We start from the raw sequence: 72,089 nt of genomic DNA, 5'->3' as shown, positions 1-72,089 counted from the left end.
CCAGGCCCAGAGAGGTTCACTGGCAAATTCTATCAAACATTTAAGGAAGAAATTATACGATTTCTATACAATCTCTCAGAAAATAGAAGAAGAGAAAATCAACTAACTCATTCTTTGAAGCCAGCGTTACCATAATACAAAAACCAGACAAAGACATTATAAGAAAAATACAGACCAACATTTCTCATGAACATAAATATAAAAGTCCTCAATAAAATATTAGAAAATCAAATTCAACAATGTATAAGAAGAATTATATATTATAACCAAGTGTGATTTATCCCAGGTAGGTTGGTTCAACATTTAAAATCAAATAAGTAAAGGTAAAAAGTATAAGTAAGAGTGAAGAGTACAAAGTAGAAGTAAGAAGTAAAAGGTGAAAGTAAAAGTGTAAAATAAGGTGAAAATTAAAAGGTGAAAGCAAAAGTTAAAGTGGAAAGAGTAAAAATAAAAAGTAAGAGTGAAAGGTTAGAAGTAAAAATAAAAAGTACAAGGTGAAAGTAAAAAGCGAAAGTAGAAGCAAGGTGAAAAGAAAGAGTGAGACGTTAAAAATAAAAGTGAAAAGTAGGAGTAAAAGTAAAATGTGAAAGTGGACGTTTAAAGTGAAAAGTGAAAGTAAAAAGGTAAAGGAGAAAATACAAGTGAAAAGTGAAAAATAAAAGTTGAAAGCAAATGTTAAAAGTAAATGTGGACTCCCCTGGTGGTCTGGTGGTTAAGACTCCACCCTTCCACTGTAGTGGGTGCGGGTTCCATCCCTGGTCAGGGAAGTTCCACATGCCAGGAGGTGCAACCAAAAAAAAAAAAAAAAAAGTGAAAGCAAAAAGTAAGAGCTCCTTAGAAGTAAAAAGCTACCTAGAAGTAAAAAGTTAGAAGTAAAAAATGTGATCCATCACCTCAATAGGCTAAAGAAAAATCACATGATCATGTCAATAGATGCTGAAAAATAATTTTTTATATCCACATCGATAATGATAAAAATTCTCAGTAAGCTAAGAATAGAGGTGAACTTCCTCAATTTGATATATACATATACACAAAAAACCCTATGGCTAACATTACATTTAATGATGAGACATGAAGCTTTCCTACTAAGATCAGGAGTAAGGCAAGGATGGTCCTTCTCACCACTGCTTTTCAACATTGTAGTGGAAGTCCTAGCTAATGCAGTAAGAAAAGGATATAGCAGGCATACAGACTGGGAAGGGAGAAATAAAACTGTTTTTGTTCATAGGTGACATGATCATCTGTGTGGAAAATTCTAAGGAATCAACAATAACAAAAAATCCTTATAAGAAAACGCCTATAAACAATTATCATAAGGTTGCAGGATACAAAGTTAATATACAAAAGTCAATCACTTTCCTACACAGGTACACCTCGTTTCATTGCACTTTGCAGAGATCATATTTTTAAATTGAAAGTTTGTGGTATTAAAATACTTTATTGCTAAAGAAATGGCAATTTCTTTAGAATATTGCATAAACTTAGTTGATAAAGCAGCAACAGGGTTTGAGAGGATTGACTCCAATTTTGAAAGTTCTACTGTGTGTAAAAAGCTAACAAACAGCACTGCATGTTACAGAGAAACCATTCATGAAAAAGGAAGAGTCAATCGATGCAGCAAACTTTACTCTTGTTTTCTTTTAAGAAATTTTCACAGCCACCCCAACCTTTAGCAACCACCACTCTAGTCAATCAGCAGCCATCAACTCTGAGGCAAGATCCCCCACCAGCAAAAGGCTTACAACTCACTGAAGAGCTCAGCTGAGGGTTAGAATTTTTTAGCAATAAAATATTTTTAGCTAAGGTATATGTACATTTTTTAAGATATGATGCCATTACACTTAATAGAGTATAAGTATACAGTATACTACAGTATAGTATAAACATAACCTTTATATGCACTTGGAAACCAAACAACTCATGTGACTCACTTTATTGCATATTTACTTTATTGCAGTGGTCTGCAATTGAACCTGTAATATCTCTGAGGTATGCCTGTGTACCAGTAATGAACAAGTGGAATGTGAAATTAAAAAACACAACACCACTTACATTAGCACCATTCCAAATAAAATACTTATGTAGAATCTAACAAAATATGTATAAGACCTATAAGAAGAAAATGACAAAACTGAAAAACTACAAAACTGTAAAACTCTACTCTTTTCTACCTGTCCTGTCTACCTGTCCAACTTTACCTTCACTCTTTTTGATCCTTTCCACCTTCATTCTCACCCACATACTATACACTCTGACCATATGCAACTAATGCAACTTAAAGGTTGTACCATTTTTTATGTCTCTATGCCTTTGCACACACTATTCTAATAAGCTCTCACCAATAGTGACTGTTATTACCTATTATAAAGGACTATAGAAATATTAATACGCCCACTTCATGAAGAATAAAAATACAGAAGCTTAATTAAGATAATACAAGAAGGAAAGTATGTCAAAGTGATCTGAAGCACTCACAAAGGCAGGACCCTCTTCATCCTGAAACTGCTCTTGTCAGGGTCATCGACGGACTCTATCCTAAGGTCCCTTTTCTGCCCTCCATTCACTTGACCTCTCGGTAGCACTGATCACTGTCCAGCTTCAATGACACTACATTCTCCTGGTCTTCCCCTTCCTCACTAGTCTGCCTAACTAATCTGCTTGCTTCTCTCCTACTTGACCTCTAAACATTAATGTAACCCAGGACTCCATTCTCAGCCCTCTTGTCCTCTGCTTTTCTCCACCTATGTTCACTTGTTGGACAATCTTATGTGTTCCCATAGTTTCAGATACCATCTGTCAATGACTCCCACATTTGGGTCACCAGCTCCTTCTCTTCTAGGCTCCAGATTCATTTATCCAACTGCCTATTTGACATTTTCTTTTGGAGACATTAAAGGCATTTCAAACTTTACATAATCAGAACAAAGCTTTCTGTCTACCCGCCCCCCTGCAAAAAATTTCTGTTCCTTCCATATCTTTTCATCTCAGTAAAATGGCCCCACAGTTGCTTATACCAAAAACCTAGGAATAGTCTTTAATGCCTTTGTTTGCCTCCCCTTCTATATCCAATTCATCAGGAAGTCTTATTGATACTACTTCCAAAATATATCCTGACTTCTCCTCCTTCAGCTCCCCTGGTACTATCCTATTTCCAAACTTTAGCATCTCCTGCCTAGATAGCCAAACAGCCTCCTAGCTGGACGCCATGTCTATACTCTTGTTCTTCCACAATTTGTTATTCATAGAGTAGTAGAAGTGATCTTTACAAAGTGTAAATTAAATGTCACTCTCTGGCTGAAGAATCCCTCAATCGCACCCCATTTCACTTAGAATAAAATGAAACCTTTCCCATGATCTACAACAATCTTGGTGATGTAACCCCTGCCAATTTCTCAAGCTCATCTGGCACTGCTCTCCCTCTTGCCCCCTACCCTCCAGCCACACTGGTCTTCTTTCTGTTCTATGAACTCCTCAAAATCATTCTCCACCTTTAGGCCTTTGCACTTTCTGTTCCCTCTACCTAGAATATTGTCCCCCAGATATCTGTGTGATTGGCTCCCTCTTGTCATTTAAATCTCAATTTGAATATCACCTATAAAAGCCAGTTCTTGAAAATCATGCTGCTCTTATTTACAACAAGTCTCGTTTAAGTGATTGTGTGTATGGTGACTCTATAAAATAAAACAGGGAACACCTGAGGAGGACACAGTTTTGGAGAAAATGAGTTCAATTCAGAACCTGTTGAGTTTGAGATAGAATGCCACCAGGCATTTGAATGGATGGGAAAGAGATATGATTGAACATGTAGTTACCAGTGCAGAGGGGGCAGCAGAAGGCATGAGAATAGGTAGGTTTGCCTCAGGAAATTAGAAAAGTTATAAAAGGACTGGTGGTAGAACACTATGAAATGATACCCATTCATTGATGAATATAGGAAATGGTTCCAAAAGGGCCTAGGGGATAAGAAGGAATAAGAAAACCAGTGAAGAATGCGTACACAAGGCAAAGAATGAAGTGATAAACTCCTATAAGAAATTGAAAGTGTAAATAAAACAAAAAGCGTTCAATGTTTTTGGAAATGATTGATCATTGATGGCCTGGGCTAGAGCGTCAAGCTGAACTGCAATAGGTGAGAGAGAAAGAGTGTAGGTGATGATACTCGCCTGCTTCTTTTATCAAATGTCTCCTTCACCAGACTTTAAGCCCCATGAGGGTAGAGCCCAATCTTTCCAGTATAGTCATGTTTTCCAGAACTCACTACAGTGTGAGGCACCATAGGATACACCGCTACCCTCAAAAGCACTTACTCAGTGAATGAATGAAAGGGAGCAGCTGGTGGAGGAGCAGGGATAAGGAGAAGAAAGGAGAGAGAAATGGAGAAAGGAAGGGAAAAGAGGGAAAGAGAAAGCCAAACAAGGAAAGACGCAGCAGTGGGGAGATGGAATCTAATTGTTTTCAAGATTAGAACATATTGAGCATATTTATATGTGGAGGCAAAAATAACCCAATAGGGAGAGTTTTCGGACACAGGAACGAGAAAGACAAATAGAGAAACCTCAGTGAGAGGGTAGGAGATGGGCTCAGAAACCAGAGGAAGGATGAATTTTATATTGATAATACAATGAAAATTAAGTTTCAGTAAGACCGGCAGAATGCCATTGATAAGTAAAGGGTGACTTTTAATTATTTCATTATACTAGTTTCCTACTGATTTAATCATGCAATTATGAGAAATAGCTATTATTTATATCCGATTTTAAATTCCTGATGAAATTCTTAATAACCCAGTTATCATTTATACTAGTTCCATCAGTTTTAATTTTTAGAAAAACTTCCTACTTTAGCCATAAAACATATAAGACCAAGAATGAAGAACAAATATGCTTAATTTTCACATAAAATAAATGGTTGAATCTCAAATTAAAAAAAAAAAATTGCTCTGACTTGCCAGTTTCAGAACCAATAGAGACAGAAGAAACTGAGAAATAAGGTTCGTTGTTTGTTACAAAAAAGATTCCAGTCTAAGTCTCATCTATTTTAGTCCATGTCTTTTGAGGAATGTAAACTTCTCCCCACCTCCAGAAAAAAAAAAAAAAAGGAAGAAAAGAAACTGAACAGTTACTAAACTCTACTTCAGCATTGTTCTAATATAGCCAAATTTCTTGTTCACCAAAATTGAACTGTCCTAACGTTTGTCCTGTATGTTCCTACTTAAAGGACAAGGCTCTACTGATTTCTTTGTGCGTTCTAAAACCTTATTTTGGCCTCACCCCTAACCCAAGGAAACAAATCTGAGTTTTACCTAATTTGAATCTTAAAGACAGGCAAGAAATAAAAATTTATTTTATGCTTTAAAAACTTGGTGCCTGGGGCTTCCCTGGTGGTACAGTGGTTAAGAATCCACCTGCCAATGCAGGGGACACGGGTTTGAGCACTGGTCTGGGAAGATCCCACATGCCGTTGGGTAACTAAGCCCATGTGCCACAACTACTGAGCCTGCACTCTAGAGCCCGTGAGCCACAACTACTGAAGCCTGTGAGCCACAACTACTGAAGCCTGTGTGTCATAACTACTGAAGCCTGTGTGCATACAGCCCGTGCTCTGCAACGAGAGAAGCCACCACAATGAGAAGCCCACACACTGCAACAAAGAGTAGCCCCCACTTGTGGCAACTAGAGAAAGCCCGCACACAGCAACGAAGGCCCAATGCAGCCAAATATAAATAAATAAATATTTTTTTAAAGATAAAATAAAAACGTGGTGCCTAACTAGGACCTAACATCAGATTCTTCATCTCTGTTTCATAGGGTATTTATCAGGGCTGACCTCAGAGTTCCCCCTTTTGTAAGAAGATAGTGAGGCTCAGGAAGTCAGCGACTTGACCACGTGCCACTAGTTATCAACAAAATTAGGACTATCTCAGGTGTTCTGACGCCTCGCACCCTTCATTTCCCACTACCTGTGGGTGCCCTTTTAAAGTACTTGCAAATACATGTGGCTAAAAAATTGTGTTTCCAAGGAATAGTGTATCCCATCTGGTTCTTCTAAAATAAATTTTGAATTCCATTTTTCCTTCATCTCAATCGCACCTACTTTCACTCATTCAGAAGGTGGCATCCTGTTTGTTGATAACCAGAGCCCGTGTTCCCATTTTGCCTTCTGGGCACCTCTTCAATCCCACCCTCAACCCCCCAAACACACACATAACTGAAGTGCAGGGGCTTTCACTCTCCAGGATCTCTTTTGACCAATGGGAGCCACTGGATGCATTTTTCCACCTTTTGCTCCACACCCATAATAGCCCTGAACACAGTCTCTCCTAGACTCAAGCAAATTTCTTTTTCCTTAAGCTCCAGGAATAGTCTCTTGCATCTTTGAAACCATCGTTCTTTCTAATTCTTGTTTCTTTACAGAGTTGAAGTTAGGTTGCTGTGGTTCTCCTAGAGAGGAGAATGAAGAAGGGAAAAAAAGCAGGGAATGTAATGCTTATAAAAGCCTGACACGCGAGAGATGGGGCAGTGACCAGCTGTGACACAACAAAAAAACATCCTTTACTTACATTTCTCATCACACTGAAGGAAAAATAGAGACTCTGACAACACTTCTTTAAAATTTCCTTTAAATCCTTTTACATCCATTAGAACTTTCCCTGGTCTTCTCTCCTCAAACTTCTTTGGTAAAACTTCTCCACCCAGCCAGACTTCAAAAGTTCAAACCCTCCCCCTCTTCAATTTTGATAACACTCTCATCTCAACTTTTTTTCTTAAAGTCCCTTCCCTCCACTTCCTGCCCTTTTGGCACTAACTCTGTGCCCCTTCTCCAAATCTCCCCCATAAACAACAATAACAATTTCAGAAGTTTTCTAGGAGTGAAAGTACCTTAGGATACACAGAATGAGTCAGGATTCGTATTAGCGCAGTGGTTCTCAAAGTGTTGTCCCTGCGGCAGCATCAACGAGCACTGGAACTTGACAGAGACCGAAATGCTCAGGTCCCAACCGAAACCTACTTAGAAATGCCGGGCGTAGGGCCCAGCGAGCTCGTTTCACAAGCCCTCCAGGTGTTTCTGATGTGAGCTAAATTTTGAGGGTATAATAGTCATCATGGTCACCTGGTTCTCATTCAACAAACACAATGAGCATAGATCAGAACCCCCATGGAGCATTTAAGCCCAACCCCCTAGAGACCAGTCTCAATTGCACTATGATGGGGCCCAGAGTTTCTAGGTGATTTTACCCTTTGGCCAGGGTGCTGAAACACTGCAGTATCCTCAAATAAGAACTAACTAGGGAAACAATTTTTTACAGTTGTGGAGGGTTTCAGGAGTGGGGGAGAAAATGGATGGTGCTGGTTTCCTGGTTTAAGTTCAAAATATTTAGCTATCTTTATAACCTTAATTCTAAAGTAATCAACATAAGTATGCAGCAAGACTGCATGTCCCATTTTTTAAATCTTGCTTCAATAAAATATATAAACGATCATTAGAATTTCTGAGCACATGTGATAGAACTGCTTAAAGTAAGTAAAACTATTCCGAGCATTGTGGACACCTAGATTGGCAACAGAGCACTTGTGGTTCATTGATGGCTGGCTAGGTGCCCTCCCCCTTAACAAATTTAGCAACCCTTCAGGTCGGTGCCCTGGCCAACTGGCCTTCTCACACCCTCCTCTCAGCCCCCAATCCTTTGGAACACAACTACAATTCTGCTAATGTCTTCAAACAAAGGCATCATTTTATTCAGCTTTTATTAATAGCAGCAAGTGTTAGAGACTTTGTAGACTGAACCCCGTGGGGAAAAAGTTAGAGACCAGGTGTGGATTTAAGCATTATGCCACCTCATCAGGCCATTTTTCCACTTTCTTTTCATAAGGACCAAAATAGACAATGTAAAAAATACCAATTGCAATATTCCAAATGGAAATGAGACACTGCTTTGGGAGTTCACTAGTGAAGTTTATGTTTAGATAAAATAACAAAGAACCACACAAATCTCTACCTTTTCTGGCTTAAGGCTTAATCTGCCTCCACTACTGCCCGCTGATTTGATTTGGTGTTTTTTTTTTTTCTTTCAATTTAAGTAATCACCTGGCATGTAGCTAGAAATAGTATAAACGTTTTGTTTCAAGAAACTTAAAAGTTGACCCATGTATTCAATTTTTAGTATTTTTATCTTGGTTGCATGAATTACCCTGATTAGAAAATCAATTGCAACACAATTAGCCAGAAATCCCGTGTGTTATCTGGTTACCCCATGAACAATGGCCAAGCTGCAGTTCAGGGAAAATTACCAAAAACATGTGGTATTTATAGGGAATTTGAGCACCAGCTTGTCTCTATGCCCAATGACAATAAAACAGTTTAAATATCTATTCTGTGCTTGCAGTAGGTTAAATGAGCATGAAGGAAATACATAAGAGGAGCACTGTGTCTATCCTCCAAGAGAAAGCACATCTGTTCTTTTGCTCACGATAAACAGTGCTGGGAATGGATACTCACTGCAAAAAACTACCTGCTGAGAATTCCATAAAATCTTGAACCTTGTCTTTGAAGTTATTTGCAAAACTCAGGGAAAACAGAAGTTGGGAGAAACACCGTAGAGAGATGGAACTTGAACTCTCCCCCCTGCAAACTACTGATGTGCAGAGCATGAAAGTAGCTGGGCAAGACATGGGCAAATTTGCATGAGGTGATTCCAGCCCCCTTCTGAGCTTCCAAGTGATTGACAACTGTCAGAGAACCCAGAAGGACTTAACCAAAGAAAGGCCCACTGGCAGGAAATAAAAACACACTGTGGTAGTAGAGAGACCAGCCAGGGAGCATGGCTGCTGCAACTAGTGGATCACCAGAGGGAGAGAGCTTCTAGGCCATGGTGGTGGCAGATCCCAGTCCTCAACCTGCCCAGGCGAGGCGCCCTCTTGGCTCAGGTGGCCCCAAGGCAGGGATCGCCATTAGACCCGTAAAATTAAAGCAGCAAAGTCCGCTCCAGCCACGTTTCTGAGGCTCGGCCAAAGGGCCTGCAAACCCTAAGATGATGCTTTTTGGTTTCTTAGAATAGACCAAATGTACGCAGAAACCTCCAAGATCGAGTGATTCCTCCTCCCCTTTGAGTCATTATTACTAATAAAATTCTAATTCTAAGGAACTACAAAAGAGTAAAACTTGGAATTTAAAATATGACGGGCTTTTAAAGAACCTCTGCTGAAGGTAGATAACACCGTCAGCCCCAGAAGGCGAAACATGACTTCTTCCTTAACGCTTAGCTGTTTTCCAAGGAGTCTGCTGATTCGACAGCTATATTGAGCCAAAGTTAAAACTGGACTTTCTCTGCTTAAAATTACATGATTTTTGAATACAGCAAAGATGATTATCTAAATCTTGGTAGAATTTAAGGGCCAAAAGCAGGATACAGAGGAGGCAATGCTGAAGTGAATCTTGGAAGACGTGCGTAAACTAGTCACATTATCAAAGGGCAGGATTGCTGGACCCAGAGAGGCAGCAAAAGGTAAAACCCTGAAACTTCAGCAGAGAAAAGTAAAAATATTTTGTGGCCACAAAAAGACCTTTAAGATGCTGATTATATATTGTATCATAAAAATAAAACCTACAGATTGTAGTTCATAATGTGAAAAATACAAATATAGACAATTAAAAACTCACAAAAATAGGCAACACTTACAAACTTCACCAGTAGTCAGATAGCACGTTCAGTGTTTTCCAGGCATCATCTCACTTGAACGTTTAGTAGTCCTGTAGGGTAGGTAATGGTATTACTCTCCCTTTAGAGATGAAAAAGCTGAAATCTGACAGAGCTCACCCTCCTGACCATGACATGATTATATGGCCTCATCGTTATAAACTCCTCCAAGGATAACCAGTGTACTAAGATCCCCAAAGATGTTTATCACCAAAGCACATGTAGTATGAGAATTAATTTCTCGGCACAAGTTGTAAAAGTGAATGCTTGGGCTCTTAGATCCCTCTATTTTTCACCACTTTTTTCTGGTACTTTACAATCTTTGATGATTTTTTTTTTTTTTTTTTTTTGTGGTACGCGGGCCTCTCACTGTTGTGGCCCCTCCCGTTGCGGAGCACAGGCTCCGGATGCGCAGGCTCAGCGGCCATGGCTCATGGGCCCAGCCGCTCCACGGCATGTAGGATCTTCCCGGACCGTGGCACGAACCCGTGTCCCCTGCATCGGCAGGCGGACTCTTAACCACTGTGCCACCAGGGAAGCCCAATTTTTGATGATTTAATGCATTATTTTTTCCTCTGCATCTTTCTCAAATCACTTTCAGACTGCCTACTATACTTTTTGAATCAGTACATTTGGCTTAACACAAATGGGAACCAGAAAAAAAGATGTTTTGATGTTCTAGCATTTTTTTAACCACATTTTTTTTAAAGCAACTGTAATCATTATACGGTAACTTTGAGTCCTGCTTTATTCATTTAAATTATAACATAAGAATTTCTTGCATTATTAAACACTCTTACAAAAACATTTGAATAGTTGATATTATTCTCACAATTAACTAAATCATAGGCCTTTTAACCAATTCTCTGTCACGTGACAGACATAAAGCTAAATTTGAAGTATAAAATTTACCTTAGCTCTAGAGATCTAGAAACTAATCAGAGGGTACTGCTGTCAGAGTTGGTACCTGAAAGACTATTGCAATCAGTAAATTATATAGCCTGTCACACTTGATCAATTTTTATCATATTAACAGTGATTACATGTTTCTCCTGTTTCACTGGGAAATCAAATCATTGACTACAGCTGGCAATATTTTATTTTACATGGAACACGGCAGCTGGAGGAACGCCAGGCTAGCCTTGAAGAGGGCTTTAATTGACGCAAACATTTAGGGGCAATGTCTTGTGCTGGCTGAATTTCTTTCTTTGCTAACCTTCTACTTGGTGTCTGAATATTTTCAGAAGTACACACAAGAGTTACATACCCTTCACCGAGGCCCAAGGAGAACCCAGGAGCCCAACAAGCTTTACCCCAAGAATACAAAACAACCCTCTGACCATCCAGGATACGTCATAGGTATTTCTTAACAGCGGTGTTTGGAAACCCATTTGATCCACTCAGGTTTTACAGCTGTTTCAAATCAATAAGTAAGGACAATAACTTCAGAGAACATACTTTGAATACCAGTAATTCTTGCTGCAGGATTTTTATAAGCAAGAATGAAATAAAAATGAGAAGAGAAAAAGAGAAATAAAAACTTTTCCTACCACTTTGGTTTATAAACTCTTCCTGACATGCACCATGTTTTACCTGAATCAATTGATTAAACAAAGAAAGGTTTATGTGTGAGTGAGATGCAGATTTATCAATATCATGTTTATTCATTCAGGAATATTAACATGTAGTTGCAATTGTTTTGTTATTAGAAAGAAATATCAAATCCATTCTACCCACATAATCCACAAAATTTGAATCAACATGTTGTATAATTTATAATTTTTCCTAAAGTTGATTAATTTTCATTGGGCACTGTAAGAAAACGAAAAAAAAAAGATCATAGGAAACATTCTCTAGGACATATCCTTGATTTACTAAAAATAGAGACAGACACAAAGAACCCAATCTTACTACAGCTGCTTTTTACTGCACACAACAAAGAATGCTGCTGTCTACAGTAAAGGCACACTTGAAAAAACAAAAATAGCCTTTAAAATATTAAGTTATTACGGGCTTCCCTGGTGGTGCAGTGGTTGAGTCCGCCTGCCGATTCAGGGGACTCGGGTTCGTGCCCCGGTGCCGGAGGATCCCACATGCCGCGGAGCGGCTGGGCCCGTGAGCAATGGCCGCTGAGCCTGCACGTCCGTAGCCTGTGCTCCGCAACGGGAGAAGCCACAACAGTGAGAGGCCCGCATACAGCAAAAAAAAAAAAAAAGTTATTACAATATGTCAGACTTGAATCTTTAAAACACAATTGAGGATCAACTGGAATCAGCTGATGAAAATATTTTTATTCTAATAAATAGCCATATACATACACATTTACACATACATATACACTTCTCACAAGTCTAGCCTTCTATGTTAATTTTAAAACTTTGATGTCAGCATTTTAATGCTTGTATATATTTTCACTATGTGCATGTCAACATAAGAATGATTGTAGGGGAAACACTGTCGCTCTCTGGAAAGAAGCTGAGGGTGGTCAGGAAGGCCTCTTTGAAGAGGAGTCACTTGAACAAAGATCTCAATGAAGTGAGAAGGCCAACCATGAGGAAATCTATGGAAGAATATTCCAGACAGGCAAAGCCTTTACAACTGACATCTTCATCCCCATTTTACAGAGGAGAAAATTAAGACTCAGAGAAGTTGAGTAACTCATTAATAAATGGCAAAGTTGGAACTCAAAGTCATATCTTGGAAGACTAAATTTTATGCTCTTTTTGTATGACCACAAAAGATTCATATTTTAAAATTTTCACCTGATGGAAGAATAACCCAATACGTATATGTGGACTTCGAATTTAAACATGTACCTTATCGAGAGGAGCTTCAAGATGACGGAAGAGTAAGACGCGGTGATCACCTTCCTCTCCACAAATACATCAGAAATACATCTACATGTGGAACAGCTCCTATAGAACACCCACTGAACACTGGCAGAAGACCTCAGACCTCCCAAAAGGCAAGAAACTCCCCACGTACCTGGGTAGGGCAAAAAGAAAAAGAATAAACAGAGACAAAAGAATAGGGACGGGACCTGCACCAGTGGGAGAGAGCTGTGAAGGAGGAAATGTTTCCACACACTAGGAAGCCCCTTCGCAAGCAGAGACTGTGGGTGGCGGAGCGGGGAAGCTTCGGAGCCGCGGAGGAGAGCACAGCAACAGGGGTGCTGAGGTCAAAGCGGAGAGATTCCCGCACAGAGGATCGGTGCCGACCAGCACTCACCAGCGCGAGAGGCTTGTCTGCTCATCCGCCGGGGCGGGCGGGGGCTGGGAGTTGAGGCTCGGGCTTCGGTCGGATCCCAGGGAGCACACTGGGGTTGGCGGCGTGAACACAGCCTGAAGGGGGCTAGTGTGCCGCGGCTAGCCAGGAGGGAGTCCGGGGAAAAGTCTGGAGCTGCAGAAGGGGCAAGAGACTTTTTCTTACCTCTATGTTTCCTGGTGCGCGAGGAGATTAACAGCACTACTTAAAGGAGCTCCAGAGACAGGCGCGAGCCACGGCTATCAGCGCAGACCCCAGAGACGGGCATGAGACGCTAAGGCTGCTGCTGCCGCCACCAAGAAGCCTGTGTGTGAGCACAGGTCACTCTCCACACCTCCCCTCCCAGGAGCCTGTGCAGCCCGCCACTGCCAGGGTCCCGTGATCCAGGGACAACTTCCCCGGGAGAACGCATGGCACGCCTCAGGCACCAGCCAACATCATGCCGGCCTCTGCCGCCGCAGACTCGCCCCGCACTCCGTGCTCCTCCCTCCCCCTGGCCTGAGTGAGCCAGAGCCCCCGAATCAGCTGCTCCTTTAACCCCGTACTGTCTGAGCGAAGAACAGACGCCCTCAGGTGGCGGGGCCAAAGACGCAGAGGCGGGGCCAAATCCAAAGCTGAACCCCGGAAGCTGTGTGGACAAAGAAGAGAAAGGGAAATTTCTCCCAGCAGCCTCAGGAGCAGCGAATTAAATCTCCACAATCAATTTGATGTACCCTGCAACTGTGGAATACATGAATAGACAATGAATCATCCTAAATGGAGGAGGTGGACTTTGGGAGCAAAGATATATATATTTTTTCCCTTTTTCTCTTTTTGTGAGTATGTATGTGTATGCTTCTGTGTGTGATTTTGTCTGTATAGCTTTGCTTTTACCATTTGTCCTAGGGTTCTGTCCTTTTTTTTTTTACTTAAAAATGTTTTTTCTTAATAATTATTATTAATATTATTATTATTTATTTATTTTTTTATTTTGTGGTACACGGGCCTCTCAATGCTGTGGTCTCTCCCGTTGCAGAGTACAGGCTCCGGATGTGCAGGCTTAGCGGCCATGGCTCACGGGCCCAGCCGCTCCGCAGCATGTGGGATCCTCCTGGACCAGGGCACGAACCCGAGTCCCCTGCATCAGCAGGCGGACTCTCAACCACTGTGCCACCAGGGAAGCCCCCTTAATAATTATTTTTTACTTTTTATTTTAATAACTTTTTAAAATTTTATTTTATTTTATTTTATCTCCTTTCTTCCTTCCTTCCTTCCTTCCTTCCTTCCTTCCTTTCTTTCTTTCCTTCCTTCTTTCTTACTTTCTTTCTATTTTTTCTCCCTTTTATTCTGAGCCATGTGGATGAAAGGCTCTTGGTGCTCCAGCAAGGCATCAGGGTTGTGCCTCTGAGGTGGGAGACCCAACTTCAGGACACTGGTCCACAAGAGACCTCCCAGCTCCACGTAATATCAAATGGCTAAAATCTCCCAGAGATCTCCATCTCAACGCCAAGACCCAGCTTCACTCAACGACCAGCAAGCTACAGTGCTGGAAACCCTATGCCAAACAACTAGCAAGACAGGAACACAGCCCCACCCATTAGCACAGAGGCTGCCTAAAATCATAATAAGGCCACAGACACCCCACAACACACCACCAGACATGGACCTGCCCACCAGAAAGACAAGATCCAGCTTCATCCACCAGAACACAGGCACTAGTCCCCTCCACCAGGAAGCCTACACAACCCACTGAACCAACTTTAGCCACTGTGGACAGACACCAAAAATAACAGGAACTACGAACCTGCAGCCTGCAAAAAGGAGACCCCAAACACAGTAAGTTAAGCAAAATGAGAAGACAGAGAAACACACAGCAGATGAAGAAGCAAGGCAAAAACCCACCAGACCTAACAAATGATGAGGAAATATGCAGTCTACCTGAAAAAGAATTCAGAATAATGATAGTAAAGATGATCCAAAATCTTGGAAATAGAATGGAGAAAATACAAGAAACGTTTAACAAGGACCTAGAAGAAATAAAGAGCAAACAAACAGAGATGAACAACACAATAAATGAAATAAAAAATTCTCTAGAAGGGCTCAATAGCAGACTAACTGAGGCAGAAAAACAGATAAGTGACCTGGAAGATAAAATAGTGGAAATAACTACTGCAGAGCAGAACAAAGAAAAAAGAATGAAAAGAACTGAGGACAGTCTCAGAGACCTCTGGGACAACATTAAACGCACCAACATTCGAATTATAGGGGTCCCAGAAAAGAGAAAAAGAAAGGGACTGAGAAAATATTTGAAGAGATTATAGTTGAAAACTTCCCTAATATGGGAAAGGAAATAGTTAATCAAGTCCAGGAAGCACAGAGAGTCCCATACAGGATAAATCTAAGGAGAAACACACCAAGACACATATTAATCAAACTATCAAAAATTAAATACAAAGAAAAAATATTAAAAGCAGCAAGGGAAAAACAACAAATAAAACACAAGGGAATCCCCGTACGGTTAACAGCTGATCTTTCAGCAGAAACTCTGCAAGCCAGAAGGGGGTAGCAGGACATATTTAAAGTGATGAAGGAGAAAAACCTACAACCAAGATTACTCTACCCAGCAAGGATCTCATTCAGATTTGATGGAGAAATTAAAACCTTTACAGACAAGCAAAAGCTAAGAGAATTTAACACCACCAAACCAGCTTTACAAAAACTGCTAAAGGAACTTCTCTAGGCAGGAAACACAAGAGAAGGAAAAGACCTACAATAACAAACCCCAAACAATTAAGAAAATGGGAATAGGAACATACATATAGATAATTACCTTAAATGTAAATGGATTAAATGCTCCAACCAAAAGACATAGACTGGCTGAATGGATACAAAGACAAGACCCGTATATATGCAGTCTACAAGGGACCCACTTCAGACCTAGGGACACATACAGATTGAAAGTGAGGGGATGGAAAAATATATTCCATGCAAATGGAAATCAAAAGAAAGCTGAAGTAGCAATTCTCATATCAGACAAAATAGACTTTAAAATAAAGAGTATTACAAGAGACAAAGAAGGACACTACATAATGATCAAGGGACCAACCCAAGAAGAAGATATAACAATTGTAAATATTTATGCACCCAACATAGGAACACCTCAATACATAAGGCAAATACTAACAGCCATAAAAGGGGAAATCGACAGTAACACAATCATAGTAGAGGACTTTAACACCCCACTTTCACCAATGGACAGATCATCCAAAATGAAAATAAATAAGGAAACACAAGCTTTAAATGATACATTAAACAAGATGGACTTAATTGATATTTATAGGACATTCCATCCAAAAACAACAGAATACACATTCTTCTCAAGTGCTCATGGAACATTCTCCAGGATAGATCATATCTTGAGTCACAAATCAAGCCTTGGTAAATTTAAGAAAATAGAAATCGTATCAAGTATCTTTTCCAACCACAATGCTATGAGACTAGATATCAATTACAGGAAAATAATCTGTAAAAAATACAAGCACATGGAGGCTAAACAATACACTACTTAATAACCAAGAGATCACTGAAGAAATCAAAGAGGAGATCAAAAAATACCTAGACACAAATGACAATGGAGACACAACGACCCAAAACCTATGGGATGCAGCAAAAGCAGTTCTAAGAGGGAAGTTTATAGCAATACAATCCTACCTTAAGAAAGAAGAAACATCTCAAATAAACAAGCTACCCTTACACCTAAAGCAATTAGAGAAAGAAGAACAAAAAACCCTCAAAGGTAGCAGAAGGAAAGAAAACATAAAGAAAAATGGGGGAAAAAACCATAAAGATAAATGAAAAAGAAATGAAGGAAACGATAGCAAAGATCAATAAAACTAAAAGCTGGTTCTTTGAGAAGATAAAGAAAATTGCTAAACCATTAGCCAGACTCATCAAGAAAAAAAGGGAGAAAACTCAAATCAATAGAATTAGAAATGAAAAAGAAGTAACAACTGACACTGCAGAAATACAAAGGATCATGAGCGATTACTACAAACAACTCTATGCCAATAAAATGGACAACCTGGAAGAAATGGACAAATTCTTAGAAATGCACAAGCTTCTGAGACTGAACCAGGAAGATATAGAAAATATGAACAGACCAAACACAAGCACTGAAATTGAAACTGTGATTAAAAATCTTCCAACAAACAAAAGTACAGGACCAGATGGCTTCACAGGCGAATTCTATCAAACATTTAGAGAAGAGCTAACACATATCCTTCTCAAACTCTTCCAAAATATAGCAGAGGGAGGAACACTCCCAAACTCATTCTATGAGGCCACCATCACCCTGATACCAAAACCAGACAAAGATGTCACAAAGAAAGAAAACTACAGGCCAATATCGCTGATGAACATAAATGCAAAAATCCTCAACAAAATACTAGCAAACAGAATCCAAGAGCACATTAAAAGGATCATACACCATGACCACGTGGGGTTTATCCCAGCAATGCAAGGATTATTCAATATACACAAATCAATCAATGTGATACACCATATTAACAAATTGAAGGAGAAAAACCATATGATCATCTCAATCGATGCTTGGAAAGCTTTTGACAAAATTCAACACCGATTTATAATAAAAACCCTGCAGAATGTTAGGCATAGAGGGAACTTTCCTCAACATAATAAAGGCCATATATGACAAACCCACAACCAACATCGTCCTCAGTGGTGAAAAACTGAAACCATTTCCACTAAGATCAGGAACAAGACAAGGTTGCGCACTCTCACCACTATTATTCAACATAGTTTTGGAAGTTATAGCCACAGCAATCAGAGAAGAAAAAGAAATAAAAGGAATCCAAATCAGAAAAGAAGTAAAGCTGTCACTGTTTGCAGATGACATGATACTATACATAGAGAATCCTAAAGATGGTACCAGAAATCTACTAGAGCTAATCAGTGAATTTGGTAAAGTAGCAGGATACAAAATTAATGCACAGAAATCTCTAGCATTCCTATACACTACTGATGAAAAATCTGAGAGTGAAATTAAGAAAACACTCCCATTTACCATTGCCACAAAAAGAATAAAATATCTAGGAATAAACCTACCTAAGGAGAGAAAAGACCTGTATGCAGAAAATTATAAGACACTTATGAAAGAAATTAAAGATGATACACATAGATGGAGAGATATACCATGTTCTTGGATTGGAAGAATCAACATTGTGAAAATGACTACTACCCAAAGCAATCTACAGATTCAATACAATCCCTATCAAACTACCACTGGCATTTTTCACAGAACTAGAACAAAAAATTTCACAATTTGTATGGAAACACAAAAGACCCCGAACAGCCAAAGCAATCTTGAAAAAGAAAAACGGAGCTGGAGGAATCAGGCTCCCTGACTTCAGACTGTACTACAAAGCTACAGTAATCAAGATAGTATGGTACTGGCACAAAAACAGAAATATAAATCAATAGAACAGGATAGAAAGCCCAGAGATAAACCCATGCACATATGGTCACCTTATCTTTGATAAAGAAGGCAAGAATATACAGTGGAGAAAAGATAGCCTCTTCAATAAGTGGTGCTGGGAAAACTGGACAGCTACATGTAAAAGTATGAAATTAGGACACTCCCTAACACTATAAACAAAAATAAACTCAAAATGCATTAAAGAACTAAATGTAAGGCCAGACACTATCAAATTCTTAGAGGAAAGCATAGGCAGAACACCTTATGACATAAATCACAGCAAGATCCTTTTTGACCCACCTCCTAGAGCAATGGAAATAAAAACAAAAATAAACAAATGGGACCTAATGAAACTTCAAAGCTTTTGCACAGAAAAGGAAACCATAAACAAGACCAAAAGACAACCCTCAGAATGGGAGAAAATATTTGCAAACAAAGCAACTGACAAAGGATTAATCTCCAAAATTTACAAGCAGCTCATGCAGTTCAATATCAAAAAAACAAACAGCCCAATCCAACAATGGGCAGAAGACCTAAATAGACATTTCCCCAAAGAAGATATACAGATTGCCAACAAACATATGAAAGAATGCTCAACATTATTAATCATTAGAGAAATGCAAATCAAAACTACACTGAGTATCATCTCACACCAGTCAGAATGGCCATCATCAAAAAATCTAGAAACAATAAATGCTGGAGAGGGTGTGGAGAAAAGGGTACCCTCTTGTAATGTTGGTGGGAATGTAAATTGATACAGCCACTATGGAAAACAATATGGAGATTCCTTAAAAAACTAAAAATAGAACTACCATACGACCCAGCAATCCTACTACTGGGCATATACCCTGAGAAAACCATAATTCAAAAAGAGTCATGTACCACAATGTTCATTGCAGCTCTATTTACAATAGCCAGGACATGGAAGCAACCTAAGTGTCCACTGACAGATGAATGGATAAAGAAGATGTGGCACATATATACAATGGAATATTACTCAGCCATAAAAAGAAACGAAATTGAGTTATTTGTCGTGAGGTGGATGGACCTAGAGTCTGTCATACAGAGTAAAGTAAGTCAGAAAGAGAAAAACAAATACCGTATGCTAGCAAATATATATGGAATCTATGAAAAAAAAAGTCATGAAGAAACTAGGGGCAAGACGGGAATAAAGACACAGACCTACTAGAGAATGGACTTGAGGATATGGGGAGGGGGAAGGGTAAGCTGTGACAAAGTGAGAGAGTGGCATGGACATATATACACCACCAAACGTAAAATAGATACCTAGTGGGAAGCAGCCGCATAGCACAGGGAGATCAGCTCGGTGCTTTGTGACCACCTAGAGCAGTGAGATAGGGAGGGTGGGAGGGAGGGAGATGCAAGAGGGAAGAGATATGGGGACATATGTATATGTATAACTGATTCACTTTGTTATAAAGCCGAAACTAACACACCATTGTAAAGCAATTATACTCCAATAAAGATGTTAAATTTAAAAAAAATGATTGTAAATTACTTACTTTCAATTTTAAATGTAGTGGTTAAAACGTCTTTTAATGAGGAACAATTTTTAAACTGTTCTATTTTTAGCAGCTTTCAAGGTTTTACTTTCAGTATTTTCAAAATCTTACCTTTAAGAAAATGTTGACTGGCATTTTAAAATATGCCTCCAGATCCTATGAGCCATTTTTCATGGTCTCTCCTGGGTTATCCAGGTTAATAGGTAACCCTCGCTGTTACACACAGTACACCATCAGGGAACAGCTTTAGGGGTAAAATACGTCTCATAGGAATTTTTTTCCAGGATTATTTCAATAACATCTCAAACCGAGATGTCTTAGGAGTTTAGAACAGTTTATAAATAACTTTAAGTAATAAAATATATGCCAAATTGTAACCTATTAGTAACAAGAGAATGACTTCACACAATTTTAAAAACCAGTAACTTCAGTTTATGTTACCATGCCACATCTACTTGCCAGCAAATGCAAACTGTATTTTATTAATTTATTTTTTACCTCAGCCTATAAGCCTGCAGTTCCGGCTTCCACGGGTGTCAAATGGAGCTGTTGTGTTCGTACAGTGTCTTTTGTACCATCACGTGTGGGAATTTAGTAACCTTTTAGTAACCTTAGAAATAACAAAGAGGTAAGTATTCATTCAGTATAAATTCTGAGCATTAGCAGCTGGCCCAGGACTGGTAAAGTTATTAGAGTGTTTCATAACTGGTTCACTGTGTTTCCCCCTTGGTGAACTATGCGTTGAGGTAGGGTTCTCATGCTTGATGCTAGGCAGCAGTTTATAGGGCAAAAGGCAACAGCACAATTTAACTTTTAGTTAAGTGTTTTTCCATAAATTGGGCCACACATTCTTACAAGCACCATTGCACACAGTTTGGTTCTGAGAAGATTTGCAAGCGTTTTGTGTGTCTTTTGTTAGTTCTGACATACAGTTTATCCTTGATTTAGCAGACTACAGTTACACAAGACTTTTCTTAATTGCTTTTCATGCACAGTTGGGAGAAACAGCAGGCAGCCTCTAAGTGAAGGTTTTGTGGCCCCGAAATGGTAGCTTGAAGGGCCTCCTTTCCTGTGTTTATTATTGACAATTCAATTAGCATGCCAAAGCAGCTGTGGGCTGCAGAAGGCAGGGTCAACGGAGTTGCACAACAACTAATTTTATTAATATGCAAAGCAGAGGGGCAAAATTGGCTGCGATGTATTTATGTCCTGTACTTACTGAAGAACACAACAGACAGGGGAAAGTCTAGCCAGTTTTCCCAGATTTAGATTAATCTTATGAAAAGGCACAAATTTAAGCTTATTTTCCCCCCCATTAGTGGCTGATGAAAGTTATCCATTTTCTCACTCTTCAAGCTTTAACAAAAACCATACTTGGCAACAATGAGATAAAAGACCTCATACTCATTCAGGGTGTTCTTTTAATAAAAAGTGATTTTTTTTTAACTAAAGGCAAGCCAACAAGATAAGTTTCATATAAGGGTATTTCATGGACAATGCATTCAACAATGATATTCAGGTAGCCATAAGCATACTGAATTGTTTAGTTGCTCATAGTAGTTGCAGTATAACTGGTGAGACAACCCAAACAGTGCCAACAGCTACATGTAGGTAGGTAAGCTGAGGGGACTCCAGGGGCAGAATGGGGGAAGCTCCTGAGGTGGAATCTGGCTCTGTAAGTGGGTCTGGGGGCAGTTTCCAGACAGATGCTCCACGTTCTGCTGGTGCAGCCGCTCTCTGGAAGCCACGTGGCACTGGTTCCCTGGGGTACCTGGTGAGCTCGGAGGTGACGGCTGCATCTCCAGGAATTTGGCATTGAGATTGGCCACAGCAGCAGGGTTGACCATCAGACCCTTGGCATGTCACAGCCAGAAGGAGGGAAGGGTCACTTTTCAGAGTTCACAGTTGGTGGCATTGGCGTCCCAGATGCTAACACTTTTTTTTTTTATAAGCTGAAACTTTTTATCCTTTATTTTATTTTTTGACCACAGCACGTAGCTTGCAGGATCTTAGTTCCCCGACCAAGGATCGAACCCATGCCCCCTGCGATGGAAGTGCGGAGTCCTAACCACTGGACTGCCACGGTATTCTCATTAACACTTACTTCTAATGCCTTAGTTTGACTTTGGACATCACTCTTGGCTGATGGCTACAGAGAGTCTGAGCTGGAGGCAGAGACCTCACAAGGAAACAGCTTAGGGTGACTGTTCTTCCTTCTGTTTGATTTATATACCAAAAAATCTGCAATGGGCAGAATTTGAAACTGCATTACTTCTCTTTCCAGCACTATCAGCAAGGTCTCCTGAATCATTCCATTCTAATCCTGTCATAGTTTAGCCTCTTTTCCTACCTTTCTCTAAAATGTTTTTATCATGCCATTTCTTTGTACTTCTTTAGGCTCAACACCCTAATGTAAGCAACCCCAAAAGTATTAATTTCACCCCAAATGTTCTTATGTTGGCTTTCCTGTGGTGTTTGTCATCTTCTGCTACATTCCCCATGCCTACCTTTTTTTCCCCTGAGATTAGACTTCTCATCAAATACTACTAGGCTTCAAAATAAGTATTTCACAAATTGTGTGTGTGTGAGGGTAGTAGAGGGCAGAAGTCCCACAAAGATAAGATATAAAAACTCCTAGATCGCCAACTCTCATCAAAAAACAGAGAAGAATCTGAAGAAAGGGGTTCTGAAATAAGATGGAAACTCATTCATATAAAATCCACTCTTGGAAGATTTCGTATAGAGTTGAATGCTGAGTTGACTGACATTCTTCACATTGCACAATTAGAGATGTCAGTCCCTAAGAAACTTACTTTGCAGCCTACTGATCTCCTTCTTGCATTCCATGTTTATTTCAGTGCCTGTGTATTTTCTAAAAGCCTAATGAATGAATGTAATTGTTTAAGAATAATATAACTTTTATTGCTTTTGCAACTACTGATTATGTTTACTGGTCTATATTCCCTAAGGAAAAGGTAAGAATTTTTTGTAAGACCAGCATAGCAGTTACTTTCTCCTTCCAGTATCTTCACTTATAGTTCTTTGAAATTGTCTCTAATGCTACAGACACCATCACACACAAATATGGATTTGCCAGGACCCTAAACGCTCAGACTGTGTTTAATTATAGTTGACACTTTAGAACTTTCAGTTACACTTGGAAGAAATTAGAGAACCAGATTAGCCAATGCTTCTCTTCCCTGCTTATTTGCAAAAATGTGTCTTTAACTCTAGGAAAACATCTCCTAACTGAAACGTCCTAAAGTCAAGGTCTTAATTCACAGGCAAACACAATGTTGGCTACATTTCATGTATGTTTTCAAAGCCTGATCTGTTCATTGATTGGAATGATTCAGTGGCAGTCATATAATTGTTTCTCACAGGCTACTAAGAAATGTAAACTAACTCAGATAACAAGGTTAAAGTCTGATTTATGAAGATGGTACACATGCTTCACATACCTAATTCATTCCTGCACACTCAAGTGGGATTAAATAATGCAGAATCATGTCTAACTCCGTAATCCTGCTCTTACATCACCTTCAAAGAAATGTCAGCGTTGACATATTCACACATATAAAGCCCTATCCATTATATTAATAAATGCCTTCCTAGATATTCCTAATACAACTTGTTGTGATGATTGCAACCTTCTGGCCATAATTCTTCCCACCTCCAATATCTTTTTTATTAGGTCATCTTTGACTTTTTTTTTTTTTTTTTTTGGCTGCGTTGGGTCTTCGTTGCTGCGTGCAGGCTTTCTCTACTCGTGGTGAGCGGGGACTACTCTTCGCTGCGGTGCACAGGCTTCTCATTGTGGTGGCTTCTCTTGTTGCGGAGCATGGGCTCTAGAGCACAGGCTCAGTAGTTGTGGCGCACGGGCTTAGTGGCTCCACGGCATGTGGGATCTTCCCGGACCAGGGCTCGAACCCGTGTCCCCTGCATTGGCAGGCGGATTCTTAACCACTGCACCACCAGGGAAGCCCCATCTTTGACTCTTTTCTCTTCCCAGCTCCCTATATCCAACTCATCAGCTAGGATTTCAAAATCTAACATGTATCTTAAATCTGTCCAGTTCCCTCCATAACCACTACAACCACTGCTCTAATCCCAGCACCATCTCTCGCCTGCAATATTGCCACAGTCTCCTTTCTCTAATCATGCTCCCAACCTCATATCAATTCTTATCGTCTGAGCAATCTTAAAAAACATAAATCTGATCATGTCATTTGCCTGCTTAGAATACTCCAATGGTTTTCCATATCACTTTGACACAAACCAAACTCCTTCATATGGCCACCATGGCCCTCTATGTTTGCCCCTGCTACCTTCCGCAACGTTCCCTCCTACCCTCTCTCTATTCCCCATTCTACTCCCAAGTGGCTGGGCAATTTCCAGCTTTGGGATTTTCAAATGGCCCTTCAACCCAACTGGACTACTACCCCCACATCAAGCATGGCAGGCTCCTTCTTATCCTATTGGAATCAACTAAAATGTCTCTTCTTCAGAGAAACCTTCCCTAACCACTAAGAATGAATTCAGACTTTGTGAGCCCTGAAGCTTACACAATTTGGGAGAAACTTTTTTAATGGGAAAATTTTAAATCTTAAATTTGTAAATCTTATAAAAACACACCATCATGGGACCCCTGTGGCTGGGACAAGTGAAGGGCCCTAAAGCTTAGCATCATAACCTTCACAGAGACTCTCACTCCATGACTGCCATTGTCAAGCAGGTCCTTGCCATCCGCACCCCCACCTCCACCCCATGGCCTCTATCAGTGCATCCCCTTTACCCTTCTTAGCACTTCTCACAATTTGTCACTTGTCTCGTCTGCCCCCTGCATCAGACCATACCTTCCAGCAGGGCAGGTACCATGCAAAAACACCCACCACCAAACATCACATCAAAGTGCCACTGAATGAGTGGGTGACAAAGTGTCCTTTGAGATGAACAATGCTAGATAAATGTAAAGAACTATTTTATGATTTAAATTTGCATGTCATTAAAGCAGGCTGGTTTTCTGTCCCTCTGTCCCATGAGAAGAACCTGGCAGTCCAGCGGTTAGGACTCCGCACTTCCACTGCAGGGGGCACAGGTTTGATCCCTGGTTGGGGAACTAAGATCCCACATGCTGTATGGTGTGGCCAAAAAAAAAAGAACCTTACAGTATGACATAATGCCTGGTATGGAGGAAACACTTGCTATGTCCTCTCTATCTACTCCAAGTCTCAGGAATTTTTAAGCCCACCTAATTTCCAGAGACAAAAAATCAGTTGTCCAAGAGAGTGGGCCTGGCTTGTGTCAGGATCACCATCCTCTGTGTTTTGGGGGTAGAGTTCTGCATCAACATGACTCTGGCTGTGGTGACACTAGTCAGGGGCCAGGTGCCAGCATCCTCTGGCATCCTCTTCCCAGGCTCAGGCCTCTCCTCTTTGGATGTGTTTGTGTACCCGTTGCCTCGTTACATTCACATTTTTGTGTGTTGGCCTGTCCTCATCACCGCAAGACGTTTCCCCAGTCTCCAGGCTGTGGCTCTGAGAAGGGCATCATGGAAAGGGGCTGGAGTTTGTCTCCAAAGACGGCTAACACCTGAACCCAGGTGTAGTTGGAGCTCACACACTCCTTCCTGAATTTGAAGGAGAAAAGTAGAACTTGAAATTTTTCTGACTTACTAAGATGATAGTCAACAAGTCTGAAATACTTTCCAATTTGGCTATTTAGTGTAAAGTATTAAACAAGTACTTGAAAAAAAAAGAGCATAGTTTTTATAATTGTAGCTAAATATTTCATGTATCTTGACATTTTCTTGCACTAAAACCTGCAATGTAACCTGCCAATAGCAGGAAAAATTATTAAACCTTAGAATTATCTACCAATAGAAATCATAAATGACTTCCAGCATACTCTTTTTGAATGGGAGAGATATAAATAAATCACTTTCTTAAATGGTTTAAATTTGGTTTTACCTAGACTAGACAAGGGTGAGTGGGGTTGCTCTCAGGTTTAGACTGCTACAAAAATCTTGTCTGCCTTCCGCTAAAAATCCCTCAAATTCCTCAAAAAAGAATAAGCTGCACAAATCCAGAAATGACCTTGAGGTTCTTCTATATTTATATGAACAACCTGCATTTCATTTGTTGAGGGACTCAGGATCTATGCTATTCATTTCTTTGTGGCAGGTTAAACAGTCAGCTGGAGTGTATATTTTATGGTTAAATTAACCTGAACTAGGTTAATTATGGTGGCAATTGAATCTCAGTCCTATACCTTGCAGACTGGACCTTGGTGAGACCATATTCCACTCTAAGCTACAGTGTATCAAACACAAACTTCTGACTGGAAGCAGTTTCAGAATCAATTTACATTCAAATAAAAAGGCACTCCAGTGAGAGGCACATCAAGATGTTTAAATTATGGGGCATGTGGGGTTCATCAAGCAAGGAAAGCCGCTGTAAATCAAGCTTATGGTGAATGGGTTAAACATACAAGGGGGTTTTAGTGCATGAGCAACACTTCCTAGTATCTTTTCCTAGTTTTAGCAACTTAAATGGAAATGTTAAGGAAACAGCAAGGAGTAAGTAAGGTTTTTACAAATGACAACTACCAACCATATTTATAGTTTTCCACTGGTCCGTCATGCCAGCTTTAAAACTAAGGAATAACTAGCAGTAGGAACACATTTCAATATATACCAAACTAGAATGAATAGGAGGGAGGGCAAGAGAGAAATGAGGCCGGCAGTGTGAAGGGCTTTTAAAAAGAATTACCCTTTGTTCTTGCTTCTTTTGTAGATTCTACCATTTTGTATTATATGTGGATTTTCCCTGCTGGATTATCCTATTCCACGTCTTACCTTCATTTCCTAGCCCTGAGCCTTGCAACAAAATAGGTGTTTGTTGAATGGGTGTGCAGTAACCAAAGTGGCACTCTCTGTCTGGATATCTAAGCACTCATTCATGCAGGACATTATTCCTAAAGAATGTGCCTTTGCAGGAAAAACAACAACAAAAATATTATTTGGTGGTCAAATGGATCCTATGAATAATTGTTTAAAGCAGGGAGACAAAACACCTCCCTTTCATAGCTCTCCCCTTTCAATCCCCTTTTCTTTACTCTAGGCACTCTGTGCTCTCGTGCAGCTTCTAGGGCCTCTTTTGGTCCTAGCTACTTAATTAATACTAAAGAAATGCTGACTTGATATGTTTCCCAAGCACTTGCATTTTAAGCAGATTCCTAAAGAGAACAATGTTCAACCCATAAATTGAATTTCTAATGGTAAAATTTTAGGCAAAGTCCCTTTTAAGCACAAATCTAACTTTTCTTAGTAGTTAATTTCTCTATGCTACCAAAACCACCTATTTCTTTAAGTCCAACAAATGATAAAATAATTCAAACTAGTCTAGCATTTGACTAGATCCACAAAGATAGGCAAACTACAACCCAAAGGCTAAATCCAGCCTACCTCCTGTTTTTGTAAATACAGTTTTATTAGAACACCACCATGCTCACTCATGTATGTATTGTCGAGTTTGCTTTTGAGCCTCAGTGGCAGAGCTTGCAACAGAGTCTGTGTGACCCACAAAGCCTTAAGTATTTACTATGCAATCCCTGGGTTAGGTTGTTCCCTTCTTCAGCTGGCTCTTAGGTTATCTTCTATTTTTCCAGTATGTACTAGTCCAAGCCCTTGTGAGTTCTTCTTATTTCCAAGTTTCAGTAAAAGCTGCCTCTGTTTTGAGAACCCTCAGGTGTAGCCTGGAATGCAGAGCCTGCACTTTTGAAACATAAACACTTTGTCTCGATATAATTTTAGTACTTCTGGAACTCCCTAGGAAATGAAAAACACCAAGAAGCTCCTCCGACAAAATTCAGCTCATACTGAGAACATGTATCTTTGCAAGAGGTCTCTTCTTGCTCACCTAAACCAGGAGCGAAAACCTTTTTTGGAGAGCCAAACTTTTTCCAATAACATTAAGAGAAAATTGTTTGACCTGCTTTGCTCCTTGATGTGAAATAATTTATTACTTATAATAGATAACAGTAAAGTATAAAAGTCCAATTCCACTTAAAAGTTGAAAGATTAAGTGAATTAATATGGAAGTTGACATCTCCATCGAGATGAACAGCATAAAGATATGAAGCTTTCTATGGTTTTATCATCCTCTATATTTAAAAGTGATTGGAGAAGTATTCTGGTTGATTTCCAAAATAAATCACATTTGAAATAACTTTGTATCAGTGATGTAAGAATTTGTAGAATTGAGTACTATGCTGTTTTTACAAAATCTTATCTTTTTCAAAATTGAATAAGTATTCATCTAGTCTCCTGATCATGTTGCTTTCTCAGCAAATCTGCCTGGCTGGAGGAGGTAAACGAAGACGATTTCAATCATCTTTAACTTGAGGATGAGTTGGGGGGACTTTTTTTGAGTCTGGCATCGTAAAGATGGAGGAGAGAGACCAGGACAGCGGGTAGGATCGCTTGGAAGCCGCTTTTCTTCTCCCGTTAAGCACTTGCGAGAGAACTGTTTGAGAGCTGAGTACCCATAAAAGTATTCAAGAGTAAAAGGTGGAATGATTCTGACACTTATTAAGCACCTCCCATGCTCTAGGCACTGCCCAACAGGCTCCACCCAGCTCAGCTCACCTGATCTTAAAACTTGGAGTGTAGACTAAACAGCCAGTAAGTTGCAAAGTGAGAATTTGAATCCAGGTGCCTTAACAAAGCTCTTTTCAAGATGTGATAAGGGGACCATTTTTTTTATTTTTTTATTTTTTTTTATAAGGGGACCATTTTGAATGACTGAATGTCTCTAAGGAAAAAGGAGTGAGGGCAGCTGTAGTTCCAGGTTGATGGCACTGCTGAGTGTTTACGTCAGGAAGCACTTAACTTTTTATGAGTAATTTCAAAGGTGAAGAACAGATAACTTGGGGAATAAGATGGTCTGAGGCCCAGCTCTGCTACTTACATAACTCTGAAGTTCTAAATTCTTGATTTCTTCATCTGTAAAATGGAAATAACAATTGCTCCTTCACGGACTTTCAAGGATTACATGAGATAATACACATGCCAAATGTTTTGCAGAGCACTTGAGCCACTGTTAGACATTATTATCCCTAAGAGGTAAATTATCAAAGGCATAACTATACTGTTTTTGGTAATATTAGTACAGCTGGCAACCATATTTTAAAATTCTATCCGTTGGATTTCAATAACAGTATTAGAAATCTCCGCTTTACCTCACTTTTACCCATGTTCTTGAAAGCTTGTATTATTAAAATATTAAAATTCAGTCTAAATAAACATCACTCTTGAAATATTTAATTTTTCATTTTACTTGTTGAAAGATAATAGCAAATAATTTCTTGCAGAAGACAATAAGTAGTGCTATTTACTTCACAGTGATTACAATTTTTGTATTTGCCTTCTTAATCTGTAACAGATGTGGAATGACATGGCTTTGTCTCACCCCACCTCCAATGCTCAGTGCAACATATGGCACTGAATCAGATTACACTCTGGACGTGACACAGTAAAATACTCACGTATCCATGAGGAGAATCCAAGTTTGCTGTTATTGTACTTTTTGCTAGTTTATTCAGCATGCGTCTAACATTTTTGGTGGTGTTATTTGGCTAGGAAAATTAAAATCCTGAAAGTGAACAAAATTTTCCAAAGAAATTGTTAAATTAATTTTGTAGATCTCAAGTTACTGACAAGGAGGCATATATATTAAATTTTTAGTGGCTTTGAAAGTTAATACTTGTCAGAAAAGCCTGTAGAGGGGCATTAATGAGATGTATTTGTATTACGGCAATTACAGAGTAGAAACAATTTTGCAGTCTGGTTAGAAACGTGACCATTAAGATAAAAAAAATCATGTCATCCTCCAAAATAGGCCTGTACATAATTTATTAATGGAGATATTGCAACTATCAAACTGAAAAAGCAAATGTACTTTATTCAGGGACCTTATACCGTTAGAAACTGTAGCTGACAGGCTCATACTGATGAGCAAAATGGAAGGTGGAAGAAAACACAGCTGAATCTAAAACTCTGGTCCTCTTTTGCTTATAAATATCACAACTCTATATGTATTGAACATAAATTGTCTCAAACCTCTACACAAATATTATTGCCCTCTCCCCAAAAAAAGACACCTGCAGGAGCTGCAAACAGCTGTGGCTTTCATTGTACCTCAAAAGATTTTGCTACTTAAAATTCCTCTTACTATGGTTTGGAAGAGTTGATGACATTTTGTGGATTTGAGAAACCAATTCCTTTAAATCTCTTGCAGTTGGTTCTTGCCCTTCTTTCCTCATTAACATGAAAAAGGCATGAGAGAAACAGGAAGAGGCAGAAGTGCTAGTTTCCAGTCCTCAGTCTTTGAAGCTCAGGTTGAGGTCAGGATGAGAGATACTGAGGTGAAGTTCATCCACTGTGGGACTTCACTACTACCCTGTGACACCCAAACTCCCCTTTGTGGGCTACGACAGCAGCACCTGGAAAGAAATGACCCTGTCTTAGCCATCTGAGAGGAAAGCCCAAAGGGCAGATGGTGAAAATACCTGAAAGCAACCATATGGCAGCTCAAAGACTATGTGGTCCTGATGTAGGCAAAGGTGAGAACTCCTTCTTCTGGGATTGTGGAAATTGTTGGGGTTTGGGGGTCAGTCAGGAGGCAGGGATGTTCTCTTACTTCCAAAAGAGGGAATTTAGATCAATTGTTATTTACCATTTTAGGAAACTTTTGTTCAGGAATGAATTTCATTCTTGCATGTTTGTCCTTGTAGAAGGAAACAGCACCATTTGCTTCATAAGTGTTTTCTTTTCAGCATACCACAGCTCAGAAATTTGGTTCTGTTAATACTAATATCAAATATGTAAATTTAAGAGAATGAGACTGTCAAGTGATGGGCACAGGCTCTAAAGAACCCCTGCTAGAGGAAGAAGTGAGAGCATCATTTGTTCCCCATGGTCCCTGGGGGACCCCACTGCAGCTTGGGTAATGAGAATGAGCATTTGCTTCAAAAGTCAGAATCACTTCTCTCCTGACCACCATCATTCCTTTTATTAAGCATATTTTTACTGAGCATTAAACAGCACAAATCCAAATGATAAAGTGCAGGCCACTGCACAGGCCTGTAATTCAGTTCAGCTTGGGTGTGAGTGTACGGACACACACCCCACGCTAACACACACAGACACACCCACACCCAGAATCTTGCACATTTTACCATCCTGCAACTACAGCATTTTAGAGAGCCCCATATCTTTAAAAAAATAACACCCTGGTGCATATGCATACACACTTTCTTTTCCTGGTCAAATGCAGCAAGTGAGATTTATTTTAAAAGAAGAAGAAGAAAAAGACTTACACCAGTGGGGTTATCTAAAAGGAAGCAGATTAAACAGAGCCATGCTGATAACAGCTGATGTCTGGTTATAATTCACTTCCCTAATGCTGATTAATATATTCACAAACAAATTGAATGTGTTGCCAAAAGAGAAACACTGCTGTTAACACCCCAACAGCTACTGGTTTCAGTTGTGCTTCTCGATCAGGCAAAATGCTCTTTCCCCAGCTCCTAACACTGTTTATTTTGCTTCCTGCCAATCTTGCAAATAATTCGTCTTGCGTGTCGTTTCCTCATAAATGCTTCCTGGTGCTTGATCACTTTGCCTGTGTGGCATTTGATTTCAAACTGCCATTTTACCTTGATAAACATTTAGAACTTTCTAAGCGTGAGGAGAATGCCCAAAAGGCATGCAAAAATGAGGCTGTAATTAGATCAGCAAAGTATGCCTTACAGCCTATCTAGCTTTCTGTGTATACCAGAAATCTCTCTTTGCATCCAATATTGCATTCCCAATCTGGGTGCAGAACAGTAAATTAACATTTACTCCAGCAAAGAGGCCCTGGTATCAATATGTTTAATTTATTATTATTGCAAAGGACAGTTTTCCCATGATTAGTGAAACAGAATACATATAATATATTTAAGGATCTGCACCCAGACCACAAAAAAGGGGGGTAGGGATGGAGAGTAGGAGAAAAGCAGAAAATAAAAGAAAAAATAGAAGTAATATCAGTTACCACCTGATTTTTGTGGTTAAAAAATAGAATATGACGTGCAATAGTGCAATTTTCCTTTGCTAGTCCAGCAACGCAAGTCTTAATAGGAAGTCCACTGAGGATTTTCTGCATTTCAGGATTTAGTTGCGTGCCTGCCGGGAGTTAGAGTTCCTACCAGACTTCTGACTCTGAGTGGAATCACTATGGCTAGAATCACTTTTATTCAGTCCAAGATGACGGAGCTTCATATCCCAGCGCTGTGAAATTTAAAACAGAAAACGGTCACAAGCACATATTACCAGGGTCATCACTTCTATTATTCTAACAACTGAGTAAGACTGCAAAATCAGATCTCAAAAGCATTTTACTACTTTTCCAAAAGTATAAAAATCTATATCCCAGGGTAACAATGAGATGGATGCTATGTAAACATAATTCTTTTATTTGAAAAAGCACAAAATTGGCCACTTGTATTAGTAATGCTTTCATATCAAATCTTTAACTTAAAATAAACAGTGACACAAATATACATTGATATCTGTGGGTATTTCCTGAGGTAACATACACAAGTCTAGTACTTCATGGGTGACCAACAAATGGAAGATTTACATAGAGAATTTGAAGAAAGGGCTACTTTTTATTTCCCTCTCTTATGACTTGTAAAAACACAGCCTTTTAAACCTGCGTGATTTGAGCGGTGAAAAAAATGAAAATGGGGGGAGGGGGTAGAGTTCCTTATAAATATTCCCTAAATAATATCTACCAAGTGCAACAAAACAGAACAAAGTTCTGCCCTCATTCTACGTTTTACAAAGCAGACATCACCAATGTTTCTAATAACTACAATCAAGCTTATTAATATTTCATATTAACAATTTCAATAATGTTTACATTATTGAATATAATAATTTAAAAGGAAGTTATATTATGGTATTACAGGTAGTAAATAAGAATAAGGGCTATAGCAGTACTTCTTAAACTTCAATGAATATAGAAATAACTTGGAGATCTTGTTAAAATTGCAGATCCTCATTCAGTGGGTCTGGGATGGGGCCTAAGATTTTCATACCTAACAGGCTCCCAGGTGATACCAGTGTTGCTGGTCCAGGGACCACACTTTGAGCAGCAAGGAGCTAATGTCAGATGGCCCAAGTTCAAATTCTAACTCCATCAGTTACCATTCGAAGATTCTTGGACTTACTAGACCTTATCATTTACATATTAGAATTAATTCTAGCATCTGCTTAGTGTTCTGAAGATTCACAGATGAAAAATGTATAAAACTCTTAGTAGATAACAAATTCTCTATTTTCAATTACTGAAATTACTGAAAGTAATTCTTCATTTTAGCACACTTAACTCCACAATCTTATTGGATTTTCATATTAAAAAAAAAAAGTCTGAATTTCAGCTCCCTAAGGCAGGCCAAATATCTTGATTTGAACAACCTGCTATTACAGAGACTTAGGTTTAAAAAAAAAATTTGCATTGCAAAACCATAAAAAAGTCTTTATTTAATTCTTGATCTATCCCTGAGCACAAAAAAAAAATCAGCTGAAAAGGACAACTCTTATTTTAAAAAAAAACAGTATTCTCCATAAAACTCTTTTTTACATCTTCAGAACGGACTGGAAAACTACAGTAAGGATCTCAGTAATTCTAGCCAAAAGAGGTTTCCCATTCATGGTCTTTAACCCTGAGTTCTGTGTATGAATTAAAAATTGTTCAAGTTATTTCTTCCCTTCAGTATGTTTAAATCCAGACTGAAAATATAAATGAGTTCACAATAATAACTGTGAGTTCCCTGTAGAAAGCAATGGAAAATATCTTTGCCTTACTAAGAAAAAGGACAAACACGCCATGTGTCCTGGGTCTTTACACGATGATAATTGTTTTGGTACCAAAAGAGAAGCAGCAAGCCGTGTTATATGCTTTGCAGCAATGATGTTGAAAGCTCTTCCAACTGGTACAGGAATTTAGGACAAATTCCTGTTCTGCATTAGCAAGCAGAAAACGGAATTAAAAGGACAGTAAGAGATTCCAATATACTGAAGAAGAGCTACTTTTTAACAGACAGCAAACAAATTGAAAAGAGATACAAATAGAGAATTCTCATGAGTCTGAACTTGAAATACATCTCACTTTTGACAAAATACTGGAGTGGGGGGGGGGAGGGATAGCTTTCTGGAGGGTATTTTCTCCCTGCAAAATAATGCCCTCTACGTTTCTCGTAGGTCACTTAAACTGAAATGTATCTGCTGTGTCAAGTACCAGGTGTATAAGATAAACTGCCTGGGGGTGTTTAACTTACACTTGTAAATGTTTCCCAAGCCTTCAGACTCAGAGGGAAGAGGATATATTATGTTTGGTACAATTCCCACTCTCCCCTCCCCCCCTTTTTGCCCACTACACACACACACACACACACACACACACACACACACACACACACACACACACACACACACACACACACACACACACACACACACACACACACACACACACACACACACACACACACACACACACCATTTTTGATTCTTTGCCCTTCTGTGCATACTACCCACATTCCTTTTGTTGAAACAGATTTGCTTAGTAAGAGGAAACGGAACCTTCTATAATAAGGTGATTTATTGTGATTTTTTAAAAAATGCATCACTTACAGAATCTAAGAGTCATTGGCTTAAAAATAAAGCTATGGGGCTTCCCTGGTGGCGCAGTGGTTGAGAGTCCGCCTGCCCATGCAGGGGATGCGGGTTCGTGCCCCGGTCCAGGAAGATCCCACACGCCGCAGAGCGGCTGGGCCCGTGAGCCATGGCCACTGAGCCTGCGCGTCCAGAGCCTGTGCTCCACAACGGGAGAGGCCACAACAGTGAGAGGCCCGCGTACCGCAAAAAAAAAAAAAAAAGAAAAAAGAAAACAATAAAGCTATGTTTCTGCTCTAAGGACCTAATTTGGTCAGATCTCTCATATACAGATGAATGTGGCTGCACCTTGTACATAGGAACTGGTGCCTATGCATTGGGACAATATTGGCAGTTTTGTACCCAAGCTTTATTCTCCCCTTCTTCTCTGACTCACAGAACTGCAATTGTTCAAGGAACCAACATATTCAGCTAAAAAAACTACATTTTCCAGCTTCTCTTGCAGCTAGAGATGGACAGGAGACCCAGTCCTAAGTAAAATTGCTAGGTAGGATGCTTGGAATCTATTTTTACCTCCCTTTTCTTTCTCCCTGAAATGTAGGTATGATGTGGAGGTAGGGCAGCCATCCTGTGACGTCCAGCTAACCTTGAATATGGAAGCAATATCTTTGAAAATGACCGATCCATAAGCTAGAGGGCCTGGAGCCCTAATGATAATGTGGAGCCACCAGAGCTCACTGAACAGTGAGCTAAGATGAGGAAGGTGGCCAGCTGGCCTAACTACAGCTAGACTTCCCATGGTGGGAAGTTAGACAGCTGTAGTTAGATCTCTGATACACACACAGAGAATTTGCTCCTTAAACGAAACAGACATTACAGACAAACTCAGTTCTTGGAATATTAAGTATATATGTATCAGGTTTTAATATTTCTCATGAAGTTGAGGGCAGCTATTTTGTTTAAATGACTGTCTTTCTACTTTTATTTTCTGTTTATCATTTTGAACATGAAATTTAGGCTTACCTTAACTTTTTTACCAAGTCGATCCTTCCATTTCTCAGCAATAGAACCTTCCACCAACAGTAATCTATATTTTTAAAGAAGCAACCATTTTTGAAACATTAAAATATATTACTGAAAAGTACAAGGGATCATTGTCAGAAAGACTTACTGTTTATACTAGACTAGGACAGCCAAGTTTTAGAACAGTAATTCTAACTAATTGGGAGTCATGGACCCCTCTAAGAACAAATGAAGCTATGATCCCTCTCCCCAGAAAAATGCACACCCACAAATTTCCCACATATACTTTTGTATCCAATACATGAAATTGAAGGATCCAATTAAAACTGATCTTTAATCCCTCAGAAGGTAGACAGATCCCAAAGTAAGAACCCAGGAGTCATTATTCTGAATCCTTAAGGAGTGAATTACCTGGAGCGTTCCTCATCTTCATAGCCCATGATGAGATACTCTTCATTGACGTTAAGTGGAGGACACAGGCAACCAGAGCTGGTGTAAAGGTTAACAGTGTCCCTTGGAATGTTTACCAGAGAAGCCTTTAAAATCTCCTTCACCTCCACTACTGCAGTCACATCATGGCACTTGATCTTCACTTCTTTAACTTTAGCCCGAATGACTGGATAAAAGACAATAAAGCTGATGTGGTAATATGATACACAATAGGCACGCCATTCAAAAAAGACACATAGGCTTCTTTCTAGTCAATTCATATCCACTTAATGCTCAAAGAATAGAGAGGAAAAGTCAACCATATATTTTCACCTTAGACAGTAGTGAGTGACACACTACACAACACACCTGCCCCCTTAATGTTCAGCCCTGATCCCCTTTGCATGTAAGTTTATATTTGTGTGTATATAAGCATACATGTGTGCATGTATTTCATGGTGAGAAACGATTTAGATAATCAAAGATTGAATCTGGATGTAATTTTCCTTCAAAATTTCATTTTGGATGTGTGTATATGTATATGTGCAGTTTCAACGGTGCCAAGAAGAATTTAAACTATATTAATTTCACTATATGTAAAGACCTAGTACTTAAATATTCTTTGTTGCTTTGTCAGCATTCTTCTATAGGGTCCATTAACAGATTTTCTAAAGAGTTGGGGTTTTCTTTAGCGTCATAAAGTTGTTCTGTTCTACGGTGTCCCCAAGCTTGTTCTTCGATCTTTCCACCTTCCTCATCTTAGCTCACTGTTCAGACATCTGCTCCTTTCTTCCTTTGTTTCAGTATAGATTATCTTTCATACCCTCCTTTAGGTATACTGCATTTTCTTTTTGAATAAAAACTGTCGCCACTCATGTGCTATGGAATGTGGTCTAATATGTCAATTGCATTAATTTACCTCTTTCAAGGGATATTCTAGCATCCAACTTATATAAGACTCGGCTTGACTTCTCAATATAAAGACAAACTGCCTTAAAACTAATTCAGTTGCAAAGTCAAAGTATTTGACTCAGAATCTAGAAAGTACAGTTCTCCTTCTTTTCTGTATTTCTCTCCTTTGGAAGAGCCAAATTCTTTAGATTCCTACTTCTGGTAAATGAGCTTTTTACTTTTTTTTTCCTAAAGGGGGAGTTTGAAAAAGCCTAAGAAGAAGCAAAAATGTCAATTAGTAAGAAGCCAGTGGCTTTTGACCAGGCAGCCTCATTGCTGTAGTTCAATATCCATGGATATTATACACAGGAAAACACAACATATCCAAATGAATGTACTTTTTGAAAGCCTCTTAGGCATATATCTGTAAACTACCTTCATCTGAGTCCCTTCCCACATATTTTAGGGGTTTTGAACTACAAAGAAAAAAGTAATCCGTGAAAATATAAAGCCAGCTAATAAGCCATTGCCTCCCATCAATGCCCCAATTCCATACAGAAACTTATTCAATAACATTCCACCAGTACAAGACACATACAATAAAAATTAAGCTACTAATTCTGAAAACTTTAGGATAAAACCTCATTTTTGCTTCACAGGTACTTCAATCTTCAGAGAACTAGTTGTCTCAAGTATGAGAGCTTATACTAAACAAAATGTAACTGCCCAGCTGTCCCTGCTTGGTGTGATTTGTGAGTGAAGGAGTCCCTTTTTATTAGTGTTCTACTCTTATTTTAACAAAAGATAAGATTGCCCTTTTTGAAATGTCATTTGGGAGAATCAGATGATAGATTCACAACCCCAGCTAGCAGACATTTTTGTGTGTCCTGGCTTATGTGAATGTGCTTCACAGCATTCATCAACTATCACAGATTAGTGAACTGTGCAAACCTTCTCAAACTAATGATTTATTTACCCGGTGTGTCTACTATTTTCATTAGAAATTTTTAGCACATGTACCCACTCCAAAATAAATATCTCTCTACAAGACTTACTTTATTATTCAAGCAATTTTGTTAAAGCTCAAGAGCTTTAAACTGAATTAATCTGAATGAAGCAGAGGTTTTATCTGAATTATCAAATGCTCCCACCCCCACTTTGTTTTCTCAGTAGACACATGTAGATATTTAAGAAAGACAAAAATCAACATATTTTGGAATTTAAAATGTATTTTCTTTGCAGGGTTTTTCCTTCTGTTTAATCATTTCAGTGCCTGCCTTCCCCAGAGAATCTCTGAGTAAGCCTCAGACAAGTGAAAATCCTTAAACTATGGGCAATCTAGTTATTGTTTGGCTATGAGAAAGAAATTATCTTTTTTCCATTAACTGTGCTCTGTATCCCATTTTCGGTTGTAATTTTCACTCAGCTACCTCGTTGCTGATTTTCTCTTCCCCTGACTTGTACCCAGTAGTATTTTATCTTTTAACAAAAATAGCAGCACTAACCACTGCAGCACTAAGAAGGTTGGGTATAGTAAAAATTAATAAGTAAAATAAATATAAATTCAACTAAAATTCCCCAATATAAAATTTCTATCATGCTTTTGTTTTTAATATAACCGTACTTAAAAGTTCATATAGCATTTTTCAGTCTTACAAAGCTAATCTCCTAAAAATTAAGACTTCCTTTTTCTTGTGATATCTCATATCACTTTGTAGAGGAGAGGGTCCTCAGATGAGCAGCCAGGTAAACATTTCAACCTTGGAAAGTGTGTCTACCATTGGCTAAGAGAAACTATAGATTCCTCTAAAGATGTTAGTGAACAAAAAATAAAAATTGATTCCGTTGAAGAAAAACTTGAGAAACTAGGTATATTTATTTTAAAGAGATTTAACTACACTGAATCTTTTACTTGATACCTTTCAATACACAGTATTCTCAAAAATATCAAAGATTACTCTTACAGAGATTTACCCATTTCTCTCCATCCAATTCCCAAAATTATAAAAGCAGGATAAGTGTGCCGTGTATGTCCTATATTCTCTAAAGTAGGGCATGTAAACTCAATAATAAAGCCCTCATTTTAATAATGTAGGTGCATTTAAAAATCTATTTAATTGCCATGTTTATTCATTTACTCAGCATCGACAGAGACAGTAACATGAACTTTATTAATCTCATAAATGCCACAGGGGGAAAATCATAATAAAATGCCTATGGAATACAGCAAATACTGATTTGTTCCTTATTTTATCAACTGGAAAACTCTATTAATTGACCCTTTGAAATATAGCAGTAATTGATATTTGTGACTCTGAAGCAACCCAGTACCCAAAAGTAATTCTGCATAATCAAAGGAAAGACAACTTAGGTTCAATAATCATTGATAAAATAAGGATAATAGAACGTCTCATGGCGCAGTTGAGAAAATCACATAAGATAGTGTATAGAAACCGCCTAACACAGTACTTGGCACAGAGGCAGCAGGCTTTTTCCTCCTCCAGTTAAATTTGTCAGGTACATTTAGATTTGTAGCTCTTCAATTAATATTTTGTTTATCAGAATACCACATGTCTAGGTCAGTCTAGATAACAAAACATTTCCTTAATTGAATACTAACAACTTGTGTTACTTTCCAACTCTGTCAATGTTTTCCATGAGTTAGACTGAAGAAACCCAGCTTGATTCTTTTAACCACTCATAACACATTGAAGTGCTCCTCTGTTTACCCCACTTACTGTTCACCCCCGTAAATCACAACTGATGACCCATTGCAGCTCCAGATCCTCCCTGGCCCGTCAGAAAGGAAAGAGTCCCTCCCATCTGTTTTGAAATGTATCTCTGTGTACTTAACTGCATGGTTCTAAGATGCCAGCAATGCTGCCTGATATGCTTCAAAAAAATCAAGCATTTGTTGAGAATGGTCCCCTTATGAGACCGTTCAGTTGTTTGGAACAGGGAGAATTTGCTCTTAAAAGTTGTCCTTGTTGGGGCTACCCTGGTGGTGCAGTGGTTAAGAACCCACCTGCCAATGCAGGGGACACGGGTTTGAGCCCTGGTCCGGGAAGATTCCAAATGCCGTGGAGCAACTAAGCCGGTGCACCACAATTACTGAGCCTGCGCTCTAGAGCCCGTGAGCCACAACTACTGAGCCCATGTGCCACAACTACTGAAGCCCGTGTGCCTAGAGCTTGTGCTCCACGACAAGAGAAGCCTGCACACCCCATGGAGCCCCCACTCGGGGCAACCAGAGAAAGCCCACACACAGCAATGAAGACCCAATGCAGCCAAAAAAAAAAAATCAGTTAAATAAATCAATTTAAAAAAAAGTTGTCCTTGTTTGTTTTTAAGCCTCATTCTTATTTACACACACATACACATCCTTTCTTAACTCAGCAGTTTATAAATCAATCATGAAGTTATCCTTACCATAGTTGTAATTGTTTCGGAAATAGGTCTTCTGTGTAGCTCTGATAGGTTTACATTTGCAGCGTTCTAAAAAATATAACATTTTATCTATTATAAGCAAAACTTCAACATCAGCTTTCTTTTGTTTATGCACATTTTTTGGTAATATTAGATCCAAGTTCGGTAGCAAGGAGGCTCTTAGTAATTCTACGTGTCTGGTCTCTTTCTCCTGGAACTACATTCACGTTTATTCTAGATACATAGCCTCTTATTCAGTGTCAAATGCTCATAAGTTCCCATTCTCCAACAAACCACCCAGATCCTGAGGAAACACTTCATCACCATGCAGGAGGAGAGCATGACTCCAGAGTCCTGAAAGAGACATGCTTAGTGCTTGTGGCAGAAGAATCAATGCCAACTGAGAGGCAATTTATGCTTATGCTCAGGTAACTGGTTTACCCCTGTGCAAGATCACTTGCATTCATGGACATTTTACAGGTTACACAGCACCCCTCCAAATATTAGTTTCCGGATCTAAAAGCAACTCAGTGAGATAAGCAGGTATTGTTATAACCCAGTGAACTTATTGAAGAGGCATGAGTTCCTTCTTTTTTATTTAATTTTTACTTTTTAAATTTTTAACTGAAGTATAAATGAGTTACAATATTATACTTGTTTCAGGTGTACACCATAGTGATTATCATGACTACCTTCTACAGGCAGAATAACTGCTATTAAACTCAATGGTATTTTTATGTTTATTGGTGGAAATTACTAGATACATATTTCAAAATGAGAAGTTCTGTGCTTTTTAAATATCTGGTGAGTGGTGACCAGAACACATATTCTATGTGACATAATACAGGTGTATGTAATAAACGTAATTATCTCAAAATGTTTCATGTATTGGATAAATCATTTAACATCTTGGAGAGTGGATTACTATATTGTTTATAGATTACTTAGCTAAGAAATACACAATATATATACATCATACATCATAATATATATACATCATAGTAAATTCTTAGTCATTAAAGTCAATATAAAAATAGGAAATAATACACAATTACCTTAGAAAGCATTTTAGTTTATGTAAAGATTTCTTTAAAATAGTACCCCTGAGAAAGATTCATTGAAGATGAAATGGTATGTGTTTCTTCTATTTTCACACAGAAAAAGGAAAAATGAACATATGAACCACAGAAAAGAAGCCAACAAAAAATTTTTGTTTAAAAAGTGTTTTATGTTAGCATGGAGACTAATAAAAGGCAGAAGCTTTCCTTGACCATTTGACATTGTGTTTTCTAATCAAAATAAATGTTATTTCCAGTTGAACTCACAGATAACATGCTTTGAAGTAGTAGTCCCAAGGGATGTAACACCTCACTACCCGATTTTCAATTCTAGAAATAAGCGTCTCTACTGGGGACAGGTGCTGGTCTCCAAAGCAGAAGCAGCAGCACTGTTGTTCTCACCCAGGAGAGAAGTGAGGATGTCCTCAGGGTTACACACAGCAATTCTCTTGTTCTGCAGATAATTTTTAACACTGTTTTTGTGGAAGAACAATCTCAGCTCAATAAACCATATGTAACATCAGTGCTGGTTGCTATTTTGAAGAAGACTCTTCAAAAAATAACTTTCTTATTAGCAAAACATTTGTATTCCCATTTAAAACAGAATAGAAAGTTATCTAGTTCTATTGTTTTATTTTGTACCAAAATATTACACATTTTTAAAAGAGATATTCTTGAGATTGACATTATTTCTGAAGAAATATATGTTATGGTCTTTGACTTACAAATTATCCTCACCCATATATAGATATGGATTTATGCTTTTCTACCTCTTTATATTTTTTTAATTAAAAAATTTTTTTTATTGGGGTATAGTTGTTTTACAATGTTGTGTTAATTTCTACTATACAGTGAAGTGGAGTTCCCTGTGCTATACAGCAGGTTCTTATTAGTTATCTATTTTATACATATTAGTGTATATATGTCAATCCCAATCTCCCAATTCACTTATGCTTTTCTATCTCTTTAAAAATAGATATTTATTTATTTATTAATGAATAGATATTTATTCATTAAAAATAATGAATGTAGATAAATTATCTACATATTTGTAATTCTTCAGAAAATTGCACATGTTCTAATGAAAAATTCTTGGCAAAAATACACCAGCTGTTACTGGATTGCATCTAATATGTTGTTGTTACCATATAGCTTTGCTTGAAGCATAAAAAATGGATTCTAAAACACTTTCCAGGCAGAGATTTTTCAAAAAAATTATATCATAAAACAATTTAGGAAGATTTCAAGTAGGTGTTTCCACAACCATATGTACAACTACAGGGCTTCCCTGGTGGCACAGTGGTTGAGAGTCCACCTGCTGATGCAGGGGACGCGGGTTCGTGCCCTGGTCTGGGAAGATCCCACATGCCGCGGAGCGGCTGGGCCCGTGAGCCATGGCCACTGAGCCTGCGCGTCCGGAGCCTGTGCTCTGCAACGGGAGAGGCCACAGCAGTGAGAGGCCTGAGTACAGAAAAAAAAAAAAAAAAAAAGCTTGAAACTCATATGTACAACTACATGTATTAGCTAGTCTCTTTCCTAATAGCTAATGACCTAAGTAATTATTTTCTTGGGACTAAATTTTGTTCCTCCTCAATGCACTTGTTTCTCCTGCTGGCCTCAGAGGTGGCAATGCCATACTACATGTTTGAAAACTTTCCTATGCTCCAAACCTTAGCTCTTGCTATCAGCAAATATCTGTCTGGTTGAAGTAACTAGTAGCTCAAAAAATAACAGAGTAATAAGGAGGAGTGGAATTTTATATCTACAAGGCTCAAATACAGAAGAACTTTCACTTACTTATGCTAACTCAACTCAAACATTCATATCTGAAGGTTTTCATGAAAAGTGTATCTTAGATCAACATATCTGGAAGATTATCCCTTTTCTAAAGTATTTCTACCCACATCTACATATATGTCTCCAAAAGCCCAAGAACTGGGAAATGGCCAAAAAAAAAAAAAATCATAGAGGAATACACTGCATGCATTATTTACTACATTTTTTTGTACCAGCCACCCTAAATCAGACTGCAACAGCTTCTTTTTATTTTACTACCAATAGTCGATTTCTCAGACTTTTTATTGGGCCAGTAGCATTATCATCATACCTACTTTAATTCACCAATAATTTTGCCACTAGTGTCCCTCCCCCAGCTTGCCAATGGCACAGGTCTATTATTTTACTGAGCTTTGCACAAAAGACCACTAGATATTGATTTGCTTGCATCCCACTGTTAAGAAGAAAAGCATGGAAAGGAACTGCCTTGGTGCTCTTATCTAAGGAAAAAATACGGCAAAATTTAAAGGAGTTGGCTGTGACACAGTAAAGAAGTGACAAGGAGTTCTTCTAGTGTGGGGAAAGTTTTAATATTAGCAATTCATTCACCTCGAAGTCTAGAATTAAATATAACCTGAATCACAGGACAACATGCAATCCTATATCTCACAAGCATCTGTGGAGCACAACCAGGAAACTCTCTTGGGCAGCTTTCCCTCATGTTCTCTAGTTAGATTCTCTCAGCTACTCTTCTAGAATCTAAGATCTCCTACTCCTCTGCTAATGAAACTGAAAACTGTTTATTATCCTAGTATGAACATGAGTTTACCACCCTAGAACACATAGGAGTTTGTGAAATTAACATGCCCAGTGCTGCACAGAACCTGGTCTGCAATTCAGGGGAGCTGCCCTACGGTGCACTGCAGTGCCTGAGCCAGGAACATCTTCCCTGTCTCAACACTGGGGCTTCTGAGAAACAGTTCTGAGTGGGAAGTCATCACATCCTTCTTTATTCATTTTTTTACACATAAAAAAAGAATCAGCTCATTTATTGAAAATACATAAAGACAATAGTCTTTTCTAAAGGGTTCCATGATTTTACAAGTCTAAAAATTATAAGTACCTGACAATTATGAAATTTGATACTCACCGGACCTTAACTATTTAAGGCAACCTTGTTTGAGTTCAAGCTTAAGTGTGATATGACTTTCTAACTAACCCTGACCTTTGTTTGAAATTGACTTCTGTTGGGTCTTCTCCAGAGCTGTAATACTATAATTAACTTTGGCAGATTCCAAAACCCCTATAACCTTTCATGTACCATGACTTTGGAATACTACCATCTGTTAGTGAGTACTTTTCTGCTTTTTTTAAGGAAAAGGCCTTAGATCTGTGCTCAAGATTTATTTTCAAAAAGAAAATACAATTCTATTTGCATTACAATTTCTATTATAACTCTTTCAAGACGGACTCTAATCAGATCAGAGTTTAAATAATTTTAATTTGTACCAAATGAACTATATGTTTTATATTTGACCCTGAAAGCCCACTTGTCCACCTTCGCTCCATTTTAAGACACATAGGAGCAGACCACAACAATTTTTAAAACAGATGTAAAAAATAAAATGTTATGATCCTTAACTATGACTTCTTTACTGAGATCCAGATCTATATTTTCAATTGCCTATAAATGGTGTCCATGAACCAGGCTTGAGTAATTTTAAACATATGTCAATGTCCATCACACCATAAAATTGTCTTTCTTCTATAGAAATAGCGTTTTCTGACTCTACAACCCTGGGATAGCTATGCTTCTCTAAATATAAGATGGAAAAGGAAAAGAGAACTAACATTTGTTGAAGCCTTTGAGTCACTTACATATTAATTCATTCATTCTACAAATATTTATTGGGTGTCTATTACATGCCAAACTCTGTGCCAGGCATGTAGGACACCTGATGAGCAATACAGACAATTCAGAATAGGATACAGACATTGAACAAATAATTACACACGAAATAATTTATTTTCATATGTAATACATCCTATGAAAGAAAAGTACAATGTGCAGTGAGAACATACAATTTGATGACCTAAACTAGTCTGGTCCTCAAAGTCCTCTGAGGAAATGACATTAAAGCTTGAAACCTGAAAGATCAGCTGTAGCTATCTAGGCAGGAACTACATCTTTATACATAAGATAGTGAAGAAGAAGACCATAAAGGAGACTGAGAAGGCACATCCAGAGATGGGGAAGAAATACAGGAGAGTATAGAGTCAAAAAGCTGAAAGAAGATGGTGTTTCAAGAGAAAAGGAGAGCTCTCTTTGAGGAGAGCACCCTCAAAGCTCAGATGACTTAAGAGAGAAAGGGGTCCATTAAATTCGGTTGGCAAGGGGACTTCCCTGGCAGCCCAGTGGTTAAGACTCCGCGCTTCCACTGCAGGGGGCGTGGGTTTGATCTTGGGGAACTAAGATTGCGCATGCCGGGGGGCCAAAAAAAATTTTTAGTTGGCAAGGAAAACATGGGTGAAAGCCAGAGGGACACTCTATCCACTGCACAAGAAGAAAAAGGAGAGAGGGGTACTGATGTTGACAGCTTCTAAATCTGTTGCTGGGATGATGAGAGTTCCCTCTGTTGGCGTTTACTTTCTCACTGAAGGATGAAGTCATCAGCGGCAGGGAATGAGAGGCTAAGAGAAGCAGGGTATGGAAGAGTAAGGAGAGAAGAGAAAGTATAAAAAGAGTTATTTTGGGCTTCCCGGGTGGCGCAGTGGTTGAGAGTCCGCCTGCCGATGCAGGGTACACGGGTTCATGCCCCGGTGCGGGAGGATCCCACATACCGCGGAGCGGCTGGGCCCCTGAGCTCAAGGCCGCTGAGCCTGAGCGTACGGAGCCTGTGCTCCGCAACGGGAGAGGCCACAGCAGTGAGAGGCCCGCGTACCACAAAAAAACAAACAAAAAACCCAGTTATTTTATTGAGTGGAAAGGCAAACTTTCCAGAGAGACAAGGTAGCGTTGCTAAGCAATGTTAATCATGTATTTGAATTTTGTCTTGAACTTAAAGTAAAACCAGTCACCCTAGCCAAGTAATCTTCTCCAGCATCAGGAGTTGAGAATTTGCCAGGTGACTAAGGCAGAAGAAAAGATAGGCAAGGGAATTGAGGGTATTTTCAAGGGAATGATTATTACAATAGACTATGAAATCTCAGGTAGACAAGGAGGTTAGGGTTGAACAATAATAGTAAGCAGTATATGATGAATAGGTAGTCCCAGTGGAGTAACATTTTAGCAGTGATGATACTAAAGCAAATCTGCTGGAATGAAAAGAGATGGTAGGCAAAGAAGTGGATACTTGAAAGTAAGATTACAGAGCTGTCATCACTGCTAGATGGCAAGGTACAGAATGTGCCCATGGAAGTGGATGGCTGGGGTAGAACAAACAGGTTAGTGAAGTGAAGGAGTCAATGCACTAGACGGATGATCTACTTTATCATCAAAGTCATCAAAATGGCAACAGGGATGGGTGCCGTGATGGGCAATGTATCATTTGGCCTTCTGGAAGTCAGTTTCACTACCCTTCTAGAAAAAAAGAGATGGTGAAACATCCCTAGATTCCACCCCTAGGACCACCTTCCCTCTTCCCAAAATTACAAGTCATGAAATGGACACTGTATTGAAAATCTAGAGGATATTATTATTCCTGGTGCAGTAAGAAAAAAAAAAAACTAAAACAAACAAAAAAACAGAACCCTAATGTCCTGATCTCAATAATGAAGGAAAAATTTTAAAAAGAACAACAATGCATCTCTTACAGAATCAGGAACCATGTTGATCTGTACCACTAAGAAGATCTATACCACTGAGGCAGAGTCCAGGAAACACCATGGTTATAAAAGGATGGACTTTTATTGTGAGACACAGCTGGGTTTGAATGTAGGCTCCATCTCTTACTATTTTTGCAACTTTTAATATCTAAAAAGTGGTATCTTGCAGAATAACTGAGAGAATTAAATGAGATAATACACATAAAATACCTTTCACAGTACCTAGCACACCACAGACCATAAATGTCAGACTTATTTTTGTGCAAGATTCACTGGGAATCTTAATCCCTCATTTGTAAAGACCATTTAATGATTAAGATAAGCAATATTTTCCCAAGGCTCCTTGTCACCTACAGAACTGCGGTGACTACCAAAAGTAAGCAAAGCGATCAGATTTTTTTCAGTAGTGCCTGACTCTGCTATTTTGATTCAGGTACACCAAGCTAATTTCTTTCCTGATGTAGGAAGTCCATTTGAACTATTATGTACACATCCAAAATTTGAAGGATCAAACTTAGCGAGCCAAAATGATCATGTATGTGGCCATTCTAATAAACGTTAGTGCTAAAGAGTATGGCAAAATTAAGGGCACATGAGTTTAAATCCCATCTCTGTCTCTTCCTACTTATGTGGCCTTGGGCAAGTTACAAAACCCATTTCTACACTAATGCTGGCTACCTCAGAGGGTTATTGTAAGAATTTAAAGAGTAATTCACATAAAGAATTTGGCACAGAGCCTGGTACTTAATCACTCATTGGATGTTAGCTAGTAGTAGTAGTAATATATAAGCAAACCAAAAAGATTGGAAGGAAGATACTTATGCAAATTCAAGAGCAGTTTATGAAACAGAAGAGATAATTTTCTAACAATAAAATGATCTATAAGTTTGAGGATAAAAATTTGCTAAATTTTCTCCTAGAGATAGAAACTTAATTTAGATGATTACATTTAGTTTGGGAGGAACTGTATAAAAAGAATCGAATTTAGAAATCCTATTGGTATTATGCTCACACAGGCATACTATTTCACAATAAAATGATACACAGAACTAAATGGGTAAATCTCAAAAGCATTATACAAAAAGAAAAGCAGCCAGTCACAAAAGAGTATGTACTGTATGATTCCACTTCCATGAAGCTGAAGAACAAACATTAATTTATGGTAATAAAAATCAGACCTATGCTCACCTCATGCTGGGGTAGGTGATTGACTCGGCACAAGGGAATTCTCAGGGGTGATGGATATGTTCTTTATCTGGATCTGGGTGACAGCTACATGGGTATATACATTTGTCAAAAGTCAATGTGCCATAGACTTAAGAATTGTGCATTTTACTGTAAGTACCATTGACATAAAAATTCATACTTATATGAATTACTTTCATTTTTCCATACAAAGTGTCATGACTTAGCAGCTGTTCATTACATGTTTAAAATAATATTTATTTCCTAAACGTATACATTAGGCAAAAATATCATATTAGATTCTATTTTGGATTAGAGCAGTATGTGGAAAAGGCAATGAAGTTGATTGGTGAACTCAGGTAATATAATCAGGCTTTAAAAAGCAAAACTAACATTCGCTTAATTTAGCTCAAAAAACAAACCTCGAACATTGTAATAAAGGTCTCAATTCATAGTAATTTGCACTTTGTAAAAGGGACTTGCTTAAGATTGAGGGAACTAACACTATATTAATATGAAAAGGAAATTTAGTTTTATTCCTTTAGGATTTATGTCACAGGAAATTTTTAAATAAACTGTCTTTCAGAAGGTTTCTGGATCCACAAGTCATTCAGGATATACAAAATGTAGAGAACCAATGTGATATGCCTGTTTTCTCCTGTGAGATCTGAAGTGTTAGTTTTGTGATATATAAAAGAGGTCAATTAAGAGGGAATTCCCTGGCAGTCCAGTGGTTAGGACACTGCCGAGGGCCCTGGTTCAATCCCTAGTCGGGGAAGTAAGAACCCCTCAAGCCACTCAGTATGGCTAAAAAAATAAAAAGGTCAATTAAGAGAAAAGCAAAGCGGGTCTTTCAGAACGTCATGCATCCACTCAATGTCAACCACACAGAAAAGAGGTGGGAGAAAAGGATAGTGCAGTCAACTGTTCACTCATTCACTCCCTCCCTGTTCTTGGCATCAAGTATGCCTGGTACAAGGGGTGGTCATTAACTTTTTGATGAAAGGTGGGTGGATGGACTAATAAGTTTATTGGTAGATGGACTATGAAGTTTCAGTACTGGGGATCTGGGAAAACAATGGTGCCACATACTAAAACAAAAGTTGCAAGGAGTAAAGTTTTAATGAAAAGAAAATTATTAAATAATGTAGTATTTGAAGTACAAATAGGCTGCCCAGGTGGAAGTGTTTACTGGAGGAGAAATGTGGAACTCTACCTGCGAGAGTGATCAGAACTGTCACAAGAGTGATAATTAGGCCTATGTGGCTGAATGACTTCCAACAGGAAGAACTCATTGTAAGAAGCAGAGGTCAAGCACAGAAACTTGGGGAATGCCCATGGCTGGCGGACAGGAGGAAAAGAACTAGGACATTTTGGGTAATAGCTCAGGGAGAAGAATACTTAGGAATAAGTATTAATCAAAAGTGTCCAGGGACTTCCTTGGTGGTGCAGTGGTTGAGAATCTGCCTGCCAATGCATGGGACACGGGTTCGATCCCTGGTCTGGGAAGATCCCACATGCCATGGAGCAACTAAGCCCATACGCCACAACTACTGAGCCTGTGCTCTAGAGCCCGTGAGCCACAACTACTGAAGCCTGCGTGCCCTAGATCCTATGCACAGCAACTACTGAGCCCACGTACTGCAACTACGGAAGCCCTTGTTACCTAGAGCCCGTGTTCCGCAACAAGAGAAGCCACCGCAATGAGAACTGTGCACCACAATGAAGAGTAGCCCCAGCGCAACTAGAGAAAGCCTACTTGCAGCAACAAAGACCCAACACAGCCAAAAAAGAAAAGTGTCCAATACTGGAAAGCAGTGAAAAAAGCATATATTTGTAAGCTACTATATAATTACAAAATACGATTTTTATCTATCCTAATTTTATTTTCAAATAAAGGGTAGAAGTTGCCACAAGTGAAGTCAGCCTCTATAGTCAGTATACATTTGCACCAAAGGAAGAAAAAAATTGGACTCCTTCCCAAAATTAGTAGGAAGCCAAAGGGGAGGAAATAAATTTGGAGAAGGAAAGAGAGAGAATGGGTCTGTACTACCCAAGCTAGGCATTGGTCATCCCAATAAAAGGGGTGGGGGGGGGGCGTTGCCACAGCAGGCCTGGCAGGTGCAGGCAATCAAGAATCACGTTACTCAGCTGCTCAGAGGAATTTCTCAGAAGCACCTTGGAAAAAGGGTCAGGAAGGTGTTAGTGAAAACTGGGAGAGTACCCAACTTAACATCAGCAGATATTATTCATGTTTCCCTAATTTGAAAATATATCAGATATGGAACTTCCCTGGGGGTCCAGTGGTTAAGACTTCGCCTTCCAATGCAGGCTGTGCAGGTTCGATCCCTGGTCGGGGAGCTGGGATCCTATGTACCTCCTGGCCAGAAAACCAAAACGTAAAACTGAAGCAATATTGTAACAAACTCAATAAAGACTTTAAAAATGGTCCACATCAAAAAAAAAAACTTAAAAAAAAATTTTTTTTAAAGAAAATATATCAGAATTCAGCAGTCAATATGATCTGATTTTATATTAAAAAAACAGACCCAGAATAACAGGTTAAGTAATTTGGTCATGCTTACACAGTTAATTAGTGTCAGAATTTACTAACTATATCACCTCTTTGGGGAAATTTGTGTTTTTCAAATACAAAAGCTCATAAATTGGTCACCATCACCAAGTAGAAAACTGGGGCGGGGGGGGGCGGGATTCTTTTTCAGAATTGTTTTAATAAACAGCATATCTTTTCATTGCACCATTTGAATACCTGCCTTAATTTTCTGTGTTGATTTGACAGACGAAGTGACTCAGCAGAATAGAACTAAAATTGTTTTTCTCCATATTCCATGTTATGGAAACTAGAGAGAATGTACACCTTATTATGATAGTGGATTTACAACAGCAAAACACACTCACAAACTGGAAGCTGCTCAGACAGTCACTATCTCCCAAAAAAGAAGACTGTTAGCCTTTGAGGCAAAGGATAAACTAACTGGAGAGAAAGAATTTCATTTCCAGATTCCAGACAGAAACAGCTTGACACTTTTGAAAGAGGAGGTTATGAAGGTTGCAATGTTTTTGTGTCTTCCTCATTTCCTGCTTTATCATAATCAACCTCAGCTGTTACATTACTCCAAAGCACAAAATTTTGAGTGTGAACAAATTTTCTTTTCTTTTGGAACATGTGACTATGTCAGTGTGTTTCTTCACAAGCAAATGAGCTTGGTTTTGCCTCCCTGTTAATTTGTTTTCATCACTCCCATTATACCAGGGGACAGGAAAACATTTATAAAAGAGAAACAGTAAACACTGAACCCTGGAACACTGTATTCATTCTAGGTAGTTTTACACATTGAACTATCTTTGTGTATGAATGTATAGTGTCATTAATGTCTTCTCTCTTTCACACACTGAAGTGCTATATTATTCTAACCATAAGTTCTAGACAAATTGATAGCACATGCATGCGCTTGGCCTGAAATTTTGACTCACTAATTGTACTATATACTAATGAGGTTTTCTGTTTGTTTTCAGCAAACGTGAATAGCAGGAGTGATCCTTAAAATAGCACCACTACTGGACACCAGTAATTTCCAGCTAATTTCATGACACTATAAGAACACTCAATTACATTAAAAAGGTAACAACATAATTCTAAATAAATCTTTTTAATTCACTTGTGTTTTTTAAGAGATAAATGTTTGTTTGGTGCACACTGCCTCATGTCAAATACTTGTCACTCTGATAAGATTCAGTGGAAATCAACAGTGAAAACTCTTCCAATCTAATGAAAATTGATGTTTCAAATTTATTTACAACTTACTAAAGATTCCACTTCCACCTATAAAACACCTTACAAGGCAGTACATACAGACCCAAACCAGTGCACATTACTATTTCCAGAAAGTAAAAAAGACTTCATACAGTAACTAATTGTAGTTGTTCCTGCAGAAACAAATGCAGCATTAGTCATAGTAAAAAAACAAAACAAAACTAGAAACAGTGCAAACGTCCAGGAACATTAGAATGAATAAATGAAGTGTGGTATACTCACATGATAGAAAACTATATAGCAATGAAAATTTAGAAGTTCTGCTATACACAGCATAATGAAGAACAAAGGAAGCCCCACACACGCACGCACACATGCACACACACTATATATATATTAGGATTCCATTCATAAAAGTTGAAAATCAGGCAAAATTAATCTATGCTGTTAGAATTTCTGCTAGTGGTTACCTCTGGGAAAAAAGGTGGAAGTAGTGGTTTGGAAGAGGCACAAGGAAGTGTTTCTGGAGTGCTGGTAATGGTATACATCTTGATCTGTGCAGTGGTTACATACGAGTGTTTATTTTGTGAAAAGGCACTGGGCTGCATGCTTATGATTTGTGCCTTTTCTGCACGTATGCCATACTTCACTTAAAGGTTTATTTTATGGAAAGATGGAGTAAGTAGACTCCATCATGTCTCTCCCACTGAACACAGTTATCAAACAGAACGCAAGATGTTGCTACTTAAGGACTCTGAAAAGTAAACAGTAGCAGGAAGTTTGAGGAGAAGCTCAGTACCATCAGACTGATAGTGGGTTCATCATTCTTTCCACCTCTGGTACCTCCCAGCCTGGTTTCAACACAGCCAGGAAGTAGGTATCATGCAGAGTCCTCCAGGAAAAGCCCCCTGGTTCTGACTCAGGAAGTCAGAAATGGTCTCCTAACACTCCATTCTCTTCTATCCCCATCTCTGAAGAAATCATGGGACAGTGGTGGCAGCAACAGCTGCTGCAAGGGAGGTCCTTGGAAGCCTAAAATGCCGATGGAGGGGAACCTTCCTTTCTGATTGGATGACATGTGGTGTCAAGAGACTGGGACAAACCCCCATTGCTTTGTCCTCCACCACTTGGCCCCTGATACAGAAGAAGTCACAGGAAGTATATCACAGAGTGGGATAAATAAAGCTCCAGCTTTCTGGCTAAAGGACAAAAAGGGGGAGCCCCCAAGGAACAGAAAAGCACTAAGGCAATCACAGAGAAGGAGGAGCTTGGGAAATGATCCCATAAAAATACTTATGAACTGCTGGGCTCACCCCTGGATATATGTGAATCTGACACTAAACAGTACACTATAGACTTTGAAAACTCGACTATGGTATAAATCACAGCCCTGATCTCACACTGGCCACTGAGTAGTGCGCACATGGGATAGATCTGAAAGGCACTGCAAATGCCTTTGGAAGTGGAACTGATATTGAAATCACAACCCACAGAAGACTAGTCAGAATTTGCAGCCTAACCCAGTTAGGTAGACTGCTGCTAGAACAAAAATATCACCATTCCCCATATGATTTTAAGGACCCAAAGTCTTAGAACATAATATTCAAAATGTCCAGAATCTAATAAAAAATTACTCTGCCCATGAAGAACCAGGAAAATCTCAATCTGTATGGGAAAAGACAATCAGATGACACAAATGTTGAAATTATCCACCCATGATTTTAAGGCAGTTTTATAAAAATTCCCCAAAAAGTAATGGTGAACACCCTTGAAATGAAGGGAAAGATAGAAAGTCTCAACAATGAAATTCAGGATATAATAAAGAACCAAGAGGAAATCTTAATTTTGAAAATTACAATAACGGAAATTTAAAAGTTCACTGGATGGGCTCAACAGCAGAATGGAGAGGACTAAGGCAGGAGTCAGTAAACTTGAAGACAGGCTGATAGAAACTATCCAATGTAAAGAACAGAGGAAGGCTGGGAGGGAATGAACAGAGCCTCTGGGACCTGTGGGAAATATCAAAAGGTCTAAAATTCATATCATCATCAACTCACAAGTAGAAGAGAATGTGGTATAAAATATTTTTTGAAGAAATAATTGCTGAAAGCTTCCCAAATTTGAGAAAAGGTATAAATTTATAGATACAAGAAGCTCAATTAACCCTAAACAGGATAAACCCAAAGAAATCAATGTCCAGACATACTGTAATCAAACCGCTAAAAAGTAAAGACAAAGAAAACATTATTGAAAGCAACCAGAGAAATCTGATGCATTACTTACAGGAGAACAACGATCTGAATGACAACAAATTTCCCATGAGAAACACTGAGGACAGAAGTAAATGAACTAACATTTCTTAAGGACTGAATGAACTGCCAACCCAGAATTCTATATCCAATGAAAATATACTTCAGGAATGAATATGAGATGAAGACATTTTTAGATGAAGGAAAACTGATAGAATCTGCTGCCACCAGAACTGCTCTAAAAGAAGTATAAAGGAAGTTCTTCAGACACAAGGGAAATGATACTAGAACATCAGGGAAGAAGGAAGAACAACAGAAATTATAAACATCTGTATAAATACAGGAGGCTATTTTTTTCCTCTTGAGCTGTTTAAAACATATTTAATGTTTGAAAGAAACATGAATGGTTCAAAGAGAGAATACTACATTGTCTCATGGAAAGATATATATATATATATATATATATATATATATATCTCAGACAGACACATACATGGGTGTGTCTGTGTGTGTGTGTACACATGTGCACATGAGAGAGAGAGAGAGAGAGAGAATGAGAGAGAGATACATTCAAATAACCCAAGACAAAGCTAGGAAATTGGAAACAGGAATGAAAAAGAGAGGGAACAAACATAAAACAAATAAAATAGTGGCTCTGAATACAAAGATATTAATAATTACAGCAGATGTAAATGATCTAAATATACTAATCAAAAGACAAAGGTTGACAGAATGGATAGAAAACCAACACCAACAAAAAAACCAACTATATGATGTCTAGAAGAAATTTAAAACATAATGATGTAGGTAAGTTAAAAGTAAAAGGATAGAAAAAGATACACCTTGCAAACACTAATCAAAAGAAAACTGGAGTAGCTATATTAACATAAAACAAAATAGACTTTAGAAAAAAGAAAATTACCAGAGATAAAGAGGAACATTGCATCATGAAAAGGGTCAATTCACCAATAAGACATAAAAATATTAAATGTGTACACACCAAATAATATCACCTTTGACTTCATGGAACAAAACTGACAGAACTGAAAAAAGAAACAGAAAAATCCACAATATTTGGAGACTTAAACATTTCTCTCACAGTGATTGATAGATGTAGTAGATAGAAAACCAGCAAGAATATAAAAGAACTAAAAAAAAGTATCAATCAATGAATCTAATTGACATTTAAAGAACATTCCACCCAATAACACCAGAATATATATTTCCAAAGTGCACATGAAACATTCACCAGGATAGATCATATCCTGGGTCATGTAATAAATCTTAACAAATTTAAAAGATTAAAATCATACAAATTATATTCTTTGACCATAATGGAATTAGAATAAAAAATTAATAGCATAGGGCTTCCCTGGTGGCGCAGTGGTTGAGAGTCCGCCTGCCGATGCAGGGGACGCGGGTTCGTGCCCCGGTCCCGGAGGATCCCACATGCCGCGGAGTGGCTGGGCCCGTGAGCCATGGCCGCTGAGCCTGCACGTCCGGAGTCTGTGCTCCGCAACGGGAGAGGCCACAGCAGGGGGAAGCTCACGTACCGCAAAAAAAAAAAAAAATTAATAGCATAAAAAGAAAAGAAAAACCTCCAAACAGCACCAAATTTAACAACACAATCCTAAGTAAGGCATGAATCACAAAGGTAATCTCAAGGGAAATTATAAAACATTCTGAACTGAAGAAAAATCAAAATAAAACCTACCAAAATTTGCAGGATGCAACTAAAGCCATTCATAGATGCAGAGCACCTAGAACTCTTAAGTATTGCTAGTGCAAAATTGAACAGTCATTTTGGAAACAGTTTGGCAGTTTTTTATGAAGTTAGACATATCTTTGTCATTTAGCCCAGTAATCATATTCCTAGATATTTACCCTAGAGAAATGAAAACTTACGTTTACACAAAAACCTATACACAAATGTTTATAACAGCTCAGTCGATGATAGCCAAAAAGTGGAAACACCCTAAATATCCTTCGAGACATAAATGGATAAACAAATGGTAATACATCCAAGTAATAAAATATTCAGCAGCAAAATGGAATGGACTATTGATACATGCAAAAACTTAGATGAGGGCTTCCCTGGTGGCACAGTGGTTAAGAATCTGCCTGCCAATGCAGGGGACACGGGTTCGATCCCTGGTCTGGGAAGAACCCACATGTCGCAGAGCAACTAAGCCCTCAAGCCACAACTACTGAGCCTGCGCTCTAGAGCCCGCGACCCACAACTACTGATCCCACGTGCTACAACTACTGAAGGCTATGTGCCTAGAGCCCGTGCTCCACAACAAGAGAAGCCACCGCAATGAGAAGCCCGCGCACCGCAATGAAGAGTAGCCCCACTTGCCGCAACTAGAGAAAGCCCACGCGCAGCAACAAAGACCCAATGCAGCCAAAAATAAATAAATTAAATAAATAAAAATTAAAAAAAAAAAACTTAGATGAATCTCAAAGGCATTTTGTGTGTGAAAGAAGCCAATGTCCAAAGGTTACATACTCTATCATCCCACATATGGCAATCTCAAAAAGACAAAAGTATGGCAATGAAGAACAGATCAGGGATTGCCAGTGGTTAAGGGTGGGAGAAGCTCAAGGGAACTGGGGTTTTCTTGTTTGTTTTGAGGTTATGGAACTGTTATGTATACTGATTGTGGTGGTAGTTACACAAATCTAAACATGCATTAAAATTCATAGACCTATACACCAAAACAAAAGATAAATTTTTACCATGTTAATTTAAAAAATAAAATTTAATACAAATAAATATTTTTATTTGTTTACTTTGCAAATATAAGACACAAACTTCCCCAAATAAGATTTGAATATCTAGGTAACATCAAGACTAATCTGACCACAAAAGAAAACCAGGAAGATAGTGATATACTCACCACTGCTTGCCCCTCTACAGTTTCCATTACTAGAATCCATAGGAAAATCTGAAAGGAGGTGATAGAATAAAGTAAGAATCATAACATGTTCATTATTATTTCAAGAATTCCCATATTAAAATCTAATTCAGTCACAAGCTGATTTGGGTAAGAACCCAGGTGTCTCAAGGAAATTGATTCTTGTTAGTGTTGTGAGGTTGACACTCTACCATTTGTAGGTCAAATAAGGACACAATGTATTCTTTCATGTGATTGACAGTTGATATACTCTTTTGAATCTTCATCAACTGTGCATACTATTTCAGCATTTAATAAACAAAGTTTCTGAGTTTCACAAAAACTTCCTGTAGCTTTAAAGCCCATGAATATATTAGGTATTCACCCAACACATTTCTTGATGGCTAAAAGAACTAAATACACCTCTTCAATAAACAGATGTATCACACTTCACTGGCATACATTTTAATTCTTAGTGCTTAAGGAAAGCATGCAGAAAGCATTCTTGTGCTCTGGGTTAACTGCACACTAAACAGTTCATTTGCATAAAGGAAGCCTACCATCCAGGGGACTACTCAAGCCAGTGCAATTAATAGACACAGTAATAATTGGAATGTGCCATCAACTCTTTTCATGATCCCCAAATCCCAGAAAATGATAAAATGATAAATGGTAATGAAAATGGTAATTATGTAAAGTTCTTCTTTGTTCTAGTTTAGAAATCAGCCTCTAATGAATAACACTGAGCGCCCCACCAAAGCACTATGCTGTACCTAATTATATGTTCTTACTGACACTTCAACTCAGTACACTTACACGAGCATTTTACATTTGCATTAACACTTTATGTTAAATGAGTTTAATGCCTCTGTTTATCCTAATAGAAAATAATGTTCTTCCTCTGTCCTTTTTCTTCACAGGTCATATCATGAATAAATTAAATAAGGAGGGGTAATACCATTTTAGAACAATAACACCCAAAATTACAACTAATGAATTACTTTCCCAGGCTTAGTAATCATTAGCTGGTATTTTAAAAGGTATATCCTAGGGAGTTTCCTGGTGGCCTAGCGGTTAGGATTCTGGGCTTTCACTGCTGTGGCTAGGGTTCAATCCCTGGTTGGGGAACTGAGATACCGCAAGCCTGCAGTGTGGCCAAAAAAACTAATAAAAAATAAGAAAAAAAGCTATATCCTAGGAAAGATGGCAGTCACCAAATAAAAATATAGATAATTAGGCAACAAAGACTTGATTCTAAAATGTTTGGTTCCACTCAGGTCAGATACTATGAATTCTATTCTTGAATAAGTCTAATATGCATGTGATAATATGCATATGATTTATACAAAGATGATCTCTCCGTAAATTAAAAAAGTATATTGATCCACATTTAAAATACTTGCTTAATGTCAAAAGGTTGAAATAAAACTGAAAGATAAAATTCTTCTCTTGGAAAAAGAAAACCCCTTTGAAGCAGCTGAACCTGGGAGCTTGGTTTTCTCTTTTACTCTTATTCATAGGAAAATGTTTCTACACTTTTTAAAGTGCTTAGACATCAGTTGTTAGAATCATAAGAGAGAAAACCAAAGTTTTCTGATCATAAATAATCCAAAACAATGTTTTCAGAAAGTTAAACTTAGGGATTCTAACAAAATTATCCTAAATTAAAATAGTGGGTATTAGTAGTAGGTTTTAATGCCCCAAGGATTTCAGGTAGGGGTCATACAGGTTTCCAGGAGAAGAGTTCTAAAAAAGAGCTGGAGAAGGAAAGGAGGGTTTTCCAAATAGAGAATAGCACATGCAAAGGTCTGGGGTGAGAAACCACAGGACTCATCAAAGGACCTGCAAGTCTTCCAGTGGGGCTAATAGAGTGGTGTAAGCAGAGAGAAAGGAATCTAGAGAGGTAAGAAGGCATGAAATCATTAAGACTAGAGGCAGATATCAAAGGATTTTAAACAACAGATTTGTACTTCAGAAAGATCACCCTGTTGGAATAGGGAGGCATCATACTGGAGGTCAGCAGCCAATTATCATTCTAGCTCCATAATGCATGGAAGAAATGGTGAGGCCAAAACAAAGAAAGTACCATTAGGGAAGAAGGGGAGGGAACTGGATTCAGAGTAGATCTAATAGCACTTGATACCTATTGAATGTGGGGGATAAAGAAAAGGGTGGAAGCAAAGCTGACTCCCAGGCCTGGAGTATGGGTGTGGTGGTGCCTCTTAACAATATAGAAAATACTAGAAGAGAATAGTCATATGAAGGTAAGGAGATGATGAGTTCACTCTGGGGCCTGCAGAGACTGAGGGGCTCAGGGTTAGACACGAGAGTCTGGAATGTATGTCTTCTGCTGTCTCAGAAGTGCAGAGAAGTACTTGTCTCTTATCTCTTGGAATCCATTGTCCAGGACTGTCTTCTATTCTCTTAGGCCGTATATAAATGGGCTTTTGAAATGCAATGAAGAAAACTTGTTCCTTTAACTGAAATCTGATGGTTGAAAGACACAGATTCTCTGTACAGTTAGTATCACCTATTTCTTCATAAGAGAGGAAATATAGCTTAAAATAGGTCCTGGTTTGAATCTTCTTTCTATTAATAGCTTTATGGACTTGGTGCACTTAACTTCTCTAGATGCTTCAGTTTCCCTTTGTGCAGATAAGAGTAATAGTATTATACCTACCGTGCAGTTATTATGAGAATTAAATAAATTAATATGCACTGCCCACTTAGAACAGCACCTGGAACATACTAGGTGTTGTTAGTTCTTATTCTGTGGCTGCTAATGATTCCTGTTCTGAGAATGACACGTCCTCTTCCCAATCACATTAATGTTGATTTACCATTTATCATTCACTTCACATGAGTATTTCTTTTTGTTCTTCACAATCTCAAGGTCAAATGACTTGCTCAAGGTACAACATTAATGGCAAATCTGGGATTCCAACTAAGGGCCCATAACTTTAAAACTGGTGTTCTTTAAACTGAGGATATATAGCCAATTCTTTTTTTTTTTTTTTTTGGTACGCGGGCCTCTCACCGCTGTGGCCTCTCCCGTCGCGGAGCACAGGCTCCGGACGCGCAGGCTCAGCGGCCATGGCTCACAGGCGCAGCCCCTCCGCGGCATGTGGGATCTTCCCGGACCGGGGCACGAACCCGCGTCCCCTGCATTGGCAGGCGGACTCTCAACCACTGCGCCACCAGGGAAGCCCTATAGCCAATTCTTAATCATGTAAAACTCTGTATGGTGGTTCTTGGTCTCCTCTTTTGATACACCTAGTAGGAGGAGAAAGGACAAATATAACTTAGTCATTTTTTCTATTTATAGCAAACAACTATTTAGAATTTTGTGGGAACGAGATAAAAGTGAATTATTGAAATACAATTTGGAAACTACATGAGATTCCATTACCACTGATAATTGTGTTAGCTATAAATAGAATTTAATATCATCGCATTCTAAAATTCTCTTCTCTACCCCATCCAGAGTGCCTTTCGATATTTTACATTATGAAGAAGCTTTAGAATCATGTTTTCTCTCTAGTCTTAATCTAAAATGTCCATTTCTCCTTTCCATTCCATTTTCCTCCTCATATCACACTAAATAATTCTCCCTTCTTGGTATTTGGCCCCTCAAATATTTGTAGAACAGGGCTAAAGAAAAGGCTGCCTGTTCCCCAGAAAGTGGAGAAATGATTAAACAGCAGTGCATGCATGTGAAAGTTGGCACAGCTCTGCCAGGCGAGAGAGGGCTGGGAGAAATGTGCTGGGCAAGAGCTGGGGTGACAACAAAAAGCAGCAATGACTGAGGAGCGATTATAAAGCCCTTGGCATGGCAAACCAGGAGGCTGTATAAACACCAGTTAACTATCATACCATAAATTTTCTTAAACACTCAACATCTACATTTCTGAGATAAACTATTTGTAACTAACAGACATCCATCAGACTCATTCTTTATACCTATTGCTCCCAAAGGGATTTGTTCTTGAGCCTGAGGTCCAGGTCCATTTGTGTACAATGAAATACCAAGTTTCTATTCAGGAGAAATAAGATCTGCTTTCCCAGTTAGTTCTCAGTGTGAAGCTTGTTTCCCAGAGTTGAACTGATAAAGATCTAGGCCGTATCTGCATTTACCAACAGACCATGTTTGTCCAAAAAAACAAACAAAAAATCAATTTGAATAACAATGATAATAATGGTAAAATAGCAATAGCAACAGCAGCAATTTGTTGAAGACCTACTATGTACCAGATGTCCATGGGATGTAGGCAGCACGTCCCCATGTTACAGATTAGAAAACTTTGAATTGGAGAGGTTATATCATTTCCCTATAGTAACAGTTGGTATGAGGCCAGAGTCAAGATTCAATACCTACCTAGTCTGCCCCATTCCAAGCACATACCCTTTACTCACTATACAATATTAAAGATTTGACTAATATCTTAATTAACTGGCTGAATGACTAAATTGAACCGAATTCTCAGATAAAGCAGGTGTACATGCAGTCTCAACTCTCTAGTAAATATAAAATGTGGAAAAAGAATAAACTTCATGTGAATTTCTTAGTAATAATCAGGAAGATACGATCTTTTCTTTATAAAATTATGTTTGCCCCTAATATTTCAAAACAAAAAGTAGTTTGAAGCAATATTTCATTTTAATAAGATTTTGCTTTGTAAAATGTCCTTAAACTTGTTGGTGGAGTCATAATGTACTACAAGGGAACAGATCTGAGTGAATGGTATGATTTGAAAATCCTCTTGACATTGAAGGAAAGTAAAAGGTGGTTCCATTTTATTCAGGGAGACCTCATTTTTATATTCTGCTAGATTCTAGGCATAAGACATAGGAACTCTGTTTATACCTAGAGGAAGGAAAAAAAAAAACACCCTGCTTTGTGAACTACCATATCCCACTGAACCAAGGAGTATATTGCATCGTAAATTAAACTGGCCACATGTGGTAGTTCCTAAGTAATTCCAGGTGGCTGACAGTTTGACCCAGGATAGGGAGTGTAATTTTCAGCAAGCTGGCCTTGGAATCCACCATTCCATTCCCCTTCCCCACCTCCCCTTCAGCTCCCTCCTGCCACAGTCTCTGATTCACACTGAGGGTTATGGTAAAGGGAAAGGGAAGGGAGAACATCACTAAAATACAGTTCCAACTGCCACCTACCCCTACTTCTTTTTCTAGCAAGGATGCTGTCAGCAAAGCACATTATGGCATTTGAAAGCAGCTTAGCAATCAGGTTCCATGGACTGACAAATTGTTTCCATGCATGTCCTATTTGAGGGCTTCAATGAGGCAATTGTTCTACATTTGGTCTGATGATAGGTAACTTAAGGGACACTTAAGGAAACTGCTTTCCATTCATATTGACCATGGCTTTTGAGAGCCATTAACCTTGCCAAACCTCTCTCATTTGAGGTGCATCTCTAAGAGAGGTTTCAGAGCAAGAGGAAGAATGCATTTCAGTGTGAACCACGGCCACCTCATTCCTAGCCCTTGGCCTGAGAAGAGCACCAGCATTTAACTAATCTAAGCGTCTGGCAGGCCAGGGCAGCAACTGAGCTCTCCCAGTGTCTGCACAGCCTGTAACGTTAATGAGTACAAAAGCTCAAGAGTGCTCTTTTAGACCAAAGATTAATAAGAAATACATTTCTTTTTGATTATTTTAAACAACCAGTTGTTGGTTCGTCATTAAAATCAAGACGACTATAAGGGTAGTCAAAGGTGATAAACTGAGGTGACCATCAAAAAGCTCTTGAAATCTTCCCGTTCAGTTTGGTTTTGTACAAGTACTTTTCCCCTCCCCACTCACTGTATGTTAAGTGGGTCAATGTTCACAGAATGCAATTTTTCCAAATCAATTCCCAGACCACCAAGAACTATTTTACCTAGAAACGGACTAAGGACATGAGCTTAGGCTGAGCAAGTTGAGAGGCAGAAGAAAAAGTTGATGCCCCAGAAATGAACAGAGAAGGAGGTATAAAGACATCACATCTAAGGGCAGAGTTGATCTGGGGAGGGTGTGAAAGAGGACCAATCATAAAAGATTGGGTTTATATTTAAAGTATATGAAGGGTGAAATTTTCGCATTTGGGGTAATTGGTAGGAATGATTTTGAGTTAGAATTAAACAGACTATAATGAACTAGATTTAGCTGGGGTCTTAAGAGTTATAACTTCCCTAATTAGACCAAACACTAGTGAGAAAACAACTTGTGATCGATTCCATTTACTGTAGAACTGTAATAAAGTTTTACAGTAGGGAAAGACTGAAATGAACCGGTGGTTGATACACACAGAGAAAGGGCATAAAGTATCAAAGACAAATTATTTGCAGAGCTTAAGAGTGGGATAAAGGGTGAGATTAAAAATAACATTACATGAGTGTATGATGATAACACGCCTTAAATATAACTCCTTTCACCCATATGTCATTTACAAAATGACTTGAAGGCATGTGGGAATGTGAAAGGAGCCCAGCAATTTCACTCGGCCAGCTCTGTGGCTGCAGGAAGTCTCAGGAGCTAATTAGCAGTGGATGGCAATGTTTCCCAGCTATTTCAGTCTGGAATGGAAGGACAATTTATCTCATTGAAAGGAGGGGGAAATTTAAGGTGAAGGTAATTGCTCAAACTGGATGTTGAGCAAACACATACCACTAACATCTGTGGGTTGGAGTAAGGTTATTGGAATTATCTTGGCATTTTTAACGATTAGAAGAAAACAGTTCTTCAGTTCTCTGTTTTCACCATACAATCTTGACAAGTAGCTAAACACAAGGAATATAGAAAACTGATGACTGAGAATGCAAGAGAATCAGGCAAGAAAGTTAAGTGATTCTAAACAAATTAAGAAAGTAAGAAAAAAGCATCACTATAGGAGATGTGGTTACTTGGACACGTAAAGAAGAAGCGAAGGGGCAGTGTTGAGTAGAAGTGTAATGGGAGTGGAGGGAACTGAGTGTTTTAGAAATACAGATCGCCTATTGAAATAGAGTGCATCCGTTGGAAGGGTGATGAGGTGAGAGAAAAAAAGGCATGGTGCTCGACAGAGCAGTAATTAAGAGAGACATTAAGAGAGGTGATCCAAAGAGAAAAGACAGAAATCAGAGAGTAAAGGCAAGTAACAAGGACTCCAAGAAGTAAGCGGCTGGAGGACGCGCTTGGGCGGGGGGGAGGGGGGGCGCCGCAGGTTATGCAGTGTCAGGACTCACCGGCTCCGTCTGCAGTGACGATGGCCTCGGGAGAGATGCACACGCCGCGGTCATAAACCGGCAGCTCCTCACAGGCCAGGCTTTCCGGCCACGAGTGGCGGTATTTGATGAGGATGGGCTCACAGCCCTGCCGGGCCCGCTCGCACACAGACTTGCAGGGCTTGATGGGCTCGTGCTGGAAGTCAATGGTGCAGATGGGCGCGTACATGGCGCAGAGGAAGAAGAGCAGATCCGGGCTGCAGTGGGTGCCCAGCAGACCTTCGAACTGCTCGATTGCCAGGATGGCGTTGGCCTGGGTGCTGTGGTGCAGGTGGTTGGGCATCTTGGTCATGTTCCAGGGCAGGGACTTGCACAGGGGGATGCGGACGGGCTCACAGGCTGCCGCCCGCGATCCGGGCACGCCGAGCAGGCAGAGCGCAGCCAGGGCGAGCAGCCCGGCCCGCAGCAGCAGCATCCCTCCCGGGCTGCCGCAGACCATGATCCCGGCGGGACGGGGCAGGGTGCAGCAGTGCCGAGGACGCCAAGAGGCCCGCTCCGCCGTCTCCTCCTCCCCCCTGGAAGTGGACACAATGATCTGGGAGCTTCTCCTCCCCCGGCAATCTCACAGCTTCCTTGGATCAAATTCCCCCAATGGGGTACCACGAGCTTCGCCGAGCTCCAGCCGCCGCCGCCCCTGCCGCTCCTGCAGCTCTGGCTGCTCTTTCCCGACGTCTAAGCCTTCTGGGGCCGCAGCATCTATTTATTCCTCGCTCCCTCTGGCAGAAGCATCGGACTTCGCAGATGAATCAGTTGAGAGGAAAACAAGAGGAAGCGAGGGAGAAATAAAAACAAAAGTAGAATTCAGCTGAGGTAGTTGGAGCTCTGGGGTGTCACCTCCCCTGGATTACAAAAAAGGTGCTAAAAGAAGCATGAAATGCTCCCAAGTGAGGAGGAGGACCGGAGGGGGGTTGGAGAAGGGGGGAACCAGAGGGCAAAGACTCCTAATGCGGGAGGGCGGTGCAGGAAGAGTTTGCAAGTCTTGTAGGCTGAGCAGAAGGTCCAATTTTTGGTGTGAGCCGCAGGCAGGAGAGCACCAGCAGGAGGAGCCTCGACGGGAGGTCTGTGGCTCCGACCCTCCGCTCTTCACTTTCCTACCTACTGACCCGACAAGCAGCTCCGCCCCGGTGCAGTCCCAGCCCTCCAGCGCTCGCTCCCCTTCCCGGGAAGGGAGTGAGGGGTCCGGAGAGAGGTCTGTGGGTTGGAGGCGGAGGAAAGGGAAGCCTGGAGAAGCAGTGAGGATGCGAGAACCCAAGACACAGCAGACTTGAGACGACCACCTCTTCCCCACCCACACACGGGGGAGCACCCCGTCAGCCCCCCACCCCCGGCTCCAAAGGAGAGCCCCCGGCCTCTCACTGAAGAGCCCACCCCAAATCCCCACGAAGGAGTGCCCCCAGTTCCCCACTTGGGAACCCACCCGAGTCCCACGCTCCCTGGAGATATTTCCTTTAAGCAAACTATAGCCTCACCTCTGTGATCACCGGCTCTGCAGAAAGTCAGACCTGAGGGGGGAAGACTTAAGCAACGTCACTCAATGTCCAAGTCGCAGGAAACAGGGACGCCTGCAGCGGTGTTGGAGCCTTATCAACCCAGAGCTCCTGACTACAGAGGTCTGCATTTTGAGTAACTAGGTGGAGGGAAATCGCCTTTCATACAAGGAGAAGAAACGCTATATAATTACAAATAGGCCACCAGAAGCAAGATATGGGTGGGTTTTTTGTTGTTGTTGATATTTTGTTTTTCCTTTGTCCTGCAGAATTAAAACTTTTGAGTTTTGCTTTTTAAGCTTCGAATTGAAAATTGCTTTAAAGTACCTGGGCATTTTTTTTTCCAATTTTACTCACTAAAATAAAATGGCATTTATTAACTCTTCTCACCAATAATTTCACCTAACACTTGAGAGATGTGTAGGAAAATTTCACTACACTGGTAATGATAATGATGATAATGACAACAATAAAACCCTTTTCATCCAAATGAGCTCAATCTAGAAAAGAAAATGGAAAACAGATCCCCTCCTGGTCTGCTCCTTCCACTAATGAGCTGCCTCTTTTCCTCCCTCTCCCCCTTCCTCCCTTTTCAGGGCAAATTGTAAATGAATGACCTACAGAGGCACTCCTACTCTGCCCTTTCAATGGGAAATTACTGAGCAAAAGGATTGCAGAATGTCAGAAAACACAGCCTTCATTGGGAAGAGAAGGAAACAAACCCTAAAACAAAACAGGAAGTCACCTTTGCTCTGCATCAGTGAAACATTTCGCTGCTTTAATCCAGCCATTTATCACAGTCAATAATAAGCAGACAAAAGATGCTTCCACTTTAGAGCACCAAGTGAGATGGTTTCCATTCCCCAGCATTGACTTGACAGCACTTATAAAATGTCAGTGCTAACCTGAGTTTATGGAATTTTATCTCTAAAATGACCATAAACAGCCATTTGGGACTGCAGTAAATTATTTCAGAAGGAAGTTTGTTCCACTTAGGAGAAAAGAAAAAACAACAGATGGCAGGTAGGGAGTCATTTAAGTGAGTATACCAACTTTGCCTGGCCTACAATTATTTAGTGTCATTTAACAAAAGAAAGCGAAAAATTATATAAATGAATTAGATGAAAAATGATTTAGTAAGTAAAATTTAGAGAAAAAAACAAATATAAAAACAGTTAATAATAGAGCCTTTGGGGGGGCTCTGTAAAGAAAATGTAGGTGGAATTTTCAATAAACTAGAAGGAAGAAGTGAGGAGTAGATATAATAGATTGTTTGATAAATATATTTTCCTGTTCATCTTAAGTCTTAACAGCATGAGGGAAAAAAAATGAGCCAGTTGTTTTAATGGTTCTACAATTATCTGAAATAAAGTGTGTTTGCCTTCCCCTGCACATAAGTCAAATATCCCCTTTGTCTAACATGTATCCTCACAATTTTTCTCTAATCCAAATTTCTCTTTATCAAAACCTAAAATAAATTCCAGAAGCCTTTTTGGGTTTTGGCTTTTTAAAAATTTATTTCTTTATTGAACTATAGTTGATTTACAATGTTGTGTTAGTTTCTGGTATACAGCAAAGTGATACCATCATATATATATATATTATTTTTCATATTCTTTTCCATTATGATTTATTACAGGATATTGAATATAGTTCCCAGTGCTATACAGTAGGACCTTGTTATTTATCCATGCTATATATAATAGTTTCCATCTGCTAATCCCAAACTCCCAACCCATCTCTCCCACAAGCCCCCTCCCCTTGGCAACCACAAGTCTGTTCACTATGTCTGTGAGTCTGTTTCTGTTTTGTAAATAAGTTCATTTGGGTCATACTTTAGATTCCACATATAAGTGATATCATACAGTATTTGTCTTTCTCTTTCTGACTTACTTCACTTAGTATGATAATACCTAGGTCTATCCATGTTGCTGCAAATGGCATTATTTCATTATTTTTTATGGCTGAGTAGTATTCCATTGTATATATGTACCACGTCTTCTTTATTCATTCATCTGTTGATGAACATTTAGGTTGCTTCCATGTCTTGGCTATTGTAAATAGTGCTGCTATAAACATAGGGTTTGTGTATCTTTTCAAATTATAGGTTTTTTTCCATACATATATATATATGACCAGGAGTGGGATTGCTGGATCATATGGTAACTCTATTTTTAGTTTTTTAAGTAACCTCCATACTGTTTTCCTAGTGGCTGCACCAGTTTACATTCCCACCAACAGTGTAGGAGGGTTCCCTTTCCTCCACACCCTCTCCAGCATTTGTTATTTGTAGACTTTTTAATAATGGCCATTCTGACCTGTGTGAGGTGGTACCTCATTGTAGTTTTTTTTTTTTTTGCGGTACACGGGCCTCTCACTCTTGTGGCCTCTCCCTTTGCGGAGCACAGGCTCCGGGGCACAGGCTCTGGAGGGAAGCCCCTCATTGTAGTTTTGATTTGTGTTTCTCTAATAGCTAGCGATGTTGAGCATCTTTTCATATGCCTATTGGCCACCAGAAGCCTTTTTGAGTACCCTGCTTGGTTCTGATCATTTTTCTAGTTAGTTCCCCTTGAACATCATTCATTTTTGCAAATTATTCTTTAGCACTTGCCAATTTACTGCTTCAAAAAAAATTCTTCATTATTTCATCTGGGTGGGCTGTGCCTTCCTAAATAGCATGTATGATTTTTCTTTTTAAAGAAGAGACTTCATCTTCTATTTCTTTTGAAATAGTCATTTGAGAAATGTTGGCTGATGGAACTTGGAATGCAATATTTTAAATATTAAAATATACATATATTAAAGAGAAGTAAAATACAAACAGTAAATTATGATAGCCAAGTTTGAAAAGTAGGCTATACAATCATGAAGGAAACACAAATGAGATATGGCATTGTTTCCACTAGTAGATGAGCTGTACCCTCAAAACTGAGTGCCTGGGCTTCCCTGGTGGCACAGTGGTTGAGAGTCCGCCTGCCAATGCAGGGGACGCGGGTTCGTGCCCCGGTCCGGGAAGATCCCACATGCCGCGGAGCGGCTGGGCCCGTGAGCCATGGCCGCTGAGCCTGCGCGTCCGGAGCCTGTGCTCCGCAACGGGAGAGGCCACAACAGTGAGAGGCCCGTGTACCGCAAAAACAAAAACAAAAAAACTGAGTGCCTTCAAACAGGCCCACACTAGAGAAAATGAAGGGAAGGCTGAAACCGGGTGCTCCAGAGGAAATAGGTCATTGGTAATTTGTTTCTCTTATGTTCTATTCTACACCACTTTTTTTAACCAGCGTTTAACGGACAGAACACTGATCTTGTAAAACTGCACCTGGGCTACATGAAAGACAGATGATTGCTTTAGACATTTCTCCCTATCTGGTGAAGAAATTTCAAAGTAGATAATCTGTAGGCCACACAAAAGGGGCTGGAGAATTGGAGCTTTTAAATAATATTTTGATGGGCATAGCTACAGTGATCTTTTAGAACTCACCTAGTTGGGACTGTGGGTCAATTCTGGGCTCGACAGCTGCTTAGGAACTACACCCAGACCCAGTCATGGCCAATCAGTCTTCTTATAATGCCTCATGGCACCATGGTAAGTACCATTCCATTTAAGTTCCTGATAAGGGTTCCTGTGGAGACATCAAAAAAAAATCTTGCTAGAGGTTATCACTGTGAAATAGCCATATTTCCAAAATTTAAGTTTGAACAATTAAAAAAAATTTTGCAATGTCTTGTTTTGTCAATAATTTAAACATTAACATAATTTTCATCTGTTAAATACACTTTAAACTTACCCCAGCTGTGGTTTGTAAGACGGTCCACCTCTGTCCTATAAGGAAATGTGCAGGGCTGACATGTGAAGTAACTAACAACTAGGGCGGCTCAGACACTGACCAGTCAGAGCGACTGCAGCCAATCTCATTCTGCAACAAGTGAGCATCAGCTCTAAGTACCCGGGGAGCAGGGGGACTAGTGTTTATTGAATACCTACTATGTGTGAGGCACATAAACCACACCACGCTTTGCCAGAGGTATTGGTTACAAAGATGAAGAAACTGGGCTTCCCTGGTGGCGCAGTGGTTGAGAGTCCGCCTGCCGATGCATGGGACACGGGTTCGTGCCCCGGTCTGGGAAGATCCCACATGCCACGGAGCGGTTGGGCCTGTGAGCCATGGCCGCTGAGCCTGCACGTCCGGAGCCTGTGTTCTGCAACGGGAGAGGCCACAACAGTGAGAGGCCCGCGTACCGCAAAAAAAAAAAGAAAAAAAAAAGATGGAAAGATGAAGAAACTGAGGCTCAGAGAAATGAAGTCATTTCCCAAAGCTCTCACAGCTGGCTAAGGGCCTGTCAGAAGTGGGACTTGAATCCATGCTCTTTTCACAATTACAACAATCATACTTCTTCCTGGGCAGAAAGGAGCTGGGAAATGGGAGAAACAGGGCTTTCTGTGATTCTGGGTCTCTGAACACGGCTACACTGGCGGTCAGCCTCTGGCTCTGCTACCCAGGAATAGAATGCAAAGCTTTGGCCTCCTTCCTGCTTCATGGCCTCTACCCAAGCTATTCTGCAGACCTAGTAATTCCTCTTTAGGAAGATCTCACATTTCCAGTCTCCAAGCAATCCAACAAAAGCTTCCCACCTGTTAGCTACATCTGCATTAGGGCAGTGACTCTCAAATTGTAATGTGCAGCAGAATCCCCTGCAGGGCTTCTGAAAACAAAGATTACTGGGCCTCATCCAGAGTTTCTAATGTAGTGGGTCTGGGGTAGGGCGTGAGAATTTGCATTTCTAATGAGTTCCCAAGTGACGCTGATACTGCTGTCCAGGGACATTTGGAGTATCACCGTTTTGAACTAGATATTAAGCTCTGATTTACCTTTAGTAAACTCTTTACATGCTATAAAGATTTCATGATTTTATCTCCTGGTTATCTTCTCTTACTTGAAACAAAATTTCAGTAGAGCAGCCTAACAGCTAAAAGGGGTAGGAAAGAAGAGAGGACTAGATGCCTCTGTTAGTTATTCAAATGTCGTCCTCAGAGCCCCAGTGAGGCCTGACAATAAAATCAGCTGGCTCTCTGACCCTAATGTACTTTTCTAAAGGAAAACAGCACCACTCCACCCCCATTGTAACAAAAGAACAATAGATTCAGCTTCAAAGAAGTTCCAGAAAGAACCATAGTATCTTAGTAAAGACATGAACCTCAGCAATATAGCCCACCCACCTGTTCCCCCTCCCTCGCCTCTCAGCCTTCCATATCTTAATTTGAAGAGAAAACTCAGAGTTAAAATTACTTATGTAGGGCTTCCCTGGTGGCGCAGTGGTTGAGAGTCCGCCTGCTGATGCAGGGGATGCGGGTTCGTGCCCCGGTCTGGGAAGATCCCACATGCCGTGGAGCGGCTGGGCCACAACAGTGAGAAGCCCGCGTACCGCAAAAAAAAAAAAAAATCACTTATGTAAAGTCATGAAGTCAGTTAATGGTAGTTAAAGGTTCCCGGTTCAATATTCTTTCTATTTACACCATCTTTCTCTGTTGAAGGTGTGTGTTTTTCATCCATTTGGAAACATCAATGTCTATATAAAGTTTATATGATAATTAAACATAATGGTATTCAGTTTACACAATCCCTTAAAATCTTGCAAACCTTCCAAACAGCTTAAAAGGATTTGGGAATCCAGAAGAGAAGGTATGGGACACATCCAAGGAAACCTCGCCCTGTGGCACTTCCTATGTCTAATGTCATTTGAAACCTAGATGATCCTGGATTTCTTTCTAATCTCCCTTTGACAAGATTTAACTGTAGGTGATTTCTAGAATACCCTTTCTATCATCTTACCCTAGAATAGACCTCCATGTTTTGCTGCATCTTTCATCTTATCATATGTGGGGAAGTCTTGATTTACTCCTCAGTTCCCCCTCTTATGGTGGCAGAGGAGAAGTCAAGTAACACACGGGTCATCCCAACCTGAGTTATGATGTAAACAACTGAGCAACTGACGGTGACCATCAAGGCCACATTAGAAAATGGCATTAAAATGATCCCCACAAGATTAGAAATCCTGCAAAAAAAAAATCAATAAGAAGCAATAACCCGGGAATTCCCTGGCAGTCCAGTGGTTAGGACTCCTTGCTTT

General features: G+C 39.4%; 1 protein-coding gene across 1 annotated transcript; it reads right to left on the bottom strand.

The window, feature by feature from the left end:
- Positions 1-29,937: 29,937 nt before the first annotated feature.
- On the bottom strand, positions 29,938-65,523 carry FRZB (frizzled related protein). Its single transcript, XM_030849554.3, has 6 exons — positions 64,438-65,523; positions 57,220-57,267; positions 40,455-40,520; positions 36,117-36,321; positions 35,706-35,769; positions 29,938-32,291 (listed from the first exon to the last, which is right to left on the bottom strand). The coding sequence occupies exons 1-6, from the start codon at positions 64,913-64,915 to the stop codon at positions 32,175-32,177; spliced, it is 978 nt and encodes a 325-aa protein (XP_030705414.1). The 5' UTR covers positions 64,916-65,523; the 3' UTR covers positions 29,938-32,174.
- Positions 65,524-72,089: the final 6,566 nt, after the last annotated feature.

Source organism: Globicephala melas, chromosome 7 (genome assembly GCF_963455315.2).
Source record: "Globicephala melas chromosome 7, mGloMel1.2, whole genome shotgun sequence".
Lineage (NCBI taxonomy): Eukaryota > Metazoa > Chordata > Mammalia > Artiodactyla > Delphinidae > Globicephala > Globicephala melas.
Note: the sequence above shows the minus strand (reverse complement) of the source record. Positions and strands in the feature narration are given on the sequence as shown.

Excerpts from the sequence above, each read along its gene's own strand:
- FRZB (XM_030849554.3), bottom strand. The coding sequence starts at position 64,915 with ATGGTCTGCGGCAGCCCGGGAGGGATGCTGCTGCTGCGGGCCGGGCTG. Across the intron at positions 36,322-40,454 it reads CCGAAACAATTACAACTATG|TCATTCGGGCTAAAGTTAAA; the intron begins GTAAGGATAACT and ends TCTTTTATCCAG. Across the intron at positions 35,770-36,116 it reads GAAGATGAGGAACGCTCCAG|ATTACTGTTGGTGGAAGGTT; the intron begins GTAATTCACTCC and ends TTAAAAATATAG.